The 71,884-nt window shown below is 40.6% G+C and overlaps 2 protein-coding genes across 3 annotated transcripts in view; both read left to right on the forward strand.

Annotated features, from left to right (window-relative positions):
• The first annotated feature begins 15,459 nt into the window (after positions 1-15,459).
• On the forward strand, positions 15,460-32,011 carry LOC142075639 (interleukin-1 receptor-like 2). Its single transcript, XM_075137299.1, has 11 exons — positions 15,460-15,924; positions 18,624-18,693; positions 21,997-22,240; positions 22,546-22,732; positions 23,537-23,699; positions 25,697-25,762; positions 26,332-26,452; positions 28,596-28,744; positions 29,042-29,185; positions 30,596-30,757; positions 31,258-32,011. Exons 1-11 carry the CDS (start codon positions 15,877-15,879, stop codon positions 31,647-31,649), a joined length of 1,746 nt encoding a protein of 581 aa, XP_074993400.1. The 5' UTR covers positions 15,460-15,876; the 3' UTR covers positions 31,650-32,011.
• A 27,637-nt stretch (positions 32,012-59,648) lies between these two features.
• The window catches only part of IL1RL1 (interleukin 1 receptor like 1), a 23,683-nt gene continuing 11,447 nt past the window's right edge, over positions 59,649-71,884 (forward strand). Inside the window, exons 1-9 of one of the 2 annotated variants that reach the window (XM_075137525.1) lie at positions 59,649-59,708; positions 60,588-60,658; positions 62,879-63,080; positions 63,379-63,547; positions 63,635-63,797; positions 66,388-66,456; positions 68,332-68,464; positions 68,554-68,711; positions 70,315-70,754. In XM_075137525.1, coding sequence (XP_074993626.1) covers positions 60,592-60,658; positions 62,879-63,080; positions 63,379-63,547; positions 63,635-63,797; positions 66,388-66,456; positions 68,332-68,464; positions 68,554-68,711; positions 70,315-70,325 — 972 coding nt within the window. In that variant the 5' untranslated portion in view covers positions 59,649-59,708; positions 60,588-60,591 and the 3' untranslated portion in view covers positions 70,326-70,754. Of the gene's footprint in view, positions 59,709-60,587; positions 60,659-62,878; positions 63,081-63,378; positions 63,548-63,634; positions 63,798-66,387; positions 66,457-68,331; positions 68,465-68,553; positions 68,712-70,314; positions 70,755-71,884 lie in introns of those variants that run through there. The other variant, XM_075137434.1, reaches the window with a different exon arrangement.

Consider the following 71,884-nt stretch of genomic DNA (forward strand, 5'->3'; position numbering starts at 1 on the left):
AGCGAGGCCCTTTGAGCTCTCCCGGACCGCAGCGGGCTGCGCCCAGCATCTCCCTTTGAGTGGGATGCCTCTCAGAGCTCACAAACTCTCTAGTTTGCGATATTCGGAGGACCGTCGCCAAAAGCCGACAACGGGATCTGGGCTGAAACAGTCCTCGAGGCTCAACCCATCTCCTGTTGAGAAATGCCGAGACATTTGACGTGAATATTTCATTGGACTCGAGGGTAATTTTTAACAGGTATACCTTTTGTACATTTGTGTCTCTGTGTGGCTGTGAATTGATTTAGGTAACCAATAGCAAGTGTAATCTGTAATCAAGCCACTGTTGTGATTGTAGCAAATTCTATTAACTTACTTCGTAAATGTTAAATTAATCAATGATGAAGTGCTGCTAAAATCTTGTGATCCACTTCAAAACTGTGAATGAACCTTAGACTGCTGCTAGACACATCTAATCCCTTAGACATAAACCATTGACCAAGTCTGGGACTAGGAGTGGATCCAGCCGCACCTAAGCTCCATCAGGAGTGCAGAAAGCAAGGGGGTCTCCTCTGAACTTTGTGACTCAATGGGAGGGTCTCCCTTACCCTTTTACAGGGTAAGGTCTCTGTATAAATCATTCTAGCTCAATTCTAACTTGATTCTCCTTTGTATGCTTCATCCATGTAGTAAGTGATAGAGTGAACCTTGCCATCGAACTCTGCTGAGTAGCACTTTTATAAATTTCTATTAAAAACACTTTCTGCTAATACCTTTGACGGTGATTCTTTAAGCAGCCTCTAAACCACTCATTCACGACAACATATCAGAATGCTTACTCAATGGTTTTATTTTCATTACATGACAAGCTGTAACAAAATATGTTTAAATGTCTTAGTACTTAAAAATACTGCTGGCTTTTGTTATCATAATGGATTTTATTATGATCAAGTGATACCAACAGTGACAAGCTTGAATATTGTGTGTCCTTATCAGTACTGTTTCAGAGATAAGAAAGAATACTTTGCCCATTCATTGATACAGGGTCTAAGACATTACTGTTACTGCCCCTACTTAATTTTTAATTGCGAGATTTATTTTATAATGTTCAGAACTCGAAACGGGGACAGAAGGGGAATTGAATAATCATATGATCTTTTTTATAAACAGTAGTGTAACTAAAATATTTTTAATTATTTAAATGCATTGTGATTAAATTGAAACTAAAGCCATTTTCTTTTCAGCTTTGGCTTAAATAGTAAATGCATCCTACTGCAAAAGGCAAAGGTGTTGTTTATGTAAGAGGGGACTTTGTATATCAAACCTTTGTATCTCTGGTTGTTTAGATATGCTCAGTTATTTTCTCTGCCCCTCTTCACTTTCTAAATTACATTTAAAAAGGACACTTTGATTTTATGTACATATAGCCACACAAATGTGGGTGATAAAGTGATACTTCCCGTGGCTAGAATGGCTCTAGAAGCAAAGGCAGCTCAGCGCATCTGGGGCGCATCACTGAGCCCCAGTGCCTTTTCCCGCATGCCTTGTCTTGATGGACTGCTCTGGCTTTGCAGAGTTTGTAGCATGCTTGTTGGCACACCATAGGCAAAACCAGCAGTTATCTATGATACACAAAGCGGAAAATAAAGAAAAAAGCTTTCAGAGATGTCTTAATGTGAAAGGAATTATATTGTTACCAGCAAAATTATTTTCTGTATTCTTGAGAAGGAATATTACAGTTTTTAAATTAAGTTCTTTATTTGTATTATCTGTCGATGTTTTAATAATTAATTGTTATTGCATTTAGGAATGTAATCCGCTTAAAGACAAAAGGTTTCTTAGATTGAGAGAGGATCTTGTACTAACCGTTATGACTGTAAAAGGAGTGGAGTGAATGACTTACTTACACAAAATCACATATAATTGCTTGGGAAAACAAGATAACATTTATGTAAAAGTTACTAGTCAGTCTACTTCTCAGTCTTTTGTGTAACAAAGTGGTGCAATTCTATGGATTTTCTATCATTTATCTAAATCCAAAAGGTTGACGTGTTGATTCTCTGTATTCATGAGGAATGTTGAATCGAAACACCCAAGAAAACAATTTTCTTCAATTATAGTAATCCTTTCTAAAATATGAAGTTATAATAGAATTATTAACAATCTGTTAATAGTGTTGTGTTTTGTGTGCTTAGAAGCATATTCATTTTCAAATTCAGAGCCCAGGAACCCAGCCGTTACCCAGTTACTCTTTAGTTGGTGCTCTTGTCAGCAGCTACTCTTTCGTAGTCAAATGATGCTGGTTATGAGTGGAGAGTGAAAATCTGAGGTGAAAATCACCAGCCTGGAAGTTGTATCAACACTTGTATGTTCCTGGAAGGCGAGTGCGCTGAGGAACAGGCAGGTCACAGTTCGTGGCAGTTCATCAGGCTGTGGAGCGTGAACGTGGGCAGTTTGGACACCTTTCTAGCATGACATAGCATCTTCATTGCTTTGGGAATGGAAGAAGTGCAAGTACAGGCAGATAGGTCTTCTGGGGACACGCAGAAGGGCAAATAAAACTTTTGAGAGCTCTCCATGGCAATAGCTGTATTACAGGACGTGTTAGTTCTTCAGTGCTGTTGAATCTAGGTGAACGCCACAGCTGTATCCTGACCCCACACCGGGATGTAATGTGGATTCAAACCAACTTTTTGGCTTGCCCTGGAAGAAAAGCCAGTCTGCAGCTAGAAGGGAGTGATGAGCACGCCCTGCCCAGGTCTCCAACAGACCCCCAGCGTGCATCCTGGTGACAAATGGTCAGTGCTTCAAGAGGCTAAAATATTATGAGAAGTTCTAGTGCAAACACTTGATTAACATTGACTTAAAGTTGCCAGCCACGTTTCCCGCTGACCCCAAAGCAATAAGCAGCAAAACCCATTCTGTCAGCTGCTGGTGCTTCATTTTTCAGTCGCTTTTTTCAGACTCAACTATTGCTTTATTCACCCAGGAGCCCTGGATGTTGTTCCTTCCCTGAGCAATCTCTGTACTGCCTAAGCTACCAGCATAAATATAAATATTATTACAGTTCCAGTGTTGTGGATTTTTTTCAACAAATCACTGTTATGACTACAAACTTTGAACAATTACTAACATAAACCAGCTGTTCGCTTTCTTAATGTTACAGAAAGCACTCATGTTTTCAGTTAGATTATTTACATGCATCTGAAAAAGGCCACAGGGAGTTACAGAAGTCTACAAGTTGTATCAGTACCATGCTGGTCCTAAAAACAGGTGATAATTCAAACAATAAAGGGTGAAGTTAAAGGTGCTTGTTTGTTTCTGGCTTAAAAAGGAAATAAAGGAAAGGCAGGAGCTGGGTTGAGATGATGAACTGATGAGCAGATGAGGTACTAGCCAGCCAAAAGGCTATTTTTTAGTTTCCCTTTTTTTATTATCTGAATAATTTGAATCTGCTACATAGGATAGGTATTTCACAAGAAAGCTTCATTTTCATCTAAAATAATATTGTTCAGGTATTTCTAGTAACATAACAATGCTTTCTCCTCTTCTTCCCCAGTCCATAATACTTTTGTTAGATCTCTTGGGGATTTCTTTTGGTAAATGCTACATTCAAACACAGCAGTCCAAACAAGTAGAAAAATACCAAAAAAAAAAAAGGTTATACCAAGTGCAATGAACAAGAATTCAGGTGCAGACCTGCTTTTTTGCAGGTTATCAGTGAAACAGAATGACACTATCAGCTGCTAGTGATATTTCTAGGCTAGTGACACTTGTTTTGTAGATATTTAGGTAGATATTTTGTATTTGCGGCTAGTTCTTTTGGTTTATTCTTAGAAACACTCCCCTCACCCCTTTGGGAAGAAAATGAGCTTTTTGCCTCCCCCCTCCCAAAAAAAAAAAAAAAACCCAAACCCAAACCAAACCATATGATTGAAATTAAACTTGGTAACTAACTTATCTCTTCCATCGGCAGGTCATAAGAAGTTAGATTCATCTGTTTCAGTGATGCACTTGATGCATTTATTGTGATTGTTCCGACTTGTTAATATTAGAAAATCTTTTCCATAGTCTCCCCAAATTCTTGTATTTCCCTTTGCGTTCACAAATAAAAAGGGTTTCTTTGATTATGTATCTTGTGGTATACATACAAAGATAGGGGGGTTGTGTAGGCCTCCTGCACAGCAGAAGTAATTTGTAAGTTTTGCCTCAGTGGAATATTGGGAAACTCGCAGTGAGGAGCATAAGGGGGAAATGCCAGAGAAGAGACATGTCTGGTGGGGAACATGCAAAAAGATTTCTGCAGAGGAAAATTAGTACAGGCTGGCATCCCCTAAAAGGAAATTAACAGAAGACGTGCTGAAACATCTTACCTTTTCCTTTCTCTCTACTCATTCTCCTTTAAACAGAGTTTTGCCTTCAGAAGTAGAGATATGCCAACCAATGCATGAAATCTGCTGGATAATTTGTTACATCTCATGTGGGATGCACTGGGTGGCTACAGTGATGCATAAGAAACTATGATCCTAGAATAGATAAAAATAAATGCAGCAGTGAATGGTACAGGAGACATGAACTGGGAGTTTATTTGAATACTAATATTCACAGTGATCATGAATGATGACATATTTTTAGAAGACAAAATTTCGGTATTTCAGACTTTGCTTATCCCCAATCATTAAAAAAGAGAGTGAGGTCTAATGCAAGTGCTCAATTATCCTAAATCTGCTTCTTCCAGTTAGTAAAATTCTCTGACAGTCTCTGTCTTCCATACAATGTACTGTTTTGCTTTGCTATATAGCGTTTGCTTAAAATCATCACGGCCAGTTTGGGGACAAATCCAAATGACTTTGTTGTGTTGTGCAGTCTGCTGGTTAGGGCACTTGTCTAAGACGTGGGAGATGTAGTTTCATCCATGCCCTCATTACACACAGAAAAGGAACACCTGTGATTTTTTAGCTTTTAAAAAGTAATTAAAAAAAATACGAAAAAATGTGAACTCACATTGTTGTAGCTATCTCCAAGATATCTTTCCCTTTACAAATCCCCTTTAGAGGCCAGATTTAATACTCAAATATGTTAAATGGGCTTATTTGTGCATTAACTTCAAGAACTGGAGAATGTTTGCCTGCATAGATACCAAACAGAAGCAAAGCTAGTGACTTTAAAGCAGCCCAAATGTATTAGATGCTGAGCCTGAGAACTTACTCATGCAAGTAATCCAGGTTGTGTTACATATTATTTTGGCCAAACTTCAACAGGAGCTACTTGTACTAGGATGCTCCTGTTTGTGCACAGAAATCCTGGGTTAGTCATGTAGGATTAAAGGTTTGCAAAAGTTCAGATTAGAGTGTTGGGCTTTCTCAGTGTCCCTTTAACACTTAAGTACATAAATGCCATTGGTTCTGGCTTAGGTGCCAAAAGAGGCTTTCTGACTCTTATGTTAAATAGGAGAACTATTTGCAGGACTGGGGTCTTGAAAAGCAAACATAGTCTGACAAGGGAGCTAGAAAAGCCTCATATTTCTAAAAAATGTTTCCTTTGTTCTGTCAAATTCCTCTTTAGCTTCTTGCTATCACTTGAATGGCTCAGACTATGTAAAATTAAATAATTTTTAAGACCACACTCTAATGGTGTTTTTTTTAGAGTATAGTATCATCATAGACCACAATGTATCAAGATTCAAAGATGATTTACCTGCTGTACCCTGGAAAGTCAAAAATACATTAGTCAATTTTTTGAAGGAGAGTCAGAGAGGAAGATTTGTAACTGTGTTTGTATGTGGTTATCAGCTGTTTCTGAACAAAAATATTTTGCTTTTCACTTTTGTCTTTGTTTCACAGTGTTTGAATTGGAGAAACACCATCTCACTGATTTATAACAGACTTCAGCAGAAAACTTACATAATACTTCTGAAGGTATGGCTTTATAAGGGGGCATTTCATCAAAAAGAGGATGTGACCTCTGTGCATTATCTTTCTGCTTTGACTTTACCCTTTTCACTCCACTTTGCCTTTACCATTCTTACTCTGCTTCCCCCACACATTCTGTTAGGCTTTAGCAGTCTGACAGTCCTCTTCATTTAAGGATTTGGTCTGACATCTGCAGGCACAACTCCTGTGTGCCATGAGACAGGCAGAACAGCATTGGTATCACCAGTTCTGGTGGTATTATTTACCCGAATGTCGGTAGCATCAGCATGCAAATTATTTTTAATCTGACTTTAAAAAAAAAAAGTTTATTGTGGATTTGGATTCTTTTCTTTGTCTTCAGGTTAGCGAGCATCACTTGTCCTCTCAGCTTGTATTTTTAATTTTTTTTTTTAAAAAAGGAAAATCTAGACACATTTGGTTGTCTTTGAGGGAGAGATGAAATATGTAAGAGCTGGACATGTGGTGAAATCCCAAGAGTTGTCAATGTTGTACACGCCAGTTTCTCAGTCTCTTTCATCACTGGGGTATGATAACATGAGACTTTTGTCTATTTTGAATGCAGTCTGTTTGAGACAGTGGCTGCACGCAGCTATGGACCTAGCCACAAAAAGCTCTGCTCATGGTTACTTACTTAAGGGTATACTACTCTAACAGAAACATTTAATATTCATAATCTTGGTTCTCTGTTCTCAGTATGTTGTGAAGAGATTTGAGTGATTTTCAAGTACTTAGGATGATAAAACATGTCTTCCCCACTGTGCTCTCAAAACAGAGCCATTTTCCTAGCATCAACTTCATTGCTTTCCTTTTTATATACAAGATTCTTTCCTTGATGGATGCTTCTTCTCTGCAGTGAAGCTCAATATCACAGAAGTGTGGATAGAAGGCTACAACAATTGCTTTGTGTGCCATACTGGCCATGTTGCAGCATACATTGCTTTAAAATGACGAAGTTATTAAAATAATGAACACTTCCCTAGCTAGGAACAATAAAGTTACCCGAGTCCACTAGTGTAACCGAGAACAATTTATGTGGAGACTTGGACAACTGAACTTCTAGAAGGAATATTAACGAAAAGCAGAAAATTTTAAGAAGTCATGCATTTCAGAACAAGTATAGAAAGAAAGCATTGAAGTTGTATCAAGCACTTGATTCTAAGACTTTTTTTCCTAGTAAGTGAACTGAAGCACTCTGTTCCTTTGCTTCTACTGATGAAGCTCTTATGTTTTAATGACCTATAGTGGAGTTCTTACAAAGAAGCTGGAATAATGTCTTTAGTTTTAAATAATAAAAAACCCCACTGCAAGTGGGAGATTTGACTCTCTATGAATTGCCCAGAGAAATCCCTTTAGGCAGCTTAAGGAGACCTAAATTTCTGTGTCTTGCATTTGCTTGAAAGTTCCAGTGACTGATGCAATACTTTCATTATGTCTTTCTTTTCCTTCACTGGTTTAGCTCAAAATTCTTGTGGTTGCTTGGTTGCAGGACTCCTTGCATCGACATTTTTAACTGTTGCAAGACGGAAGTATTAATCTACACATTTTTAAAGACTGATGTCGTGCCTTGGCGTTAAAACCCCTGTCATCTTTGCCTGCAGAAAGGGGGTATGTTTGCATAATCACACAGATAAAGTGCAGTATGCATTCCTAGGACTGCTAAGAACTTTTTAACAAAGTAAGCAATTGTGAAGACTTGCAGGAGACGACCTCATGGGAGAATTTTGTTTGGACTTTCCCATGTTCTCTCTTCACCAGTTAAATTGTAACCCCCGGCTCTGCCCTCCAGTTTTTAGAGGGCTTCATCTCAAGCCCCCTAGACACAACTTTCTGCCAGTGAGTGTCATGTGTATGTAATTATAAATGCATTTTTTCCCTTGTCTGTGACCAAGAACTTGGTTGTGTATACCTATGCAATGTACATATAGCACCTAGAAGGCCTGAACTTGGGAAGCACAAGATGGGAGGGGGCTTCCTCTGCCCCTTGGCTAGTTCATTCCCATCTCAGGTGTTCAGTTTTCTGAACAGTTTTCTTTCTGTGATTTATCATGCTTAATCCTAACAAAGTAGTTAGGTTTCTCATCTCCGTAATTGCTGTTCAAGAATCTCATTTGATCTGATTCTTAGAAACTTATAAATTTGTAGCTTTAATGTATTAATTGACAGCTGAGACATATTCTTCTCCTTCATTGGTGTCTACTGGATGTATTATTTATAGACAGCAGTTGTAGTCTGTCTTCAATTTAACCTAGACAAGCCAAATTAACTTAATCCTTCCTGAAAGGTAAGCTCATTTTCCCTAGTATACTAGTAGTCCTCCTCCCATGAGAAGTCTCTTCAAATTTGTTAACATGTTGACTAGGACAGCACGCAACATTTCAGCCAAAAGTGGGCTGGTGCCCTGAACAGTGTTGTCGGGGTCCTAAACGGAAGATGCATGTGCATGGAGGAGTTAGTGATCCACCTGAGAGCCGATGCAAGTAGGTGCAGGCCTGAGCTGTGCTGCATGTTCCACATGGCTGGAGGACAACCTGAGCCAGCTCACCCTAATGGAGAAGCCTGTAGGCAGCTCTCACTTGGCACCTGGCGATGACTCCATCTGCATGTCTCAGCTTACCTTGAAGAAGAAATGGCCTGTTTTCATACAACATCCTTTGCTTGACAGTAGAGATGATGAATAGAGTTGTCTACTTCTAAGGACACCTCGTAAAACCTCTGAAGGCTTCAGTGCTGGCAAATCTCCCCACAGACGGGATTTGCGTGGCATGCCATGCCCTGACTAGAGGTCTGGCCAATACTGCACAGCTCTGGGCTCCCAGCACCTGAAGAGACATAAGATTATCTGTGCTATCTCCTTTTATCTTCTCAGGTTATCTCCAATAAATCAAATTTTAATCAATATCCGTGGAGTCTGAGCATCTTTCTCACTGGGATCTACAATGAACACTTGCGTCAGTGCATTACAGGTGCCTTAGGTACTTCTCTAACTCTACTGGAAATAGTTCACCTGATTTAAGACAGCATTTGCTTTTTTTTTTTTTTTTAATAGATATAACAATCTGGTGAGTCATAGGAATCTTGACACCCAATTCTTCTCCTTAGTCTGTGATTCCGGATTGCAAGCCATTAATTTTTTGTAAAAAAAAAAAAAAAAGTGGTGTAATTTATGAGTGCACGAGGAGCACATAAGTAAACATCATCATGAGCCAGGCCTCTGGGTCACATACTTCTCTTCCAACTGTTGTGCAATCGGTAAATTACGTAGGAAAACTTCAATTTTTTTGTGCTGACAGCACTGATGAAAACATCGATTTGAAGGCAATGGCTGATCCCCTGGTGAGTTCCCTCCATGACAGTAACTACTGCCACACCTTGGCTCTTCCCTTGTCAAGCATTTGCTGTCATCTTTCGCTAGCTGGCTTCCCAGTCAGCCTTGCAATTCTGGTTTTGCAATATAACTCGGCTTTCTCCGCTCTACCATGATAATCAGTTTCCAAGATGGAAGTGATAAGGATATTGAAACAAAACAACAGACTAATGTGATGTAATGGAACGCTGCAACATTACTTTTGTATTTTCCATTTCCAATTTTCCACTCCTATTTTAACCTTTCTGAATCAATAATTTTTGCATACCCTGCAGCTTACAGTTTGATTGTTTTTGAATATTTCTTCCTTAATAGAAGTTTTTCTGTTCTCCAATTGTATAATATATATATTTTTAAAAAAATACTGTAGAATGTTTTTTCTGCAGAAAAGCTTGTCTGTTCCTCCAACTATTTTAGATGGCCCAAAGAAAGATATTACCTCTTGCAGCGGCTCTTGCCATGCTTCAAGATTACTAGCTACTGGGCCTGCAACTTCATATACCAGTTACTCTGGAATTTAGGATAGAAACTGCTTGGCCTCCCTGAATGAAATATGCAGAAAATGTAAGAATTTTGCTTTCTTCTTAGTTATTGTAATTTCCTGGATCATATCTTTATTTCTATTAATTAGCCTTGCTGCCTTCTCCTCCCATAGTTGCCATTACCTTTCTCAAAGGAGATGAGAGGAGTAATGTGGTTTTGTGGCCACATGTAATTCTTTTGCTGATTCTGATTGCACTGAATTCCTATTTCATTGGTCATTTTTATAGCTAAAGAATATTTTATTAAATGTTTTAATTTTCCTTGTGAAACTAAACTCCATCCAATTTTTGCCAGTGCTTGTGGTTAGATCTTGAACACAGATCTTTGTTTACCACTCAGTCCCAAGTCCCGTTTCTTTAATGTTTTTTGCCAAGACAGATTCCCTCAGCTGAGTTTCAAGCCTTCCAATCTGCAGGTAAAGTAGGAGAAAGTAAATTTATTGGAAGAATGAAAACCGATGAATCATTTTCTTTGGGGGAAAAAAGGATAGATTTTGCCATAAAAAGTGTGCCTGGCTTTTCTACTAGAAACCTACTAGAAGTACAAATTACTTCCTATGCTCTACTGGTGAATAATTTGTAACTGCAAGATGTTTGATTACCACACTTAGAAGTCCAGAGAAATTCTTGTAAGTTGGATGTCTGCAAGATGTAAATGCTAAGCTAGTTGCTTAGTGTTAAAACCAAAAGTGGGATTGCTCATTAAAATGGAATTACACATTCTCAGCACTGCAAGCACATTTAGATGGCCTTGGCATTCCTAGTATTCTGGTTTGGGATGATGGGTATCAAAACAGCCTGTTTTATGCAGCTTTAACTGCATCTAAATAGTTACCTGCAATTACATTTCTTGATATTTTTTCTTGTATCTTTTAAAGTTTTGTACGTACAACAATATTCTTAATGTCTTCATCAAAGTTATCTTGTGCAACAAAGTTTAAAGTAGAAATGGCAGAAAAATATACATAAAGGGCTTTAAAATTCTGTTAGGTTTTTATTTGCCCTGTTCAGTTTCAGATGAAAAAATACGATGAATACGTATTGCAGCTAAAACCAAAAAATAAGATTGTGGCTACAAACCAAATAGTTTTGCCCTAAATATACTTCCGGATGGCTTAGAGACACGGTGTGACTATAGTCTCTTTTCATGTAGAAGGGTTGATTTACCAGGAGTAGGTAAAACACCAGATTACTGAATTCTATAATTTCCTTTACAAAAGTAGCAATTACGTTTGCTTGTCATTGTCGCTTGTCATTGTCATTTGTCCTAAAAAAAAATCAGGGCAAGAGTTGCCTTGATTTTTGCAGGTTAAGTCAGTTGGTGTGGAGGACCTGGTGTCCGCCCAATGCATGTTTCAAGAGACTTTATTTCAGACTAACTGCTCTCAGGTACTGTTGACAGCATGCCCAAGTAGTTGGAACTTGTCTTCAAGTTTTGCCTCTTCTGAACGGAATCTGCTTCATGGGCTCCAGGATTGTTTGGTGATACAAAATGCGTGTGGGGGGTGGGGTTGAGAGGGAGATCAGCTTTAAAAGCGCTCTCCTGATTCAAACAGAAATGCTAATGCAGCTGCATGCATACGCCCAAAGGAGATGAATATATGTGAAAAGGGAAAATTGACAATATTTTAAATTGGGGAAGACAAGAGATCTTGAAAGCTGGAAGAAAACTACTGGAGGATGTAGAAAAACAAGAGGTTTGTAGAAAAACAAAGGCAATAGTCTAAATCCATCCCAGGCAACTTCCATCCCATCCCTACCTAAATGAATGCTCTCACTCTGATTTCCTTCTCTGCATAAGTCAAAAGGATTGAATTATTCATTGCAGGTAACATTCTCCCTTCATTGGTTTTATAATGTTTATCAAATAAATAAAGCAGATGCATGCAGCCATCCGATGGAAAAAGGACTTCACAGTGATACCTTATTTAGCAAATACATTTTGGAAAAATGCAATATACCAAATGCTCCCCCCAAGTCCAGTCTCTTCATTTGCACAGAAGCAGCCTTCTTTGAACACCTCCTCAGTCGCAGAAAAATAAGCCACGTCATAATCATTGCTCTGCTGCAATCCACTTTCAAAGGTGGCACTGATGAGTTGTGTTAGAGCCCTCCCTGTTCTAATTACAACAGATCATTCTATCTTAGAGCTTTATGAGACAAAATACTTCTGAATGTTCATGTAGATTTAAAACAAAAAAGGTAAATTCCGCTGCACAGATCTGATCAGGACGACGTTGGAAAACTCTTTGCTTAGCATTACGTTCATTGCTGAAGCTATTAGTTTCTGGTCTGGTTTGAAGTGTTCCTGGTGACCACATCAAATGTTCAAGCAGACTGGGGCCAATGTCCGCTTTCCTCAGACAACCCACTTCTGTGCTCTTCCACGCAATTTTTGTCTTGTGACTGCCATATTCTCTGTATTTTGTTGTCTCATGAAACGCAGTCATTTCAGTTGATATTCCTTCAGCTTTATTGTCGTGTGGTTTTTCTAAATTCTGATTCACATCAGTCACTGAACAGATGAATGATTGAATAGTTCTCATTTTACCTATTCATTTTGGTAATGTTTTAACACTGTCTTTTATACCAGAAACATTTTTACGGGAGATATTTTTTCACTAATAGTGGTATTATAATGAAGATATGAGAAAAAAAAATGTATACAGCAGAACCTCTAGTGTGTATCTCTCAGAAAGAATTCTTCAAAAATGATTTTTTTAAAAATCAGTGCTTCTAGAAAAATGTAGTAGAGCAGATCAGGGAACATGTCACTTGCCTTTATGATAATCAGATTTAAGTTTGTTGGTGGTGCAAAATAACAATACAGAAACTAGAAATCCTGCATAAAAATTATTTGACCTAACGCAGTGAGTTCATTAAAAACATTTCCAAAATGAAATATGGGTATAATTGCTGACCAAGAGGGACTAGCTGACTGCATAAATCCTGCTGTCTTTGCTGAGCCAGGAATGAATTCATTCTCTGTGTTCCTCCCAAGAGCATAACGTCTGGAGCTGTTACAACATGCCTCCAGCCAGCACTACATACCTTCCATTGATGGAGGACAGTATATGCAGGCATAGCAGGGCGTAATCTCTCATCTTTGCTTACCTGTGGCTACCACATGGTGGGCAGGATGGGTGAACGTGTTTCCGTTTAGTACAACGGAATAGTACTACAGAAGAGTACCAGAAAGTGGAATGAAAGAAATACCAGAAATAGAATGAAAAATCAGGGTGGAAGGAGCAGGACATGTCTGGATTATTCTCCACAGTTTTTTCAGAATACTTGTAATTTGCTTAGCAAATGTATTTATGATGTATTTTTAACAATAATGAGAACATCTATCTTGATAATTCTAAAAGATCCATGATTGCTGCCTACTTTGTGAGGAACCTAAGAAAGAGCTTTCATCTACCTACCTACCTTAGTAGTTAGTCAACAAGTAAGTGACGATGCAGCCTTAAAAACGCCCATATCCGATTCTGTGTTCCCATGCTACATTTGAAGGACTTCTACTTTGAGTAACTCCAACTCTAGCCGTGATGTGCAAGTGAAACAGAGAACTAAGAAACACCAGAATACAGGGAACATGCTGTTGCCAGAACAGCTACAAGCTAAGTAATCTCTAAAAAATGTCAGGGCTACTTAGTAGCTGTTAAGTTTGTAGGTAAAAACTTAGGGGCTAATGGGACTAAACCTGTATGCTCAAGCTTCAGACCTTCAGAGCCAAATATCTCAGTGACACATGGCCGTCTGGGGGATTTAGACCAAGCTGTCAAAGAAGCCTGTTGAAGAAGCTAGTAAAACTGTCGATGTCCCTGAGATGCTCCTGCCAACAGGCTCCGTAGCCTTGAGGGGATCTTTCCCTTCCAGTGACGCGGCCTCTTCAGCCAGGGAAGTCTGCAGCTGCCCGTACTACAGAAAAGAAAAAAATAAAAGTCAGTCACCCCAAATCTTGCAGTCCTTACTTGGAGGATTTCCTGCCGGCTCCTCCCGCGCCTGCCCTGGGCCGGAGGCCGAGCCCAGCCCGCGGCAGCGAAGGGCGGGGGGCACGGCGGCTCCGGCGGCGGGGTCAGGCGGTGGTTGAAGCGAGGAGCCCGCCTCGCCTGGCGCCTCCGCCTGCCTTTTTACACAGAAAGTGGCTCTTGCTGGAACGCCTTGTTTTTCGCAGCCTGGGTTTAATTAGCACCGCCTGCCTGCGCCGGGACACCTGCCGCCCTGCGCCGGGGCGGGGAGGGGAGGCAGCCCGGCCCGGCCCAGCCCGGCCCTGACACGGGGCCAGCTGCACCGCCGCGGGGGGCACCCAGGTTTTGCAAGCGCAGCCGGGGGAGGGTGAGGCCTCGCCGGCAGGAGCTGCCTGTGCGACGGGGCGAGGGCCGGCAGCGGCGCCGGAGTTCACGGGCTGCTCGGGCTTCCTGGGAGACGGCAGCGGGAGCTGCCCCCGCCTCGGTCCGCCCCCGCACGGCCGGGCCGGGCCGGCAGCCGGGCAGAAGGTAGGCAGCAGCGGGGATTCCCCGGGCGTTCGCCCGTCCTGAGGGAACCCGCCTCACCTCAGTGGCGGCCGCCTGCCCGGGAGGGCTGCGGCGGGGCTTCCCCCGCAGCGGCGCGGCCGTTTCGCCGCAGGGGCAGCCGGCGAGGGTAGGGGCGACCTCCGTGGCAATGCCGGCCGGGGAGGGGGCGAGGTGTCGCAGCCGCCCCCGAAAGCCGGGGGTGGCCGAGGGGGGCGGCGGGGAACGGTCAGTGGTAGCGGGGACCGCTTTCCTCCGTCGGTCGTGTAACAGGGCGGTCGGCGTCAGCCAGCTTGGGATAATCCGGGGGGAAAATCCGTGGAGATGCGCCGATAGTCGTACGTTGTTCCGACGTCCCGTTTCTGGGGCTGTGAGGAGGCTAAGCCCGAGGTGGTGTCTCTTGAGGGAACTGAGGGCTGGGGACAGTTTAGGAGTGGGAGTGAAATCTGTTTTAAAAGGTCATCATTTTCCTCTGCAAGCCGTGCGTGCGATGTGGCTCGGTTTCTGAGAGGAAGCGTGTGAGCACCTTTTCTCTGAAGTTAAATCTTGGTCCCTGGGTCTGTGGGTCTCCTGCCAGCACACCACCTCACCCCGCGGATGGTCCCCTCAGCGTGCCCGGGCCGGTGACTGCGAGGGCGATTCCTCCACTGCTGAGGAGCTGCAGCCCCTTTCAAGTCAATGTTTCCAGGAGTACGTAAGAATTTAAATGAACAATATTGAAAAATGTTTTGCTGCCATACCTGCTGAGGGGTGTCAACGATTCACAGAAAAATGGCTATCGAGATAGTCTCAGTGCTGTAACTACATCCCAACGGAGGGGCTGACCCAGCTCTTCAGCACCAGTTAGGTATGCCTTAACACCGAAGGAATATATGGATTTGTTGTAATCATTTCTCCTAGATCAAAAGCGAGACGCTTAAGTTCTCTTGAAGAGGCATGGCGTACCTTGCAGTTAATAGAAGTGTTTAAGGTAATATGAATATATATTTTTTTACAATTTAAAATGTTCATGGGCTTATGTAAAAGAAATGGTGTGATACTCTGACTGTCAGTTCTCTCAATTCTGAGAACAGGGCTGTTGCGTGTTTTAGTCTATCCATGTTTTCGAATAAGACATTGAAAGAAAAAGTGCCACAAGTGCGCAAAAATTAGCGAAAGCCATGATTCTTCAAAGTTCTGATGAGACTAGGTTTTTTTTAATTGAGTAGATCAACTTTGAAAGGACTAGAGAGCAGAGGAAAAGGTGGCTGTAGCAATTTAATGACAGATTTTAATGAGAATTATGCTTTACTATGTGCTATCATGGATGCTGTAATTGTAAGTCAGGTGCGTGTATCATTGAAGACCTCTTTCAGACACTTTTTTTTTTTTTAAATCTGAAATTGATACAAATATTTCCTTTCAGGGTGAAACTTCATGGACATGGCCTCAGATACATGGAATTTTTTCCCCTATTGAAAATTTGGGCAAAGATAACCCCAGCTGAATTCTGTCCTGAGTGGTAAAGCTCCACAGGTCGATTGCAGGCTCAAGATGTGGACAAAATGGCTGGGAAAAGGCAGAAATTTAGCTGTTTATCATGGCGGAATGTGGTAGGAAAAACATTTGCACTTGACTCTGCAGTCACACGTTTGTTATTTTCATCATGAATTATGTGAATGCATGCACAGAACTGAGCATAATTTTGCTGTTGAGTATACCTTCCACAAAAATGGAAGTTTTTTCATCGTGAAAAGTCGGAGACAAGAAGGAGTCTCCTCAGAGCAGTTCATATGTATAGTTTTACACAGGGCTATATATATTTGCAGGTCTTCTGTGTTGGCAAAAGGGCAAGTTATAAATTTTCATAGATAGAAAGAACATTGAATTATAGAGAAGCAGGATTCTGGGAGACTTCCTTTCAGAACATGGCAAAATACTACTGCTGCATCCACTGAATCTGCTGATAGGGGCAAAAAACTGCTTGAGAGAGCATGTGTGAGTAAGACCAGTAGACTAAGGTAACGCTGTAATGGAACAGAGCTTATGAAAAAACAATGATTCAGAGAAGTCATAAAGAAAATACCTGGTCATAAGTGGAGTCTATTCAGTCCCATTTTCTCTTCAAATGATTTCTATTATAATAATTTCATCTTCTATAAAATTGAAAACTAGAGATTTTAAGAGTTACTGTCTGTCACAATTAGTGAAGAAAGTTAGAGCTTTTGTACAAATACACATAAACCCCGTCTAGTGATTTTAAAGTTTTGTGTATTTCTTTTTGTGCTCAGCATTCTCGCAGGAACTCATTCCTTCTTACAGGTAGGCAAGAAAAGACCTGCCTAGTCATTGAGTGGAAACTTGCAGTGAGGGAGGAGGGAAGAGAAGGGGAAGGAGGAAGAAAGCAGGCACTGCAAGAAGCAGTGTGGATGACTCAATATAAGGCACGCTTCTGAGTCAGTTTGGTGAAGTAAGACACAGCAGCCGGAAGTGTCATCTTTGACTATTGTAGCAATTGGTGATCAGCTAAAGATTCTTCACAAGAGGATGAGGTTCTCCTGCTCATCCTTCAGTTTGAATAATTGCATTTGTCCTTTCACAGTGCTGTAAAAACTGTGGTAGGCTGAATAGAAAAAAAGCATTAAGGCAGGCCAAGTTAAGGAACAACTTGTTAGAGGCATGCAACGAATAGATCCTTCTCCAAGCACGTTAGGGTTAAGAAGCCTACCAAAGAATCCTGAGAGCCAATAGATCTTTCAGGTATAAAAAAATCCTATGGGGTGGGCTGTGGGAAGGTATGAACATAGCGAGGGAAAAAAAAAGAATTTTTTGCGTTTGTGTTCATCTTGGAAGAGCATGGATTTCAGTGCCAGTACCTTTTCTAATGGCTAATCTTCCATGGAAGGGTCTGTCACAAATTGAAAAGTCAGTAAAAGACCGTTATAGAATGAAATGATCCGTAACAAAGCACCACGACTGGCTGATACTCACTCTTGTGTTCTCTTGTTGTAAATGTCTCATTTAAAGCAGCTTTGGGACCAAAGGATCAGAAAGTGATAAATGTTGTTTTAGCCTCCCCAAGTGATCAAAAGAGAGCCAAGAAAGTAAAGACCAGTGAGCCTGGTCTCTGCAGCAGGCAGCTGGGTAGAAACTGCTTTAAAGAATGGAACCATTCAGTGGAAATGAAGATAAATTCGGTAGGGAAGGAGTCAGCAGTGACTTTTGTAAAGGGAAGTCATGGCTCTCAAATACTCGAAGCGTGTTAGTATTGTAAACATGTATGTGAACACATTGGATACAGGAGGACATGGTTGATACAATCTGCCTTAATTTCCAAAAGGCATTCAGCAGAGGCTGTCAATGAAGTCAGACTGCCAAAATATATTTATTCTCACATATATAAATAAGTACGTAAAAGATAGATGCTCAGTTTTTCAGGTGGAGGAAGATCACTTCTGGAGTCCCAAACAACTCAGCTCAGCTCAGCATATATTTTTAATGATCTGGACAGAGGGAAACTGTTGCAGTGGCAGAATTTGCCAACAATACAAAGCTATTCAGGCTAGAATACAGAAGTGTTAATTGCAAAGAGTGGCAGAAGGATGTCATGGTAGTGAATGACTGGGTAATAATAGCAGAAGAAATTTGTTGTAGGTAAATGTAAAGAAAATTTAAAATGAAAACATATGGGCAAAATCCTAATACCATGTGCTCAGCGGCTGACTGGGTTTACCTGATTTTTAACACTCAACAATGAGATCTTGGTATTTTACTACATAGGTCCGTGGAAATATCAGGTCAGTACTCAGTAGTACTCAAAGAACAAGTAGATGTTAGAAATCATTAGGAAAAAAAAAAAACAAACAGAAAAAAAAAATCATTGTTTTAGTTTGTAAACCCATAGTGCACCTATGTTTTGAAGACTGTATGCAAGTTCTGTTCTCCCCTCAGAAGAGGGTGGCAAAGATGGTCAGAAATACAAAATCAGATTCCATCTAAGGGGCAGTTAGAGAGACTAAGACTGTAGCTTGGGAAAGCAAGAAATGGGGAAGAGTGTGCTAGACATGTAAAGAATCCTGAGCGAATAGGAAATGTTCACACTTTTTTTTTCCCCTGGTATAATAATTAGGAGCTGTCAGGTAAAACAAGCAGGTAACAGACTCAAAACAAGCCAAAGGCAATTCCTGTATTTCTTGTGTCCTGTATTAACTATGTAATTCCTGTATTAACTGTGTAATGCAAACGTTGATTTTGAATTGTGGAAGTTTATATTGGAAACCACTAATCGAAGGTTTTCTTTCCATTTCTGCAGGGAAACATGACAGCAAAAACATTATTTTCGTGTAATATCACAACAGCCTTTCTCTCTTTAATTATTGCAGGTAAGTTTATTGGTGGCTATGGAAGGTCTTGTTCTGAAACTTATTTTTTCACACAAGTAATACTAATTTTCTGTGAAAATGGCTGTAAAAGTCAAATTTATGTGCATGCCAATGAATTCTTGGCAGAAACCTATAAAACATATAATATGTGGTATTTTATGTACTGTCTTAACACAGAATCATTTAGGTTGGAAGGGAACTCTTGAGATTATCTAGTGCAATCTGCCTGACCCCCCCAGTGTCAGCTACAGCAGGTTGCCCAGTACCCTTGTCCAATTTGATTTTGAATTTCTCCACAAATGGAAACTCGACGACCTCTCTGGGCAATTTGTTCCAGTGTTTGATCACCCTCACAGTAAAAAAGTGTTTTCTTGTGTTCAGATGGAATTTTTTGTGTTTCAATTTGTGCGCGTTGCCTCTTGTCCTGTCAGTGGGCAATACTGGCAAAAGTCTGGCTTTGTTCTTCATTCCCTCCCATCAGGTATTTACATACATTGATAAGATCCACCCACACACTCCCCAAGCCTTCTTTTTAGGCTGAACAGTCCCTGCTCTTTCAGCCTCTCCTTATGTGAGAGATGCTCCACTCTCTTAATCACCTTCGTGGCGGTGTGCTGGACTTTCTCCAGTAAATCCGTGTCTCTCTTGTACTGGGGAGCCCAGAATTGGCTGCAGTACTCCAGATGTGGCCTCACCAGTGCTGACTAGAGGGGAAGAATGACTTTCCTCGACCTGCTGGCAGGTCCTAATGCAGCCCAGGACACCGTTAGCCGCCTTTGCTGTGAGGGAGCATTGGTGGCTCATGGTCAATTTGTTGTCCATCAGGACCCCAATGTTCTTCTTCTGCAGAGCTGCTTTCCAGCTGAATGGTCTCTAGCATGTGCTGGTGCCTGGGGTCATTCCTCACCAGATGCAGGACTTCGCATTTCGCTTTGTTGAACTTCATGAGGTGCCTGTCGAGGTCCGTCTGGATGGCAGCACGACCGTCTGGTTGTTGTTAGACTGATTAAATGAGTTGTAGTTTTAACTTTTACAGAATGAGTCCTTAGGATTTTTTCATATTGGAAGATATAGCCTTTTGACAATAATATAACATCTAGATGTTCGTAAAATTGCTAGGCTGCTCAGTTGCAACTTCTTGTTTCTGCCCTTCAGCTGTCAACCAACAATCCAGATCAGGTTTAAAACATTTTAAATGGTTCAAATTAATTGCTGTCATAATCTTGTCATTCCACCTGGAATCTTGCAGCAGTGCCAGACTGTTAAAAAAAAAAACTTCATGAATTTCCATTCCTTGAATTTCTAGCAAGCCATTTGGTTGCAAATGGTTTGGTTTAGGTTTGGTTTGCGTTTTTTTGCTCATGGATGGCCAAGCTGCAAGGTTCACCAGTCCGTCGGATAGTCTGGTTTTTGGTTAAATAAGTAATCATATGGAAAGGTGATTATTTGGCTGCCCTCCCCCCAGCAGCAGAGAGTTCTATTGTCTGTTTAGTTACATGTGTACCTTATAATTCTTTCCTGCTCCATGGAAGTAACGGAGGGCATTGGGGGAGCGGGATTTCAGAGAAACTGAAGCAAGAAGTGTGTAAAAGAAGACACTATTTTGGAATTCTAGCATTTAATGGCAGAAAAGGGTTATCAGTTCCTGTGGCCACAGCATTTCATAACCATCAAAGTTATTATGGGGCATTCAATACAGATATCTGAGCAATTAAATGTTTTGATAAGTAATTTGGAAAAGATTTATAGTGAGGTGGTGAGAACTACGGATGATACAAAATTATCCCTTGGTGGTCAAAACTAGTACTCACTATGAAGAGGATGTCTGGATATTGAATGGTTTAGTGATAGAATGTCAATAAGTAAAAACAAATGGATGTGGAGGTAATGGAAGGGTCATATACATATAGCAGAAACATGTATACTCTATGTGTGTGATGTGAGCATTAAGTTAGTTAATAACCACTTGGGAAAAATGCTACTTTGACATCTCTGGATGTTCTCAGCATTAGCTCTGTCATTAGTGGTGGTCAGAAAAGCAGAATTTTTGTGAAGCAGTAGAGCAGAAAACAGAAAGCTTCGTTATGCTACTCTGTAACCCCATGGTGAATGTGCATCAATTGAACTCTGCAGTTCTGGTCATTCCATCTCAGAAAGACTGTATCAGAAGAGGTAGAGAGATGAGTGACAGTGTTGTCTGATACGGGATGGCCTCCATATGAGAAGTCATTAAATGAATGAGGACTCTGAGGTAAAGAGAGATGACTGAAGCAAGATGTGATGGAGGTCTATAAAATTGTAAATACCATAGACTAGGCAGATGAGGGAAAGTTTATTTTGCCATTTCTCGTAACAAGAAATACGTGATATCCAGAGAAATGATAAAAGCCAGTGAATGGTTTTTCATGCACAACATAAGAGGAAAGAAAAGGGGCCAAAAGCAAAGTATTACTCTACTTACTGTGTCCTACTCTCTTTTCTTACACATTTGCCACTGGTTGTTATTGGAGACAGGGTTTTTGGCTAGGAAGACACTTAAATGACTCTGTATGGCTGTTCTTATATTCTAACGAAACAAGGAATTTTATAATTATCTTATTATAAAGATAATACTGACCAAGGAATGTGACCATGGTATCCAGAATTGGTGCCTTTTTTGTCATGTTGACAAAAAAAACCACCCACACCTCATGGTGTTGCACTTTTCCCATATGAATCTCCTTGGGTCAAGAGGAAAGAAAATGGGCTCATTGGTAAGTGCTTGTAATAATTCCTCTCTAAATGCTCATAAAATGAAGGGTGAGTTGAAATTTCCATAGCAACCTTAATATTTGCGCAACAGCAACTTTAACTTCAGTGTCCTCTTAGGACATTTGGGTACTGAAAGCATAGTCTGTCCTGAAGACTTACTTTGACTACAGTTAAGTGAAATTAACAAATAAAGACATTAAATGTGTAATTTTTGTGTGCATGTGTGTGTTTGTGTACATGCACATGAAACAGACTGGAGAAATAAAAGTACTTTAGTAATTTGCATCTGAACTAAAACATACAAATGACAGTTTGCTGCAAACAAAGATTCTACCGAGTGTAAAGTTTGCATTCACAAAACAGCACTTCAGTGGCATAACTATATCTGTATATCACTGAGTAGTACTCTCAACTGTAAAGATAAGGGATTATAATTGTGTTTTTGGTAGATGACTTGAGAATGGAGGCAAAAACTCCTATGAACTTGTAAACATAATCAAGAAATAAGTTCCTTGTTTGAGGTTTTCTTTAATGTTTATCTCTTTCCTTTAGAGAAATGTGAAGCCTATGATGTGATGTTGAGGCAAAGTCTTGTGCCTGATGGACAGCCTTTTGCTATTAAATGTTCAGTGGAAAAGAGCTTGAAAAGTGGAGACTACAACTTAACATGGTATAAAGTTGGTAACCAGACAGCTGTGCCTAGAGACAAACTTTCTAGAATTCGTCAGCAGAAGAATTTAATTTGGTTTCTTCCTGCAATGTTAGAAGATTCTGGAGAGTATGAATGTGTCATAAGGTGAAAGTTTAAAAAAAAATTACGTTGTTACAGAAATGAGTTGCAAAGGGAATAACTTTTAGAAAGCAAATAGAATTTGGGGGTAAGAGAAATACTAATGAAGAAAGGGAGAGTGCGTTCACAAAAACTTTGGTTGGGGAAAGTAAGTCTAGTTTTGGGTTCTTTTTCCTAGTAGGTAAAAGTAAATCTATTAGAGAAACTGTAAACTTCCCATCCTCTCTTTCTTCTCCAAAAAGAATACCATATATTTTTGGGTTGGAAAATATTCCAAATAGGTTAATTTAATTATGTTATATTAATTGCAGGAATTTGACAAGCTACAGGAAAATGTGTACAAAAGTAACAGTTTTTGAGAGGATTGATGGTTTATGCTTAAATGAAAAATTTGCTGTAGAGGAGGTGATATTCACATTATCATCTGCAAAGGTTGTGTGTCCACACTTGGATTATTTCAGGAATGAGAAGAATATTCAGCCTGTCCATTGGTATAAGGTGATCTGTGTTTTGCACTCTCTTATAACTGTCCATTATTTAAAATATAAATCACTGATGTTTGTGAATTTTAAGAGAAAAACTAAAGATTTATTGTAAATGGGAGAAAAATGCTTTTAAAACAAATTGGGAAAGGACTAAGACATTTTATCGTTTAAATGTGTATACAGTTTTTTTGATTAACAGGGTAGAAATTCAGCTTAGATGTAGGAGACGTTGACCTATGTATCCACCAGGTGGCATCTTTTTACCTGCTAGCGAAACACACTGTTGTGAATTTCGTGAAACAAAATGTAGTGTGTCATTTGTGAGAGACAGCATATCCATTACGTGCTCAATATTGTTCCATTAAAAAAAATGCCATTTCATATTGTTCATGCTTATTTAAAGGCTCTTTTTGTTACAAGAACATAGTGCCTTATGCAGCATTCCTGCCTCATGCCCATGCAGTCCATACGGTACCAAGAGTATTTAAATACTTTAAAAAATGAAGTCTAATTACTAAGCGATTCTTCATTAATGAATACTTTTACAAAGCCTGACACTTGCATTTCACTTCCTTATTTCTCTAAAATTGAAAGTTGTTTTCTATAGGAAATGAACTAGAGTCTCTTTGAATTAAAAACTCAGAGCCAAAATGAAGTACGTTTTGCTTTTTATTCCACCCCCCTCGCTCTTTCTCAGTGTCGGCAAGGCATCCATCCTTATGCTGTGGTCCATTGAAAGTTTAGATTGCATTAAAGAGAGACAAACCATGGAAAGAGATAGTGATATGAATTAACAGAGTTCTCTACACACATTTAGGACTGCCAGCTACTGGAAGGGAAAAGGTTTGCCTTCTCAAACAGTGATCTTATCATTTTCAATGTGACTGTACATGATCAAGGAAACTATACATGCAAAACAACATATACCTACAATGGAAAACGATATAACATTTCACGAGACATCAGTCTGACTGTAGAAGGTAAGTAGATAATTTCACTGTGTTTGTGTTCATTACGACGACTCCAAATTTTTGTCCAAGTTTCTAAAGACTAAAGCTAAAAGATGCAATTTGTGGATAGACATGTTTAGGGCTACTAGTTTTCACCTAAATATGAGGGAAAGAAATGCTGACTGAGAGCTATATATTTTTGTCTGTTGTTGCCACTGTGTTGAAGATTGGTTCCCCTGTTCAAAGGTGTAGTATGTCAAAGCTTCACTGCCCAGACCAGCTGCCAAGGTCCCTAAACAGGTGCCCTGTAAGGCTTGGTAGGCACAATACTTTCTGCTGTAGCTGCACCCTCTATCCTGCCCGTCTTACTTCTCGCTCTTTTACATTATCCTCTTGCTGCAAGAACAACAAACTAAACCAGCCCAAATTATAGCAGTATCTTCATTCTGTGTGTCCTTATCTGTTTCCTTCAAACCTTTGTCTCTTCTGTTTTTGGTTTTAAGCTCCTCAGCCCAAAAACTGCTGATCTCTGATATCATGAGTCTAGCTCAGTAGACCCTGATTTATGGCAGGGGGCCACCAGCACAACAAAAAAATATAAAAGAAGGCCTAGCTGTAAAACGCGAACTCCTTTGCTAGCACAGCATTATGAGATTGATACTGGATCACTGAAAAGGCTGTGCTGTATCAAGGTATGAAATGCCAATACTGTTTTTACATTCCAGCTGATGAAAGACATTTTCAGGTTTACTAATAGATTGCATTACCATTTAATGGTCTCTCTTTGTGCTTGCCTGTTTTGTCTGTGTGTGTATATATATGCATACATATGTATGTATATATGTGTATCTGTGTGTATGTATATATATGATATGAATATATATCATATTCATATAATGTCATATGTATATGATGTGGATAAAAAAATATGAGGGACATAAGGTCAGATCAGATGAAATGATCATTCTGGCCTTAAAATCTGTCCCTAGAACTTCTCTCAGTGTTATTTCAGCTCCCACTATTCAGTAGAAGCAAAATCGTATCACTCCTTTGCTGTAAATGACTGAAAGCAGCTCAGTCATTTTTAAAGTCTCCAGCTGAGCAAATCAACACTAAAATGGGTGATTTGGGGTCTAAACAATAGTGCAGGCCCAGTTTTCAGAAGGGGAAGGATATATCCAGGACAATCCTGTGTGCTTTGCTAGGGGGCTCAAAAGGGATGCTTTATGATTTCTTTCTGTTAATTTGTGCTCTTGGAGAAACTTCCTTGAACTTTGGATATTTGATAGCAAATGTTGTAAAACATCCTACAGCTGCTTGAGACATGGTATGTGTGTTCAGTGAGGGACTCTCCAAGTTGGAGTTCATTTAGCCATACTGAGACATTTTTAATGTAGATGTCTAGATCTCCACCTGTTGATTACTCTCCCTTAGTAGCCTGTAGAGAGAAATAAGCTTTCCAGTGTGTCATATATCTAGTCCTAATGTAAACATCTAAAAGGGGCCACTGGTGTTGTACTTCCTCATAGACAGTGCTGTGGGAAGAATTTTAAGGCCTTTAACCAGAGTACAGAAATTGAATTTCCCCTTTATAATAGTAAAAGTCTAAAATAGATGAATTGCACTCCTAAGTATTTGGCTCCAGTTTGTATCTGTGGGGTGCTGGGTGACAGGCTATCCAGATTGTAGAGGGGTGATACTGTAGCTGTTTACCCATACCCTTCTCAGTACCTGTGCGTACAGTATTACAGGATTTTTATGACAAGGAACAGCCAAGCCACCTGTTGTGCAGAGATTTGTGGCACTGCATTTTGGAAGAGGTGGAGCAAAGAATAGCATAGCTTCAAGTCAGAAGTAACGACTACCTGAGATACGTTGCTTTCAGTATTGAGTGATGTCTGTTGAAAAATTGCTAAGAACCTTCTCCATAGGACAGGGTTTTTTTAGATTGTACTTGGGTTGTAGAGCATAGAACAGGCTACAGCTGCCCCTGGTTTTCTGAAAAGAACTTTCTTTCTCCTGGTTAGTGAGCCCACCGAAAATGCCCCCAGAAATATCTTATCCAAGAAACAACTCCATCGAAGTGGAACTTGGTAAGTAGTTTTCTCTATAAAAAACCATGATTTTGTATCCTAGTGAAAATTTATACCTGTGGAGTGCCCTATTCTGTGATTCTTGTTTTTGTTTTTTGACAAAAACTAGTTCAGTGACCAGCTCAGTTTCTCTATGTGGATATCCTGAAGGAGGAGTGTTTGGGGGTGAGAGGGAAAGAGACAAGGCATGTTGCTTCCAAAGTCCTTGGAAACCTGTATGGAAGTTTCTCGGCTGCAAAGAAGATTATAGGGAACTCAAGTGATTCTCTGTCACATCTGTTGCTTTCCATCACTCTGGAAGAGATTCTAAGAACAGATTCGTCTTTGAATCTGCAGGGAAAGTGATGCCCCAGAGAGAGGCATCATCTTCCTGGATTTAGCCTCTTCCATCCTACCAGTCTGTTTCTGAACCTGCAGATCACTGAGTATGTAGACCCTCTGTTAGGATAACTTTTCTGAAGGGGTGTGGGACCATCCTTAGCTCGTCTGTGTGAGAGTGTGAACAGAATTGTATAGGCTTTAATTCGTGAATGGAAATTAACTTTTCACTTTGTAACACAATTTTATAGGCTCACAGGTTACAGTGGATTGCAATACAACAGGTGCTGATGGGTATGAGGTGTTTTGGACAGGCAACGGTGTGTATATTGATGTATTTTATAGGAGCAGAATTTTTGCAAGTCCTTATGAGTAAGTATATTTTCAGATTAGAAAATACTGTGTTGGCAACCAAAGTAGAACTTTCTCCCTTTGACATTAAAATATTTAGCAACATTATTCACTTGCTTAAATATCTTTCTTTTTAAAAACTCTGATGCTTGCCTCCTGCAATTCACTTTCTGCTTTGAAGTAGAAACTTGAAACACAGTAGGCACATGGACTTCACATGTGATTGTGCTCTTTTTGGTCATTGTAAAAATCTGTCTTAATTTCCAACCTTGGGAAAAGGTGTTTTGTAGACTTACAGTCTCATAATTGTAATACAGTTTCTATTGAGCAGGCTTTGGCCTGGCAGAGACTTCTTTCAGTTGGATCAAGCATGTCCAGGCACATGACCTTCAGACTGTCTCTTTCTTCTGCATTCTCCTTTGCCTTCACATCTGCCTCTCTGAAAGGTTGCAAGAGGTCAAACCTTTGCTTTACAGGAGAAATTAAGACTTCCAGATTTAAGAGCATTGAGTCAGAGGAGTGTAACTGAGATCAGCTGAAGAGCTAATGGCAGACTTTGTTGAGGACATTTGTACTGAAGCTTAGTGGGGTGAGAGGTGAAAAGGGAGACAGATTTCCAGTGATGAGTTGGGGTTTGGGAGGAAAATGGACTTGGACTGAGTAAAGCATGAGAAGGGCAACTGGGAGATAAGGTGAGGGTGAAAAGCAGGTTAAACTGAGTTAGGAGAGAAGAAATTAGACCTGACTTGAAAAGGCAACTAGAATTGGAGCAGAAGGCAATCTGAAAATTTCTTAGATATGACAAGTTGGGAACTAAAAATTGCAGGTTTTCTGTCAGCCCTCATCTCATGGTGGTGCTATGAAGAAAAAATGGGATCATTTTTGTAAATTCTCGAGCACTATCTATGAGCGAGAAATTGATGAAGAAGTGAGAATGATATCTTCAAAGTAAGAATATAGTTGTGAGAAGTAAGTCCTCATCATAAAACAAAGGGGGAAAGAAAATGCTGAATTCTTCGAGTGCTTACCAAGAGAAAACCCTGTACAAAAGTAATATGTTGTACTGTCATAAAGAATTGTAATGCCATAAACAATTGGGCCGTAATGCAGAGGCACACGGTCACTGAATTGATATCATAAAAGCAATGTTATTTTTTGAACTTCCTAGCACTTAAATGGTCGTCTTTGCAATCATTAGTCATTTGCATTAGTGATGTTGATTCATTCATTCCTTGTTTACAGTGTTCAAATTACTGTAACTTTTTGCTCAGAAAGTGATTTGTGTGGTCCTATGTATGCCTTTTATGATATATTTCAAGCTTTTATTTTGCATTTTAAATAATAACTAGAATAAGTTTTCAGGAAAGAATAGTGCTTGGCTAAGTGGACTAGTTAGTTAATTTTCCATTTGAGATCTACTGTTAACAAGGTAGTGTTATCCCTCATTTTGCTGGTGATTAAAGAGTTGTTTAGTTCACATATCAGTCACTCATCATGGTACACATGACTAACTGAATGTGCAGCATAATGAGCATTTTTGTGCCCTTCTACAATGTATGGGGGATAATCTGTGTCTCTTAGTGGTGCAGCCTGACACTTTAGCTGTTAGAAGTCTGTTCTGATCCATGGCATGAAGCAGCAGTTTAGACTCCGCTCCCTGCAGCTGGAATCGCACTGTGAGTTGGTGTTGTCTGCTGCGGGTCACCACCTTTGATGTCTTCCCTGTCCCAGAGCTGCTTACTGCAAGATGACACCCTTGTACCAAGGCCTCTTTCTGTGTCACTTCACATTGTGGAATTTCTCTTTCACCAAGCACTGGGGCTCTCTACCTACTCTTACAGGGATTGGGAAGCCCATAACAAGGGTTTGCTTAGGTTTGTAAGGTGTATTTTTGTACTTTAGCTATAGAAACCTTACATTCCTTTGGGGAAACACAGCTCCGGATAAGATAATGCCTTGATGTTTTCCAACATCTATGCTAAATGTCAGTAAGAGGTCCTACTGTTGTTTGGGTTTCCTTCATATAATGTCATTGCTCATCTATTCTGAAGTGTGGTTGACGTTTGCAGATGGAAACAACTATTGTCGTGCTGCAGCTGTTAGCGATGAAGCCACGCCAGAAAGGGCTGTGGTTTTATGGCTCTATTTGTCGCCTTTTGGATAGGGAGGAAACTTCTTACGATGGACGCCCTATGCATTCTGTGAAGCTAATAATTTTGGAAGTGAATACTGAAGATTATGAACAACCGTTTGTCTGTCAAGCTTCAAATGCCTTTGGGCAGGTTGCATCGTATATTATATTAAAACACAGAGGTAAGAAATACTGTTATTTTTGAGGCCTGTGTTTGTCTTGACTTCCCCAGAAAGGGTTTTGATACCAAATGCTCATATATCATGTTGACAGAAGACAGATGGATTACAGCTTGCTGTATGTATGCATGTACCTGTGCATATGGGAGGAGTCACTGTAGTACTGTATTTATCATTATTAAAATAATAGGTGGATGGAAGTGAAAAATATGATACTCAAATTTGTATTACATTTATGTAAAAGATCAGATTTAGACAAATTCAGCATTTTAAAAAAAATCTTCCTATATTTTTGTGCAGTTCCTGATACACGAAGATGGCTGACTGGAGGGCTTGTCTCTTTGTTATTTTTAACGTTTATTACTTTAATAATCTACAAGATTTTCAAGATTGACTTGGTGCTTTGGTACCGTAATTCTGTCTGTGCCTTTGCAAGTAAGGAAGGTATGTGAGTGTAACTAGCCTATTGATTTTTTCACTTGCCATTACTTCTAAGCAATAATGTGATTATTTAGTAGAATGTACATGGAATTTCCTTGAGGAATTTTCAGATACACATAAAGACATTTTTGGGGGTATTTTTTTCAGTCATAGAGCTAAAATATATAATCATAGTTGAGCTAATAAAAACTGCATAATATTGAAGGCAGTCATGGTGAGACAAGTCAAAAAGAACTCCAGGTTTTCCCCAAATTAGCATGTTGCTTTTTTGCTTTTCTGTAAAGTAGTTTCTTTACATGTAGATTTATGGTCACTCTGATCATGATCAATAGGTGTCAGCAGAGCCACATCCTGTAAACTAGTTGTTTAAAGACGTGCATTAAATATTTATATTGAAAATCAGACTCTCATTTTCTCAGAGATTAATTTTGTTGGGTGGTTGGTTTTTTTTTTTTTTGCAACTTTTCTCTTTTACCCAACACTTTCCTTCTAAATTCTGTCAGTTATGATGGTTACATGCCAAAGAGGAAAAAATGCTACTAGTTCTCTATTCTGTGATTCTTCTTATGTGTTTTTATTGCTGTGGTGTAGACAAATACATTGGACAGGTGTGAAAAAATTGGAATAAGTGTAACACTATAGATATCTTGTTTGGCAGCCCTCAGAATTAGACTGTCTGAAGTTCCCCATAGCTTGAAAGTAAATGGATTACATGCATTGAGATAGTTAACATTTACTCATGGCTGCTCTAGATGTTTTCACAGAAAAGTAATTTCAACTTCTGGTTACAAAGTTCAGTTTTCCCGGAACACTTTAATAGAGTTCTAATGAAAAAAAAAAAAACCCAACTCAATGAAACTATGTTTTGTAGCTTGTTGAACTAAACTTAACTTCTTCAGTTAAATCTGATTTTGGTTTGGTTTCTTCATTCCTGTTTATTATGCAATTTTAACTCTTAAAACCACAGCTGCCTTCTGGCCTTTTCTTCTACCTGCCTTTCCCTCAGAATTACTACAAGAAAGAGTTGCCATTTTCCACCCTCTCTCGTGGTTAGTCAGGAGTGGAGATAACTGCTGTTAAGTTCGTTTCAGGAGAGGTGGTGAAGAAAGTCCTGCAAGAGGACACTTTCTTAACGTCTTGACACCTCTAGGGTTGGGGGCTCCTTCCTGGAGGTCCCAGGTCCTGCATCCAGCTCACTTGCTGGCACATCCGTCCCCATGATGTGAAAAGAGGACAGGTTCTGTGGCTGATCATCTTTCTTTTGATTTGTAGAGCATTTTAGTGCTTTGATGTTATTCTGTCAGGTGAATCAGCCTTCCATTACTATTTTTAAACGGTCCAAAATGAAACCTTGCAATAAAGGCATGTTGCTGGTTTTTAGTTTTTTAATATAAACATTTGTATTTGTTTCAGATGGGAAAATCTATGATGCATATGTCCTGTACGCAAAAAGCAGTGGAGGCAGAAGCTTCTGTCGGCTGGAAACCTTTGTTCGTAGAATACTCCCTGATGTTTTAGAACAACAATGTGGCTATAATCTCTTTATATTAGGAAGGGATGATTTACCGGGAGAAGGTATGCTTTAATCAGTAGAGTTAATAGGTTGTCTTTTGACACATTGTTCTTGGGTTAGAAGATTATATATACAATTAAATAACACCTATTTTTGGAAGACAAAGCTATACTTGTTTATTTTTAATGGATAATTTGTCCATTTGTCCAATGGACATTTTTTTTATTTTAAATTTTTTTGGTTTCGTACAAAAGATTCTGTTCTGATGTTATGAGGGTCTGCACTTTCTTTTTAGTGATGAACAAATGAGGATTCAGCAGCATTAATAATATTGTTGAGGTTCTTTGAATGATATCTGCTCCTGGGGACTGAAGAAAACAATTTTTGTCAGGAATTTCATGCAATGGATCATGAATCATGAATGCCAGTTGGGAGATCTTAAACCTACCAGTCCTCTGAGCTAGCCACTGCTCCATATATATGCAATTTTAAAATTAAGAAATATTATACATCAGTTGTAAAGTTTCTATGCAAACTTTGATTGTTCCTTCATTACTTACAGCTGTGGTCAGTGTTGCTGATGAAACCCTTAAGCAAAGCAGAAGACTGATGATTATATTGGGATCAGAAACATCTGGTTGCTGCCTGTTAGAAGACACCTCTGAACAACAGCTGGCTATGTATAACGCTCTCATCCGTGATGGGATTCAAGTGATTCTTTTAGAAATGGATGAAATACAGGACTACACAAGCATGCCAGAATCAATCAAATACATTAAGCAAAAACATGGAGCTATCCAATGGAAAGGGGACTTCTCAGAGAAATCCTGTTCAGCAAATACAAGATTCTGGAAAAATGTGCGCTATCAAATGCCATCCAGGAAAAAGGTATCTTATTCTGAAGTGTATTTGTTGCCCCTAACTTTGAACAATTCTTCAGAAAAGGGAAGTTAAGATGCACTTATTAAAATAATACTGAGAAGGTAATTCTGAATTGTAGGGGGTTTTTCACACAAATTCTTTATATTACAAAGTAAATGTTTTCTTCAAGGAGTAAAAACAACTCATCCCTTCCCCAAATTACACCCTAAAAGAAAAACTCTGTGCAACTTTATTTCTGTTCTGGGTTTTGGATAGTGACACAATTTGTTGTATTAGTCTCACACAGATATGAGAAGTAAATGTTGCTGATGGTGGTAGACTATTAAATAGTCGTGGTCCACATAAATGTAATATCCACTGAAGAAGCAGCTGTGAAGTCAATTTTTTTAAATTGAAACTACAGTTGATAAATTAAAAATCTGTTTCTGTTGTCAGCATTTTCCTTCTGTTGTCAGCATTTTCCTAGTCATTCTGTTCCTCTTCTTGTTGCCTCTCTGTGATTGTCTGACTTCCTCATTACTGCAAGAATCTGCACTGTGCAAGCTTTGGGGTCCCCCCCCATGAGCAACATGCCTTTGGCGTCCCCCCCCATGAGCAACATGCCTTATCCTTGCTTCTTGAAGGGGTTGGGGAAATATATGTCGTAGCAGGTATATTTAAAACTCCTCACGACACTAAATGTGTTTCAGCTGAACAGTTGGTACCAAATGTGTTCAGCAAATGGAATGGAATCTGTGGCTTTTTAGACATTTATTGAATAATTCTGTAATATCGGCTCTAGGGGTGTTTCTAAACTTTCTAAACTTTCTCTTGAAATGGTCAGGAAACTGAAAATATTTCAGATTTCTTGCAAACTGGAAGTTTTCTAGACTGTGCTGCTACTCTGGAAACCAGATGTTCCTATTCCATGTCTCCACTGTGCTAACTACAAGCACAGAAATTCACTGAGAATCTGTCAAAGGACTGTGCTTGGGCTGGGTGTCCTGCACAGAGTGGAAAATGGCCGGTTCTGAATCATGACTAGGTGCTAATGGCCAGAAATAACATATTGTCTACTTGTGAAAGAAAAAATTAGAGGCATGTGGCTATATCAACCTGCTTGGGAGTAGTTTGGTATTTCTGGACCCCAATCCATTGTTCTGTGTGCATCACCACGAAAAAACGACATGCTGCTTCCTTTTCAAGGTGGTCTGAAGTGGCAAGAGTTTTCATTCTCCAGCCTGGAAGAGCATCATCTGAATGCAAATGTGAATTCTGCTTGCTTTTTTTGTTCTTTACTGAAGTTAAGTAAGTTCTTACATTATCTTTATTGCCAGGATAGCATCTGTCACTGAATTCCTTTCAGCTGATTCTCAGAAGTGTGTATGCTGTAGAATATACTCTTCATTGGGCTGTATTGATGAGAGAGAAAGCAAGGTCCAGGAGTGGAACATATGTTTAAAGTGAAAGCTTTGCAATAGCATTTCATGGTACCTTTTTCTTTGAGAAGGGCTAGCAATACTCCTTATGAGCAGTGTCTCATTCTCCTGGCTGTGGGGTTCACAGCTGTGTAATTTTCCACAGCCTCCATTGACTAGAGACTTCTTCTGAGATGTCGCCATGAAAACTGAGAACAGGATAGGTCCATCAGATAAGGTACTATTGTTCGAGAGATGTTGAATCAGTCTTCTTTGGAAATGCATAACGTTTAGGCTGGAACCTTTAAAAAATACATTTAGGAACGTAGAGAGTTTAGATAATCATCATTGTCAGATTTTTACTTTGTATTTAGACTTAGACTTGCTCAGAAAAATGTTGAAAAACTGCACTTTCCTTCAAAGATTTTTTTTTCACTTGTGTTTGAAAACAGAACCCTCTTATTTCCATGTAGAATGAGAGAAATAATAAAGAAAAGATGTTGAAACTGTGGTAGATTTTTTTTGCAACTTCCTAATTTCATATGCTTTGAAATAAAAAAATACCATTGACTCTAGGATTTGCAGTACTACAGGTAAGTACATTGGTTTGCATGGAGTTGTGCTGGTATTTTTTGTTTCTTTTGTGAATGTGCCGTTATGATTTCTGGCCACTTTTTTCATAGTTCTTTTCAGAGGTTTGCTACAATATTCAAGACAAGCATTTTTGCACTAAATGAGACTCCTAAAGACTCTTAAGTGAAGACAGATGATTGTGAGTCAGCATTTATCTACCTGATACTTTCTTTTAAACAACCACATTTAATATGATTATGTAAGCTTTTTAGTATTCTTGTGTGAAAATGAGTGTGGGAGAAAGGTTTCTGTTGTTGTGGTTGTTAGTTAACTACTTGAATGTAGCACGTCATGAAGTGGCTTATCCTTTTATCATGGGACTTTATTTTGAAGCTGAATTTTGTCTCTGTTTTCTCCCCTTGGAAACTTTTTTTTCCCAAGTCATATAGGAAAACACTATTTTTTGTGGTACAGTAAAAGAAATCCCTTAGAGACAGATGTACTGATTGCTCTTTATTAAAAAAAAAACCTCCACAAATGATTAGTTGGCTAGAGGTCTGCTTCTGGAAAGGAAAAGGCAAATGCAATGTAGTCCGTGAAAAAGTATTTGTTCACCACAGTGTAGTAGATATATTTCAGTTTATTGTCTATCTATGCTGACAGAGAAAACAGTCTGAATGGTATGTGGTGTAAGATACATTGAAAACATTCTCTGCACCATTTTTTACTTTTCAGCCGTAACTATATGATATTTTTTCTGTTACCTTGTTCCTGTCAATTTATTTGGCACTCCAGATTGCCCCTTCCCTTTCTTGCTTTGTGACTAACTTGTCTCAAATTTTCTAATTCCACTGTCTTTCCATTCATACTGTGAGGCTAGTTTTTCTGGGAGACTTTCCTCCTTTCAAAATTTTCCTCCCATATCCGTCTTTCTTACCTTTATGGCAGCTAGTGCCGAGGTACAGCCTGTTTCACATTTTAATGTACACATCTATGACTGTATTAATTCGTAGATACAGGCTTATGTGATGGGGAGGAGCATGTGCTCTGAGCCCAAACCCAGAATGTTACAACCTGGTGGAGTCTATGCGATGGCCCCAGACAGGACAGCCCTGACTGACTTTTTCTTTTTTTCCTTTTAATTTACCTCTGTATTGCATCCTAGAAGGTAGAAGAGCACAAAGGTGATTTTAAGTTTCCCCTTTATCTCGGTGCCTTGAGCTTCTGCTAGAGGGGGAAGCCCATTCTGCCTTTTGTTCAGAGGCTATGGTAGTTTAACTGTACCTCCTTCCATAGCTGCAGTTAGCTTGAAGATGAAGCAGGCAGAATAAAGTTAATGTTTATAAACTCTGGGTTAAGGAGAGACATTTTTTTCGTGGAAATACTTAATGTATTATATTGTAGGGCTTCAGAATACACGTGAGTAAAATCAGTGGCTAGCAGCTTTACTCCAGAGTACTCCCAGGCGTCTGGTTTAGTCATAGATGCTACAACACGTGAACACAGAGCAATAAAATTTTCTCCTCTCTTCCCTACACTCACTATTCCCGTGCTGCCAATGTAGACAGCAGGAGAGTAAAGGCAAAGTACACCACTTGTCGTGTATGCTTGTTCTCTTTTAAGATGGGATAACATTAACCAGGACTTGATGCGTTTGTTGAGACAAACTGAACATCAGTCACTAAAAGTGAGCTAGAAAGTCATACAAACCACTTGTGTCCTCAGCCCACTAAAATTGCTTCCCATGTTGAAATGGATTGGAAAAAGGAGTCTGATGTCCGCTGGGCATCAGGTGGCACAGTTAAAACAGTACAGCTCATGTGTGACTTCCTCTGAGAGAGCACCTGGGTCGCTGTGGCATTACAGCTGGAGCTAGAGCTCTGCTTGGCAATGACGGTGACTGTCAGGAGTTGGTATTTCACCCTGAAGAAAGGTAGAAAGCTCACCAAGTCATTAAGGTGAATTTTCTGCTCCAGGAAGGTTGGGTTTGAATTGCTGCTCCAGATCGGGTGACTTAGATGTGTAAATTCTTTTTCTGGTTCGTTTTTGCTGCCAGCCACTCATTTGATCTTGCCCTAATTTTTTTTTTGAGCACACCAGTGGCTGTAGTAGAAGGGGAATTTTGAACACTCTCTCATTAGATTCCCCCCCCCGCCTTCCCCCCCCACTAAGCAGTTTCTCTGATGGGCTTTATTTCTGTTGGCAATTATTAAAATCCATGTTCTCTCTTTCCCTTATCTCACCAGCAATATATATCAGGGGAGTGCTTCCTTTTCCTGCATTGTCCATGGTAACACACTCCAGTGCTGCCTCATTCTCTCCTCCAATCACTAATGCTGATTTTGATATTTTTCATTTTCTTGCTTAGTTTAATATACATATATATATATATATATATAAAAATTCCCTGATTCCACTTTCAAGTCCTTAAGAAGGTATTTTTTCTCTCTTTGAGCACATTGTTTCTAATACTTACACTGTTTGGTTGTTTGTTTTCTGTTTTTCAAATATGCGTAACTAAGTATTTCTCCTGTGCCATGGAAGTGCCATGGACTTGGACAAGCAGTTGGATTTGGAAAGAAATTTGAGCTCTCTACTCCTATCCTACCTCTCACTCCTAGGGAAGCACACTCAAACTGTATCAGCTAGGTCTGTACTTTGAGTAAGGTGTGCCACAACCACATCATTTCAAATGGAGCATAGGAGAAGTGGCAGGACAAATGCATCTTTGTAGGAGTAAAGAAATTACAGACAGGTAAAGGAGGTTATAAATTCTCCCACTTCTGAAATGGTGAATAAGCAGGATATCTGGGAGTTACAAGAAATAAGATTCATCTGTCCCTTTAGAACAGAAAAAAAATTGGCAGTTAACTCCCCTACATATTGCCTACGGGAACAAATAGTGAAAAAGCTAAAGAGCCGTCTTGACAGGGACATGCACAGCGGGAAAGAACTTGTGTGCCATATGTCCCCCTACCATCTGTGTACGCTCTCTTCTGGGTCGTGACATCTGGTTCTGCTTGATATCTGGCTCCGATTCCTCGATTTTAGAGTAAACGGGACTTGATTCTCTTCAGACACTGAAGAGAATAGAACACATGCCGACTTTTGCAAGAAAAACCAAGTTTTTCATAAAAATATGTCTCCTCAGCCCAGATCTGAATGGCTTGATACATGTATGTATTTAAATGAGCCAAGGATGTGCCAGCACTGTCTGCTGTCACTTTTTAAAAACTGCTAACTTTGGCGTGTTTGACATTTTTGGAGGGTTGGACCATACAGTTAGTTGGGTATCTAATTTAGGAGATGAACTAGCTTATTACTGAGGGGAGGGTCACGGCCAAGACAGCAAACAGCTGGGGATGGGAAAAGATCGGGGTGCCAGGGTAAGGGCTGGTGAGGGAGAAATAACATCTGCCATGGGAAGTGGCTGTGGGGATCCCGTTGCGCTGTGCAATGCCTCCGCCTCGCGATGCATGAGAGCCGGGCGGGACTGAAGCTCTCCCCTTTCAAAACCCATTCTGTTTACATAAGATCATAACGAAGTTCTGTTGCTAATAATGCCAAGCCACAACACCAAGAAAAAAAAACACCAAGAGGGAGTCAAAAAAAGAAGATATTCTGACGACTGCTGCTCTAAATTATGCTGTAATTATTATTTTTAGTGCTTGCCCCATCCTTTGTAGGAACTAGCAGGGAATTTAGTGGAAAATGAGATTTTTGGCCTTTGAGTCTGTACATCTGTTAATTCAGTGGGAATTGGGGAATGGGGAAGAGTTGTCCCCTGTAGAGCTGTGTTTCTTTATCAGCTTCCAGCATATGTCAATTAGATCTGACTGCTTTATGTTGAGCATCGCTTCCCATTGATTATTCCAAGAAAAGGACTATGGATGGAGACGACTACTTCTGGGATCTGCATTCCAGCAGACCAGCCATGCGTGATGGCTGGAGGACCATTACCAACCGTGTCCTCCCCAGGCAACTGAGAGTCCCACAGCTCACTTGACATAGTGAACTATGGAGAATTTGTACCTAATTTAACTATCTAGCCCACTGAGCTGGGAACAAATGGATCCAATGGTCAAATGGTGAGAAAATCTTGGAGTCTGGGATGCTGAAGTGTTTGTAGGACCCTGGTCTGCAGATGGACAGTAGGCAAAATTCAGTGGTCCCAGAGTCCTTGAAGAAGAATTGCCTCAGGGCTGCCATCAGAGGGGAGCCGTTGGGTGCATCATGAAGACCATCTGAAACTGAACATCACAACATTCCTGGGAGCAGGTAGCACTGGCCAGTTCTCCCTGGCTCTGAAGATTTGGAACTCTAATTTCACAGGCAGTGTCTCTGCCACCTCAAATGATCGGTCCCCAATCCTGGCCTTGGAGAATGTGCCCAGGTCTCAAGGGACCTAGCAAACCCTCTTTTCACTGCTGGTATTTTTTTTGTATTTCTTTCTGTTGTTTTTTTTTTTTTTTTTAAATCTACAGCCATATGATTTGTAAGTTGAAGAGAGTTTACAAAATGGAAGTGATTGGGTAATTTCAAAGCCTGTCTAGAACCTTTGCCGAAATCTCTGTGGAGCAAATTTTTTACTTGGATTAATGCCTGTCTTAATAATAATAATAATAATAATAGAATTAAAAATGCAGCCAAACCGAAAGATCCTGCCATGGCCCAGGCAAAATGTAGATTCTGAATTCTAGAACTAATGGTGAAGAAAGTGATTAAAGCAATTAGCACAGGATGGCTGGGGCAGAGTGGTTTGTAATGCTATCATCAATTCAGGGAACTCTCAGTAGTAGTTGGATTTTGCAGCGAGCAGTCAGATGGGAATTCTTAAAGTGTTATAGTCGTATACACATTAGGATACATGAAGGTCATCTAATGACTGAAGGGTCTAAGAGCAGCCCCAGGCGTGCTTCGTGTGGTCCTCAAATGTACCGTGCTGCCAAAGCTGAAATTTTCTGCTCCCGCTGTGGGGAGGCTATGAGCAGGCACTGGTATCCTGGGGGAGGCTGGGAGTTACGGGAGAGAGGGACTCAGTGTGTTTGGTAGGGCTTCAGGAATCTGGGAGTCAGGCCATGCACGTGTTTCTCTTCTTCTTCAGTCTCTCTCTCTCGCTCTCTTTTCCGTGAAACCCACCAAAAGAGGCTGCCTTTTGCTCATCCCATACTCAGTGACACACAGCTGCTTCTCACAAAAAATAACCACCTTACTCATACGGCTGCACTTGTGAGTTACAACACATCCTAGCTGGGATTGGGCTAGAGCCCTTAAGAAGGCAGTCACTACATATATTTCTCTCAAGGATGTGAATTATACAGGGTAGTGGCTATTTCCATTTACAGAGTAGGGTCCTGGTGAATAGTATGAGATGGTCCTTCACAGGAAATAAAAAGAGACGTCCTGGTCATATCGCAATGGGAGGGTAAATCAAAGTGTGTATTTTGCAAAAGAAAACATGCCATTTTTAAAAATAACTGTATGACTTCTTCTTTGGCAGCTAAATACTATCTCAACTGAGCAAGAGGTTAATTGGGGAAAAAAAAAAACTTTGTAATGCTTTAAAAGTGTTTAGCCAATTTGACCTAGACCTGCCAGCATTATAAAGACTTTGTGGCCTGGCCTGGCCTGGGGGAGAAGAAGGGAGGAGGTGAGGATGAATAAAACCAGCAGCTTTACGTACATAATTACTGATTAAGATCACATGTAGCATTTTGAGCTACTTGTGGGACATGTGAAGCAGCAAAGTGCTGGTTTATGTACCTTTCTCTAACCACAAATGTACTTACTATGGGCATATTTCACTGCTCTTGGCTTTTCTCTTTTGAAGGTAAGTCCAATCATCCTGATGATCTTTTGATTGCCTGAGCGAGACCACCTCCTGGATCACCATGTTCCTCTCACAAGACCCGGTGTTGTGGAACTTCCCTTGCCTTAGATGCAGAGCAGATTTTTAGTTCCCCTAAAAGCTCCCGGTTTGTTGTCAGCAAAGTCTTTTCAAGCAGTAAGTACAGAGCACTTTTGAGGGGGAGGGGAGCAGAGACTTCACAGACTGTGTAGGGATTCAGCTGTGGAAGCAGTCATTTTTGACCTACTAACCTACGTTTTTGACCTACTAAAAACCTACACCTGTATTTCAAAATGGAGTGCAGGATGTACCCACCTGCAGGTGATCCTAAATGCCTCAGTGAGGAAAATGAGGCTTTTGACATGCGATGAAGTTTGGTTACAGATGCTGCAAGTCTGCGTGTTCCTCTGGCTAGGGACTTGTAAGGGCTGGAGCGAGACGTGCCGGCTGCAATAGCTCCGGCTGACCAATTCCTCAGGCCAAGAGGTGTCTCACAGCCAAAGGACGCAGTTTACTTTACGAGGGCTGCTGGGAAAAAAGAGAAACAACAAATGCTGGAGAACAGCAAAAGAAATGCTCTGCAGAGTCAAGCCAGCTGCTGGCTGAGCCAAGCGTTTTGTCTTCAACAACGGCAAAAAGAGCTGCTGAAAATCTGCTACCAGCCTCAGTGTGCTCCAGCTTTGGTGACATTTCTGAGGGGCTCAGGTGGGCGTCCAAGCTGAAGCTACCCTTGCTCTGGTGCTGCACCTGCATGGACAGCCTCCCAAGGGTGTCGGCTCCAGCTGCACCTCTCCTTGCTGTCAGCTCAAGCCAGCTTGGCTCCCGTGCCACGGCCATGTCACTTCTGGGCTGTGACCATCCTGTAGGCTGCTCAGGCAGTGCCTCAGGTCTGATTCTGGGCCTGTCATCCTTAGCGCTCCCTCATGCACTCCCTCCAGGCCAAGGAACGGATCCAACAGCAGGCAGGCCCTTGGAAAGAGCCCTTCCTGTAGACCAGAGATGCTCCCACACGAAGTCTCTCTCCTCTTGCTTGACCTGGCCTCACCAAGCTGCAGCACTGGTTGTACAGACACCTTGTGCTGGCAGGCTAATGGGTTTTGGCCCTACTAGCTCTTACCTAAGACTACCCGGGGTGTCTTATTCTTGCAAGTTTCAGAACGCAGTGGTGGTTGAACAAAAACGAGTGACACTGTCATATAAGTTCTCCTGGAGATCTTGGGGTGCTCTGAGCTCTCGGTGTGCTTTGGTCTCCCATCTGCCTGTTTGCCTACAAACGTCAGCAGGGAGCTGTGCACATTTGCAGCTGCTGGGCCGTGGCTCATTCAGACTATATGGATTTTATCTCCAGCACTCAAGATGTGAAATCTGAGCTCCACTGAAACCTTGGGATCAGGGTAACATTCTGGTGTCTGAACCCTGAAGTTTCTTTAGTGTTTTGCTTCCTTTTCCCCTCTGTACCAAAAAACAAAAGCCCATATGAAACCTGCTGGGTTTTGTGTAGCTTGTTTGGCCTGTGTTGCTTCAGTATTTCATGGCATTTTGCCACTGCCTGTAGCATTAGGTGTTGTGTATTTACAGTGAGATGCTTTTATCGTGCTTACTCAGCAAATATTTAGACTCGGCAGGCTGTTGACTTTCTCTCTTGAGAGTGAAAAAGAGGGTTTTGTGCTTCCTGCAAAGTCTGTTGCTATTGATGGGAAAGAAAGTCCCCAGGGTGAAGTATCAGAGCCCAAACACTGTTCTGTAAGCCTTGGAAACTACACAGAGCAGAGCTTATTTCCATTCAGATATAATAATACTGAGTTGGTCTGTTGTTATTGCATAACACAATTAACCACATCCTCCCCCAGAAAAACAACAGAGCTTGTCTCTCCTTATTAAGGTGACTTTGGGCCCTGGAGGGTATTAAAACAGTCAACTTTTCTCTTGAAGAAAACAGCATTCTTTGTTGGTTCTTGGTTAGCAAACACTCATGCAACGTAAAACTACCAGAGAAATGTCTGCAGGCATCATGCTGGTGTGGCCATCTGGTGCAGCTGGATATCAGGAGAGTTGTGACACTTTTTTGCTATTCTTCTGTCATGGTCTGACAGGTGCTTATTCCCGGTCCTCACTAGTTTGGACTGTCCTGCTCCCTCTGTCTGCCCGCAGCCGCCCCAAGGCTGCCCTTTCCATTGTGCCAGCACAGCTGCCTGTCCGTGAAACCTGTCCAAGAACCAAACCAGCTGAAAAATAACTATGCTTTTGTTGTTCCTCTTGGCCAGTTATTTCTTAGGCAGATCTGTTTTCTGAACTGTCTGCCATCTAGGAAGACAAAATATTTTTTTCTGGCACAGGGAAGGCAAGGGTGGATGATTAGGATGGCATGAGAAGCACCGCTCCTAAAGCACAGCCTTGGTAGGATTAAGCAGCTGTTTGATGGTCTGTGTTCTTGTGGCTATACCATTTCTAGCACTCAAGTATGGTCCTTTGGAGCTCCCTCTGAAGATTGCAATACCATACAAGGAACACATTGAGATAATACCTCTCTTATCTGGCCACATGTTTGGATTTTAATCATAGAATAGTTTGGGTTGGAAGGGACCTTTAAAGGTCATCTAGTCCAACCCCCCTGCAATGAGCAGGGACATCTTCAACTAGATCAGGTTGCTCAGAGCCCCGTCCAACCTGACCTTGAATGTTTCCAGGGATGGGGCATCTACCACCTCTCTGGGCAACCTGTTCCAGTGTTTCACCACCCTCATTGTAAAAAATTCCTTCCTTATATCTAGTCTAAATCTACCCTCTTTCAGTTTAAAACCATTCCCCCTTGTCCTGTTGCAACAGGCCCTGCTAAAAATCTGTCCCCATCTTTCTTATAAGCGCCCTTTAAATACTGAAAGGCTGCAGTAAGATGTCCCCAAAGCCTTCTCTTCTCCAGGCTGAATAACCCTAACTCTCTGAGCCTTTCTTCACAGGAGAGGTGTTCCATCCCCCTGATCATTTTCGTGGCCCTCCTCTGAACCTGCTCCAACAGGTCTGTGTCTTTCCTGTGCTGAGGGCTCCAGAGCTGGACACAATACTCCAGGTGGGGTCTCACCAGAGTGGAGTAGAGGGGCAGAATCACCTCCACCTCCCTTGACCTGGTGGCCACGCTGCTTTTGATGCAGCCCAGGACATGATTGGCCTTCTGGGCTGCAAGCGCACATTGATGGCTCATGTCCAGCTTCTCATCCACCCGTACCCCCAAGTCCTTCTCAGCAGGGCTACTCTCAATCCCTTCATTCCCCACGTATTGATAGGTGCAGGACCCAACCCACATGCAGGGACCTTGCACTTGGCCTTGTTGAACACCATGAGGTTCACATGGGCCCACTTCTCGAGCTTGTCCAGGTCCCTCTGGATGGCATCCCGTTCCTCAGGCATGTCAAGCGCACCACTCAGTTTGGTGTCGTCTGCAAACTTGCTGAGGTGCACTAGATCCCCCTGTCTATGTAATTGATGAAGATATTAAACAGTACTGGTCCCAGTATGGACTCCTGTGGGACACCACTTGTCACCGATCTCCATCTGGACATTGAGCCATTGACCACTACCCTCTGGATGCGACCATCCAACCAATTCCTCATCCACCGGACAGTCCACCCATCAAATCCATACATCTCCAATTTAGAGAGAAGGCTGTTGTGGGGGACCATGTCAAAGGCCTTACAGAGTTCCAGATAGACAACATCTGTAGTTCCTCCCATGTCCACTGATGTAGTCATGTAGACATGTAGGATTTTTTCTATGCCTTTCATCTGACGGACTTTCAGTTGCCCTGGTTGAGGGGCTGAGCAAAAAAGGTCATATCCCACAGTAAGCAGCATGGTCTGAGACACCAGCTTCTGAGGAAAGGTATTTTCTGCAAGCAACACCACTTTTCTCATGTTTTTACCCATTCCCTTACCAAGCTTCAGCACAATCTCAGTGCTGGCCATCCAACACATTAAAGAGAAAAAGATGATGGATCTTCAGGAAAGAGATAGCAGCCCTGTGTAACTCCTTGCCAGAGGACACTGCAGAAGCAGGAAGTCCACATGGGCTACTGGGGAGGCTAGACTTGGAAGAGAGATCCAATAGGAGGTAAATAAACAGACAAAACATAACAGGCTCAGGAAATTCCTGGTGCTGAGAGCAATTGGAGGCTAGGAGAGTCTGAGGTGGAGTTATGGTGTATGTGGGCTGTGATCTTACTCTTTATTTTTAAGTCCTTACTACAGAAAAAGTACTGAGCTAGATGGTCTAAACCAGCACAGCTATTGTCACGTTTCTATGACTTGAACTATAAAAGCATCACAAGGATGGAGCTATTCCATCAAAGTTTGCTACCACAGCTGTTGACAAGCATTCTTTCATGTCTTTTTTTCATGTCATTTATTGATGGTTTAATTCCATAAATGGCAAGTCTTGGAAGGAATCATCTTGTCTGAATCGTAGAGTCTTCAAAATTCATCATTGTCTGTTTCTTTTGTCTATCACTGCCTGTTCCTTCATGTCAATAAAGTTTGCCATCATTGTCTATTACATTGTCTCAACAGGCTCCACAGTTGCTGTTTATTCTTGTGAAAATTTGTCATTTTTCCGTGATTTCAGTAACCTCAGCTTGAACCAAACTGTTGATTCAAGATCTGAGATTTCCAGTGTTTGTCGCAGTAAATTTATTCTTTGTCTTTTCAAGCTTTAATGGACCATCTGAAGGGACCCTGTTGGTGAAAATACATGGAAACATTTTGCTAGAGCAGGTTCTACTTCTTTTCTCATCACTAGTCTTTTGCCTTAGTCTTTGGAACATAATTATTTTGTCTTGATGCAGAAAATGCTTTTACCGCTTCCTATTGGATATTACATTTTGACTGAAAATTCTGGGTGCTTCTTCCTTCCTATTAATTTACCAAGAATTTCAGTCATAAGAAGTTAGCTACTTCTTTCCAGACATTGTTTGACTCAAATGACCAAAACAGAAAAAAACAGGAGGTAGTAATAATTGAGTACAAATGAGCACATTGACCTACAGTGAGTTCAGTTGACTCTGGCATACATGAAGAACGGGAAAAAAACCGTACCTGTAACCTCACAGACTTTTCTGTTGGCGTGTTGCTGGGAAATGCATGGGCTAGACATAAATGCAGTTCTAACAGTGTATTTGGAATGGAATTTCTCCTAGAGTCAATGCGAGCCTCTGAAGAGTTATGACAAATACTACTTACAACCTCCTTAAATTCCACCATTTTAGCTATGATGAAAGGTGGAATTGTGCATAATAATGATGTGCAGATGTTATTTAATGGTAGGATTTTAATTCTAGGCTTTCTGTTCTCCAGCTCAAAAGAGCATCAACAACAATAACAACAACAACAAAAAAGAAAAAAAGAAAAAGATAATAAGAATTACTCATTTCCACTTTAGCTGGAACATAAGAAATACTTACTGGCAAATGGAATTTCCAATAGGGAGTTAGAGGTGAAATAGATGGAAAAAAATGGTTACAGGTGGGAAGCTGATTGACTGATTGACTGAAAGGAAACAAAACTGAAAGGTATGCCCACTGAAGTGTACAATCTCAGGGTTTTTTTTGCACATAATATCATTCCTCTTCATGCTGGCTAGAAGATGTTATAGTAACATTTGTTACAATACTTAGTCGTGCATTTGGAAGTTTCTTCTGAAATCTGCAGACCCTCCTTTCCTCATGCTGTTTCTTAAAATGTAGTTGAGGTATGTTCTGTTATGCTGGGTTGATAGGCTAATCTTCTGTTGTGATGAATATGCTGGAAAACATGCCACACTCTGGTTCATGTTCTATTTCTTTTGCTAAGTGTATGTAGTGTCCACTTAGATTTGAAGCATTTACAGAGAATTAATTTTTCTTTGATTTAGATTTTCTCATCGGACACATTCTTGTAGTGTAATTCAGTATTTTCTGAAACTTCATAATAAACTTCTCCAGAAAGACAACACAAACGGAATAGAATATTTTTAAGAATATTAACACAAGGACTTTAGTATCTCCCAGCTATTTTTCAAAGAGTATATAATGTAGCAATTGCTTTACAGATACGTTTCCTTCATTGTCTTACCAGCCACAGAGTTGCTGTTCTACTTATGACTACTTTTAAACTGTGTCTTTCCATCCTGTAGCATATGAATTCATAGAAAAAGAGGGCTTTTGCTTGCGATATGCAGAGAGATTAAACCAATTTTCTGGTTTTATTTTGTATGATAGACTGCCATTTCTGCTGAGCTCTTAAAATTCAAACTTTGTGGCTACCCAAAGGTCAGATCTGACACCTGAGGTTTTGCTGGAACAGAAAACCAACCTGACAGAAACTTTACGCTGACTTTACAGTATCGATTAGCTTTGTGATAGCAGCAGGAGGAAAGTCTGTGGAAAGAGCTCTCCGCACAAGCACTCTCATTCAGAGAACTTCTGTTTGTCTGAGCAAATTAGAATAAATTAATTTGCATGAACGTAGTATTGCTTCTGTGATACCTTGCAGAGCTAGAACTGTGAATGCCTATAGGCAATGTCTTTGCCTGAATTTAGACACACACCCCTCCAAAAGGGAAAGGGATGTCCTAATATGCCTATCTGGTTAGTGGCAGAAGGTGAGGACTTCTAAGACCTTCAGAGGGAGCTCTACTGCCTAAATTGGCTACTCTCAACTCTTGCTGTTGACTGTAGAGAGAACTAATAGGAAATGCTTACTTCCACCCCCAGTCATGATGTAAGCTGGCTATCTGTCTTCTGAGAATAGACACTAACGGAGCAGAAACAGCTCTGATGATACAAAAAATCTGAATGCATGGTGCGCCCCCGCTCAGTTCTTCGTTCTCATACTAGCCTTGTGGTTAGAGCAGTCACCAGGAAACTGGTGACCTCTCTTGCCCTGAAGGAGAATGTGCTCCCTCAACTCCTCCTAGGACACTTTCTGCTTCTTCTGAGGTACCTGGGCCAATTTGTACCTAGTAGTGCGGTTTTGCTTGTTGAAAGCAAATGTGAGGGAGCCCAACCCACTTAAGAGGAGTCAGAGCCTCAGAATACAAATTTCTTATTAATGTCCACACCCCACAAGGCTAGAGACAAATTCGCTCTTGGCTGTTCTCTGTCTTCCCCATGATTTATAATCCCCAACACGTAGCATCCCGGTTTCAGTTGGCAGGGTGGAGGGTTCTTCCCTTGATATAGAAGCCTCTAGGGACCTTAGAAGTTGGTTCTTCTGGTTTCTGGATAAGTGTTCTGACTGAAAGCCTTGTCTGGGCATTATGGATTGTTCTCAGTCTGAGTTGTAAATGATTTTATGTTGGAGAGAAATCCTTTCCAGAGGATGGGGTTCTGAGTGTGTAGATATTCACTGAACTTGTGTGCGTTTTTAATATTTTTTTATAATTTTAATTACTTACTTGTACTTCTGCATTAGGGATATTTATGTACCCTGACAGATACCAACATGTCACCATCAGGTAATAAAACCAAGTGCCCTTGAATTTTCTTTCTTTTAGGCCTACTTGTTGGAATTGCTCTTTCGTAAAGATAAAGGAGATGGAATATGGTTTATCTTTGACACCAAGGGGTAATTGCCCCAGAAATGGAGAGGCCCAGAAGCATCCAAAGCAGCTGGTTTTGTATGCATGTTTTTTCCCAGGTTTCCCACTTTAATGCAAATAGTCTGCAGTTGACGTTGTGGCCAGGTCAAGCTGTGTACTGTGTCTACATTTAGACCTTACCTCTGTGGAACAATGTTCGCTTCATATTTCAATGGCAATTTGAGCACAAGGTAGATTTCATTTCCTATTGCACTCCCTTAGTGCTGAGTGACCAGTTAAAAGAAAAAAAATGTGGAGTCATGGTCAGTAAGGCAATGCCTATAACGGAAGAGCATGGCTCCAGAACGGTAGCTCATGAGCTGCTGAGCAGGGTGCCCACAGGCCCTAATATCTATCACAGGTGAGTGAACTCAGTGAGGTTTCAGCAGAGCTCAGTGGTACTTAAGTGGCTAGTAAGAAACACCAAAGAAGAGACTGTGCCAGAAAGTCTGTTTCCCAAAAGGGCTTTGACCTGGTTTCAGGGAAGGAGAATTGCTCTTTTGGCTGTTAGCAGAATTATTAATCACAGTATTTGTGAGATGAAATGAAATAACTGACAGAAAAAAAAAAAGGGAGGGGGGAATTTAAACTCAAATAAGTGTTACCTGAATTTTTGTGTTTCTTCTGTTTCTCTATTAATGTAAGAAAAGAACTATCATACAGCTCGCACAACCTCCCCCAGGTCTTTATCTTGTTGCTAACCAAAAGCACAAGCCATCAAAAACAGGCAAAGGAGAGGATGATGAACCCTGCCGGTGTCAATCACATGGGATGGACATCCTCAGTTTAAAGTAGCTTCTCCAACAGAATCTTAAATGGTGATCAATGTGTCTCTCCTTCCTAAGTTCGAGTCACGCCTTTGGGACACATTTGTGCATCTACTTTTGACAACTTCATGCGGCAATTGGTTTCTGTTTTTATGTGAAAGCATACTGTTCTCTGCTTTAAGCATGTGCCTAATAATTTCCCTGTTATTTCTTTTATCGTGAGAGGTACTGAAAAATTATTCCCTGTGTAATTTTTCCTAGTACTAAAAGTCCTTCCTTTTCTCAGCTGGAGAGTGCCAGTCAATTTGGTTTATCGCTGCAGCAAAGGCCCTCTGTACCTCTGATATCCTTATGCTCTTTTTAGTAACTGTTTTGTTTCTATTATATGCTTTTTGTCACTGGCAACCAGAATTACATCCAGTGCTCAAGATAAGGATATGTTGCATCAGTATAACAACATTTCCTGTTTTGTTTTCTGTTCTTTTGCTGATAACTCCTCACAATTTATTTGCCCTCTTTCTGGCTGAATCTATGCTGAGGGCTCGTATTTCTAGTGTAGGCATTGATTACTTGTGGGTTAATCTCCTCACAGAGGCTCTGGGGGAGCTTGTGCTCCAGTGCCTCTGAGAGCTGCTGCCCAGAAGTCATTGATGGACCAAAAGTCTAAAGAATAATTGGCTAAATGTTTGCCTAATGTGAAGGGACTCCACCATTCAGCACTGAATTCCTGTGTAGTTGTGGGTTGCCCATGTTACACTGCCTACATCCTACAGGGAAAGCAAATGAGGTATGGCTTCTCCTATATCTTCCCAATAACTGCTGCTTTTTATAGGCACCTGTCAGGCCAAATCTTTCTACACAAAGACCTCTCAAATCTGTGAAGCAGCCCTGGTGAAGACCTGCCTGGGATTGCTACAGGCCATACTTACATACAGGTTGTTTTCCATGTAGAATCCTACGGAAATGAGGAGTTTGACCTGGGGGTGAATAGGAAGGTGAGAAATTGATACACCAAGACTGTGTTATGCAGGAGGAGTAGGCATGGTGATCACGGATGACAGTAAATAGCTCATTTATAGATTGATGGGAAAAGAAGCTTGGTTCCTGGAACAGCTCATCAGCTCATCTCCCAAGAAGACTTGCAGGAAATCATGTGGAGAGCTGCAAGAAGGTTTTCCATAAACAGAGGAGTTTTGGTTAGTGAGGGGAGAGAAAAAAGGTTGTGTTGAGTTTATATTTTCATGGTGAAAGAAACAAGCCTGAAACATCAGGCAGTCAGCGCTGAAAGGAACGCTGCATGCCATTTGGTGACTTTACAGCCTACAGAGATAGGCAACTGTCTATATTCCCGAAATTTCTTGCTAGCTCCATGCAGTTCTACAATAAACAGCCCAATTGCTGACATACTCTGTCCTAGTTTCCATGTAAGTAGCTGTTGGGAGCCAGGGCCAGAGAAGGTTTTCATGCTCATAGTCCTCCCTGCTTTGACAGGTGCTCTAAGGTCTAAGGATTAGGTGCTCTAAGGATTTCTGAACTCTAGCAGGGGACTCCTTGGGGTCTGGACTTCTGGCTGCTTCAACTATAGAAAAACTAACAAAAATGTTGATTTTTTTATTCTAGAAGAAAGAAGTTGGGTGACATTTCCTTTTCATAGGAAAAGTTCAGAAATTCTAGTTTTCGTGAGAAGCCTCGTTTTTCTTTCCAAAATATTTTAAAATTTCAGGGAATGCAAGCTCAACGTTGCAGCCAGATCTGAGTAAATAGAATGAGATAATGATCACAGAAAATGTTCTTCTAAAAACCCAGTCCATAACCTATAGACAAAATAAGAGATTTTCTTAAATAGTGATTTTAAAAAATACAAATAATTTTTACAACTAAAGCTCTGCTCCTGCATCCCTGTCATGTCATGTCCCTCTTTTATCAGTAAGACATTAACTTCCAGTAATTCATATACATTAAGGAACAAACAAGACTATTTAGTAAGAAGTCATTATAAACAATATCCTTTGTCAGCAAATTATCTTCAATGACTTTCCGGAGAATCCCAATTCATTTCAATTGTGTAAATTAGTAAGAACTGTGTCATTTGCATCCGAGTTATGATTTCCAGAATTCCATGTATTTGTGGAAGTTTCTTCCTAAGAAATCGTATAGAAAAAACTCCTTATTCTCAGGGAAGAGGTCAGATATGAACAACAACAATGTGTTGAATAATCTTTTGTTTCCACAGTAACGGGAAACAGAGGGGGTGCTGCACAGGAGAAGGTTAGCTTCCCATGCAATCTGAGGGGAGGGTTGGCTGTAAGGATCTGGGACTTCTGGAATTAGTCTATGCTGTTGCACCAAGCAATGACCTTTTGGATCTAATGGTCTTTGACTTAAATTTTGGAAGATTTCACTTAGACGCATTTTGTCTGTGCCTTGAAGTTATTTGAACACAGGAGGGCTGCTTTATTCAGCTTTTCTTTTGTGGATAAGCTTTGGATAGGTTTCTTGCCCAAAGACACTTGCCTGCTCAGACTCACTTTCCTCTCTGTACTGTAAGGCACTCTGGCATCCAAGGACAGGGCCACCTGTGGGGATGGAAGATCCTGGGGTCTCAGCAGAGTATTTTTATTTCCATAAGAGCAACAGATGTACTGCACCGATCCTCTCTCTGGTAGGCTTTATGGTCTCCCCGCGGGGATCCTGCTGGTGGCCCGGTGACATTCAGAACAGCTGCTGTTATTTTCGTTCTGGCTGGCTGTATCCAGCCTCTGTGGGATGGCGGTGCAGCTGCTTTCCTTTTGGGGCAAGGCATGGAGCAGAGAAATTGAGAACTTCTTTAGAAAGGGAATCTGGTTTTACGATACAAAGGCTTTGGTGATGATGTTAAGATTTTTGTTTGAATACTGGCCTTGGCCTGACAAGCATAACTATCATTGTTAAGATCTTTTATAAACTGCTGGTGATCAAATAACTTCCCAAGTAACATATCAATGTGCAACCCTAAGGTAAATACACGCCAGCCACATTAAAAAGGGCAGATATAATTCTTGTTACTTCAGCCAATTGCTTCCTTCAAGATACTCTCACCTCCATTTTGCATCCTCTGAACTTTAATACACTAGCTGGCAACTGTAGTGGAGCTGAAAACCTGATAAGAGACTTAATAGCTCTGCCTTGGTGTGATGAAGGAGAACTATGAGTATGGTGAAAATACTGATGGCTCTGTAACACTTAAATTCTTATTAATCTTTTTCTGTCCACATGCATGTCCTCACCTGCTGTTGTGTGGGACCCTGCCATGCCAGTTGACCTTAGTCGGCCACCAGATGCCCACCAAGCTGCTCTGTCACTTCCCCTCCTCAACAAGACGGGGAGGCTCGTGAGTTGAGATAAGGACAGGGACATCACTTACCAATTACCGTCATGGCCAAATCAGACTCAACTTGGGGAAATTAATTTAATTTATTGCCAATTAATAACAGAGTAGGATAGGGAGAAATAAAACAAAACTAAAATAACTTCCCCCCTCTCCCCCCTTCTTCCCAGGCTCACTTCACTCCCAACTCTTCTACCTCCTTCCCCAGAGCGGCACAGGGGGATGGGCAATGGGAGTTGCCGTCAGTTCATAACACTTTGTTTCTGCCGCTCCTTCCTCCTCACACTTTCCACTGCTGCAGTCTGAGGTCCCTCCCACAGGAGGCAGTCCTTCACAAACTTCTCCAATGTGGGCTCTTCCCACAGGCTGTAGTTCTTCACAAAATGCTCCAGCGTGGGTCCTTTCCATGGGGTGCAGCTTTCAGAGACTGCTCCAACGTGGGTCCCCCACAGGACACAGGTCCTGCTAGAAAACCTGCTCCTGCGTGGGCTTCTCTCCATGGCCCCAATTCCTGCCAGGAGCCTGCTCTAGCATGGGCTCTCCATGGGCTACAGCTTCCTTCAGGGCATCTCCACGTGCTCCAGTGTGGGATCCTCCATGGGCTGCAGTGTGGATATCTGCTCCACCGTGGTCCTCCATGGGCTGCAAGGGGACAACCTGCGTCACCATGGCCGCCTCCACAGGCTGCAGGGGAATCTCGGTTCCAGTGCTTGGAGCACCTTCTCCCCTCCTTCTTCACTGACCTTGGTGTCTGCAGGGCTGCTTCTCTCACATTGTCTCACTCCTCTCTCACAGTTGCTGTGCAGCATTTTTTACCCTTTATTAAATGTTATCACAGAGGTGCTACCAATGTAGCTGATAGGCTCAGCTTTGGCCAGTGGTGGGTCTGTCTTGGAGCCAGCTGAAACTGGTTCTGTCCAACGTGGGGGCAACTCCTGGTGTCTTCTCACAGAAGCTACCCCTGCACCCCCCCATAAACCAAAACCACTCTGGTTAGGCGTGTACTCCCCAACAGTGTCTTCTTGCCATAACTGCCTCAAACTTCTCCATGAAAGGAACCAGCAGAGCTATTTGGGGACCACCCCATTCATCTTTATCACAATGTAGGTGGTAATAGGACTGCATGATTAATGATAAAGACCAGGGGCAACTCTTACCTTGGGGGAAGAGGAGTCCATCCCCATCAGAATATTATAACCCTTAAAAAATCTTTCTAATTTCCCTTTTGCACAAAGCGTGAGGTGCCTATGCTAGCCGCAGGTAAGGCACTACCACAAGAGGAAGGACACTGCAACCTCAGTAGGGTGGATCGCCACCAGCTAAAGATCATTAGACCTGCCATGGGTATGGACACACTCAACAACAGCTTCCCCTGCCCTCCAACCATTTGCTAGCTCCACCAGTGCTCCTTAGGTTGGCCTCAACAAATGTAGATAGTGAAACCGTCCCTGGCAGGGACGTCTTCTGTCCAGGTGTCTCCTACTATGTGTAATGACAGTCTGGAGGCAGGGTGCAAAAAATGTATACAGCAATTATCTCCTGTCTAATAGAGGTAGGTATTATACAACCAGGACTAATATGCTGCTAGGCTAAGCACTGTTTCTTGGAGCAGAGTGAACCCTGGTGTTGCTGAGTTGCTGTTTTCCTATCTCTGCTTTTTATCTCAGTATTTTATCTTTTTTTGTGTCATCATTTTTCCTCTTGAATGCTTGAACTCCTATGATTGCAATAACTTCACTTGATCTGGGTTTTCACATTTTGTATCTAGCATGGCTTTAACTTGCATACTTTTCACAGCTTAGGAGTAATTTTGACAACACAACTGAGTTAAGTTCATATAGCCATGCTGCACCAAAACGAGCCATTGAATCACAGAAAGTTGAGTCTCTGGGCCATTTACTCCTAGTCCCAGTAAGGACTTGTGGGGCCATCTACAGCATTTTGAGATCAATACCAGATTTTTCTTTAAGGTGGCAGTTCCACTAGGTTCCTGGCAAACTCTTCCAGTGCTTCGCTAGCTTTCTTGTTAAAAGATTTTTCCTGCTGTCTTGCCTAACTATTCCCTGCTTCAGTTTAAGCCCATTACTTCTTGACCTCTTTGCTTGGAGAACAGATGATTCTCTTGCTTGTTGGAGTGCTATGCATATAGGCTGTCAAGGAAGCATGATGCATCTAACTCCTCAAATTTCTTGACATATTTCTGTAAGCACATTTTTCCATATACTTATCAAATAGGAATTTTTTTAGAAGCTGGGCCAAGTTATGAAGCATTCAACATCGATTGTAGTTTCTTAGGAAAAGCTGTAGAATGGCTTTTTGCTCAGCTGGCAACTATGCCCTTTAGCCAGGAGCTCAGTTTTCCACCTGCATCATGATCTGGGAAAAACCTGGGCATGGGGATTGGACTATGGGATGAAGGGCTCTTCTGAGGTATGGAGCAACACAATGACTCTCTCTGATCTAGGTTTCAGTGGACTTTATGATAGAAGAACATATTCTGTATCCAGGCAATGGAAGTTAGCTTGACCTGAATGTATTTAACATTTCCCGGGAGTAACCTGACATGTTGTGGTGAGAGGACACTGAATCTACCACTCCAGACTTTTTCCCTAAGTCTTTAGGAAATGGTGTCAGGAAATGAGGAAGGCTTTGGTTCCGATGAAACTGCACGAACCTGAGCATGGAGTGGTTTGTGAGTTTTTCAAGGTAGGGATCTGAGCTGACCCTGACTGGTTGACCAAAGCATTGTGAGATTTCATTATTGCAGGTATTTTTTTTTAGCTCTTTTGCATTTTCTGTTTCATACGGGAAGTGCAGCCCCCCAGATCACTTCAAAGGACATGCTATACCCATAACTGGGCAAAGCATGGGTGTGACATCAGTAAGATTTTTGCATACTGGCGTATAATTGCTACATCTTTGCGTACTGATGTGGAGTTGCTACATGCTGACAGCAGAGTCCCAGGAACACTGGAAGTGATAAATGGTATTCCTAACTCTGCCAGGGAAAAATAAGGGTTTTAATGACCATAGCATAAAATCTTCTTGTTTGGTTAAAGAAAGAATGAACAGCTGATTCTCAAAATGGGTTTAGGGGTTAATCTGCTAAGATGTACAAAGCTGATTTGTCCCCTGGAATTTGACTGATTTAGTACTGAAATTACCCCTTTAGACTGGCTGCTGCACACGAAGGGGATAGTTTGGGATCCTTGGTCTGACGGGTCCAGGTTTAGTGCTGATGCTTGGAAGGCTGCTCAGCAGTCTTGAACAGTGCTCCCTAAAAATCTTTCAGACATTCGGTGGCCCATACGGCTCTTGTGGGTCCCTGTACACTGGGTCATATCCACTGCAGTGGTGACTTCTCCCATTCCCCCTTGCTCTCCCAGAGTTGCTTCTGGATTTCCTGTGGAACTGCTTTGCCCCTCCAGCCTTCTTTCCCTCAAAAACTTAATTTAGCTGCTGATGTAACAGCCTTTTTTACCAGCTTAGCTTCAGTGAAGCAGTTTCCTTCACTAAAAACCATTCCTGGTGCTGCAGGGACTTTTAGAGCTGTTCTCTGGGAGCTGCTGCCTGACTAGACCAGGCAAAGCTGCCACTTGTTTTCAAACAAAACCTGTTTCAAAGCAACCTCTGCCAGCTGTGTGTCCCTTCTTTGTTCTCCCCAGGCGTGTGAGAAAGCCAATAACCAGCTGGCACATTTATTGCAGTATAATCATGATAAAATGGAATAATTTGTGGTTAATGGAAAACCTATGCTATTGGTAAAAGGTATCTGATTAATTGGAACTATCAGATGTCATCTCTGATAGGTACTTAAGGTTACTACGGTAATTTGCATGTTCTGCTCTGTTCAGTGGGAGGTGTCTCAAAATTAATATATCCTGCTCCTACAGATATGAATTGCACAAGCCAGTTAAAAAGAGTTCCCAGTAATATCTGGTACAAGCCACAGAAGAGAAATCAGTGCAAAGGACCCAGCCACAGAGAGCAAGCCACTTCTCTGCTTTCTAAATTTTCCAGATGGTAGGTCAAATTATTATATTATCATTTAACGAAAAATAACTGAAGTATTTTATAAGAAAGTTTATTTCAGTTCACTATGTGCTTTTTTATCTCAAGAAAAAATACTAGATTAAAATAGTGGATATGCTTATGTGATAGACAAATAATTTTGGAACCAACATAAAGATTTACCTTATAATGTAGTGTATTTAGGAATGGATTTGCCCTCAGCTTTCTGGCAGATATTTTTACTAGTTATTCAAAGACACAGAAAATATTTACTGTGCAGTGGATTTTTCAGAGTTTAGTATATTTATGTACCTTCTTGCTTCAAAATGTTTTGTAATAATAATGTATATATCAATTCTAGCATTTCCATGCTTTAATATTGAAATTCCTAAATTTTACACTTACAGCTGTAACTAGTGTAGGTGTTAACTATTGTGAGTGCTAGTTCTGGAATAAGTTCGGTGTTACTGTTGCTATTTTAAATTTAAAATTACTATTTTAATAGCCCATTTTCAGCCAGAATGGGTTTTCTGCTTTGATAAAAGAATGAAAATAACTTTCAAAACGTGAATGAATGAATTCTATGTCTTAGTAAACAACTGCTATTTCATGGTATGTTTACTTTATAAAGTTTGTTAAGCTTTTTAAAGTAGAAATTGCAATAACTTTTCCAAGTTTTGCTAGCATGCAAGGTATGGTACTTTTATAACATTTGTTCACTTATATAAACAGTACTATAAACAGTTTGTTGCCAAATACAATTTTGGAAAAAAACCCTCACAAATACTTTACTAACACAGTTGCCTTTGGAGAAGGAAGGAATTAAGCCCTATGGACTACTGCTTTCGCAACATAAGTAGGGGATTCCCAGTTCTTTCATCTTCCTTTGATATTGGATCATTAGGGGCTAGGTTTTGACATATTCAGGTGGTTATCCCAAATCTCTGTATTTGGATCTAGTGCTTTTTTAGCATCATACTGAAGTTTGCCTTCACAAAGCTTAGATTAAGCTCATTACATACAGTTATTGTGAGCTATAGGAAGAAAGAGATTTATGGAAAATGTCTCCTTATGTTTTTTCCCCTGAATATTAGCAGTCTAAATCTATGGTATACTGAGAACCCAAAAATCTCTTATACAGGTTTTACTTCAGACAAATGTAATAAAACATAAGTTCTAAATAAATCTGCAAAAGCAGAAAGAAAACACATAGCTATTTCCGGAAATTGTGGTCTTTGTCTCTCAGTGCTTCAAGCTACAGGAGCTTCTTCCTTTTGACTGTGGGATGCGAGGTGTCTTAGTGACTTTGTCTTGTGCCTTTTTATTCTACCTAAGTATCACGGATGTGTGGATGCTTTCATTTTGCTTTGCTCAGAGTAATGCCACAAGCTGCAAGGCACTAGTGAAACAGGGCTTCTCTTGCATTTGCTACCTAGAACTGCAACCTCTGCCTCAGTTTTTATTGAGGTAATTTGGCAGTTTGCTGCTGACTTTGAAAAATGCAAACAGAATCACATTGTTCTTTTAATTACCCGAGCTCTTTGTATTTTCAGGGAACATTCCTCTTTAATTAGAGCCCCATATATTGCACTTGTTCCCACACACAAACCCCAAACTCTACTTAACCTGCCGCCAATACATGGCAACTTAAAAATGGGGGGAAAATCAATACAGCAATCATCAAAGTTAGGCGGGGAGAATCTGTCCTTTCAGCACAACTATTTCTCACTGTTTTGGTGCAGCCTGGTAGCCCAGTATGTGTAAGATCTCTTGAAGACATCCTTTTTCAAGAAACAGAAGGCTAAATGCAAAAACTGGCAAGTACGATGATAGGCAAATACAAATTTCTTACTCCTGGATCATTTTGGCACTTGTTAGAAGGGTTGGTGAGGGCAAGTAATAGGCTGTCTCCGTTCCTGGACAAAGTTGTATCTCAAAAACAGAGAAAGCACAGCTTCTTGCAACTTCTTGTTAATTACCAACCTTCCATTTCTAGGGATGCGATAGCACTGGCAATAAGGGACTCACCAGTATCTCCAATAGTGGTTTCAGTTGTGACCAAATACAAAATGGACACATACAAATAAAATATCGAATGAGAAAGAACCTAATTTCAGACAGTCTTCAAATCTAGTCTATGAAACTGATTTTCCTTAGAAATCCGTCACTTCACTTTTTGTCTTCATGCTGAAGTATCTGCTCGCTTAAACAAAATAGCTCTAAAAAGTAGTGGGACAATTAGTATAACTGCTGGTATACCTCATGGGGGGCAAATACGTTCATGGAACAGAACCAAACACTTGGAGGGAAAAGGCTCCCAGCGGAGAAGGAATATTCTGAATATTTTTTTATGTCTATTTAATTACTCAGATAATCTAACGATATTAAATTTTATTTATTATTCGGCTTAGAGTTCTTCACTTAGCTGATTCTTAGGGTCTGTTTGGAGACTTCACTGCAGAGACTTAGGTGATAGATGTATCCAATCTCAGTTGTATGAACTAGCCCTGCTGCAGCTCGTGTTTTGCATATAACATTTGCTTATGTGTATACACATACATGTATTTTGCATGCTGTAGGCATTCAGTATCTGATGGCAGTGTGCTCTGGAAGGCTGCATAAATACCGTTTGGAGGAATTCACCTTCCCTTGCTATACCACTATTTCTGCCTATATATATACACCCTGCTGCAGCCCCAGACATGTCAGACAGTCCCTCTCAGGAACAAGCGAGCCATTCCAAATGTATCTGGGTACCAAGCTGTTTAAAGTCAGTTTGCAAAACTGGCCATCTGGCTGGACAGAAGGACCTTTTAGGAAGAAAAGGTCTCCTCTGCATAAGCCAATGCTAAGTAGCAAAGTCACAAGTATCTGGAGCTGATGAATTATTGGGGATGATCTGTAATGGCTCTTGTGACCTGCAAGTGAAAAAAGTAATTTCTGTGAAAAAAACCAAGGGAGACATCAGCTAACCAAAGCTGATTTGAACCAGTAAGATTAGGTACAGTAACAAGTAGTGAAAGACAGTTAACTAGAGTGGAAATTAGTGCAGAGAATGAAGTGGTGTTTTGGAGCAGATCTCTATCATAACAAGGCTTAGTGAAACCAAGTCAAGCAAAATCAGTCTGAGAAAGATTAGAGCTAGATAGCAGTGTTTCGATTTTACCCAGACAGACAGAGATGGAACGGGTAGATATCTCATGGATTGTGGAAATGAGGTGCTCACTGCAGCATGCCAGAGAAACCTTCATCACTTGCTCCTGATGTGCTGTTCAGGAGATTGAGACACCACGTATCTATCAAACATTGCTCATATCAGCTGAATAGTGAACTGGTTTCCAAATATGTGCAGGGCTTTTGCACCTCCCTTCTCTTTCTCAGGAGAATGTGGAGCCATGAGTCCCCATATCACTTTTCAACTGCGATCGAAGTAGACCTTAGCAGGTGAATGAAGTCAACAGAGTTGCTGGCAAATACAAATCTATTTAGTCCTGAATTGGACCCAGGCCTCTAATAATCGGGATATGTGAAACTCAGCTCCCCATTCCCACCTGCCAATCTAGTTTGCTCCCTGGTAGTGTCAGAAATAAGTTCTAGAAACAAGCCTTTTGCTCTAAAGGATGAACAAAGACAAATGCTGTGCTGTGTTGATGCTGTGAATTTTGTTGTGTGCTGTTTTGCTCTGTATCTTTCTTCCCTGAGGGCCTACCCTGTCCCAGGTCACTCCTGAACCCTCTTCTGGGCCAGCTCATTCCTTCCTTCCAGAGCAAAACACCTGATGTTCTTTGTGCTGAAAAGTACCTTCTGAAAATCTATTAACCTGGCCTAAGTTTTCCTTAAAATTAAAGAAGGCAATAGACTGCACGCGCTCGTACGTGGTGCTTTTCTCCAGCTCTAATGAAAGCAAGCAGCTCCTCATGCACGTTGTTTCTAGGAGCTCCCAGCTGGTCACTCGCTTCCCGTAAAAGGCATGGCACCAGCCTTGCTGTGACATTAATGCTGGGATGCTGCGTTTTCGGTCTAAACCTCATCTTTTCTGTGATTTGTGAGTATCCCTGCAAAATACCTACACTGAAATTCTCACGCTTTTCTCTTCCAATGCTAAGTTTTTTTATTATTTTTAAGAGTTTAAGAATAAGCCTCTGGATGTTATTAAACCTTCTAAAAGAAGAAACTTTCTTATCAATACAAAGCTAATGACATTTCTGAAAGCTCAAAATAGAGTTTGTTCTGGATTTCAGACTTGGCGCAAATGTAGGTCTCGATAAGGTCTGTCAATGTTTGTTTAGTCTGGAAATCTCTGGCACTGAAATAAAAATTCCTTGCAGTAAGTGTGACGACAGTACTCACCCTGCCTGTGCCTTTCTTGCCTATTTTTCACTACTCATCTTGTGCTCACTATCTGCAAGATAAATTATAATTTGTTTCTAATTTGGTTTCTCTTGAAAACTTATCTTGTATCTGGTTGTACCAGGGACCGCTTCTTCCTCATACACGATAGCAGAACCCACCGATCTGTGATCTGCAGTGAAGGACAGCATTCAAGCGAAGGGTTTATTAATGGTAAGTAGAATGCTTAGAGCTGTGTAGTATAGCTGGATTGCATGTCTTCTGTCTCCAGAGATATTCCTAGATTAGGTCAACTTAATGTCCTCGGACAAATAGCCAGTTTCTTTAATAAAGGAGTTTGCTGGAGAATGCCTGAGCCACACCGCGAGGTGTGAATTACAGCAGGTGCATATCAATTAGACACAAATGAAAACATCAGTGAGGCACAGGACCTGCCCTACTGCTGTTACATGAGTATAATATATGTCCCTTTACCTACCTTTCCAGTCCATTTCTTCAGTTCCTCTTCAGGTTAGCATTGCTGATGGCACTCACCTGGTTTGTTCTTACTGCTGAACACTTACCTAGAGAAGCTGTCACTGAAGATACCTCCACTTCCATAGAAAGCCAAAAAGGTGTTGTGCACCTAAGCAGTTAATTGGATGTAAGCTTAATTCAAAGCCAGGGTATATATTTTCAAATCCAGGATCTATTCTTTTCTAAATTGAGGTATAATTTTTCCATGCTTGACTATGAACAGAATGCCAATGTATACTTAGCTTCCTTAAAAAAGGGCAACCAAGCAAGAAGGGGCTGCTGTCTGAGGCCCACCATGGCAGAGTAATTCCCCCATCCCCATAAACTAAGTCATAACAGTAGTTTTCATGGAACATTAAATATTGCATTGATTATAGAACAAAGAGCATCATCTCAAAGCTGCAAAACCATTGCTACACACACACACACACTTTGTACAGAGCAGCTCACATGATGCAGTTTATCACTGCATGATACCATTATCTGTTAGTAGATGTACATCAGTACCATGGCAATAGCATAACTGATGCAGTCAGAGTGTATTCTGAGATATCAATGTTTTTCTTTTTGGTTTAGAAATATGATGGGGTATGTTCATTTGGTCTTCCTATCTACCTTCCTCTCGGTTTCCATGACATTCGAAACATGTAAGTCATATTTTAAAAATACTTTCTGATGAGGTTTATTCTGTAGAAATGTGTAGGCTGTTCCCAAATTGGTAATTTTTTTTTTTAAACCTAAAATTAGCTAGTTTACCTTAAGCCACAAATCACAGCTTAAAAACTAGCTTTATGTGTTTTCTTTGTATATTAAAATGCACCAACTACTGTCCATTTCTGTGACATTAAGTCTAGGTTCTACCTCTGCTCTTTGGCATCTCTGCAAGCAGAAAGAAAAAGTTTTTTTTGAAAGGATTTGAGAGTAGCTGGTGTTCCAGGCCCCACTGGGCAAAGTCTCCAAGAGCATGCTTAAATTGCACTGAACAGGACATATGCTTATGCACCCTGCTGAACCAGGGATGTAACTGGGATCTTTGCCCATTAAAAATGCTTTTTAATGTCCTGGTTTTGGGGGTGTTAACCCACAAGTGCAATGTCAAGACAAAACATCCTTGCGCATGGGGGATATTCAAAACAGTAAACTCTTTCTGACAGGTCAGCTCTGCTGGCCCTACAGTCATTTCTACCAGTGACACAGCATTATATAGCACTCACGTAGTTCTAGTCTCCAGCCGAGCTGCTTATTTGTCTGAAAAGTATTGTAAGACTTTCTCTCTAAATATTTTCCCGTATTTTCAGTTTTACAATATGAATGCTAAGTTTCAAATGAATTAGATTTATTAAGAGGCCAAATTCTGCTGAAGAATTTGCCAAGGTAATTTTCACTGATGTCACTGAGTTTAGATGAGGCCTCTCATTTTCTGTGTTCCCTCTCCTCCTCTATTTTTCCCTGAAGAAAGCTGTATTTCCAATGTGTTCCTCCTTCGGTGGGGCAATGCCTCCTTTCCTGACACCCCCTGATACGTCCCACTGTCTTTGCAAGGCTCATGGGTAGGAGTGCTGTTAAAATGATGGGGTTGGGGGTACTCATAACAGATGTGGCTAATTTAGGTGCCTGAATTCGTAAGCAAGACGACACGTAATGTCAGTGGAGATGGACCACTTCTTTAGAAAGGACCAGAGCAGAAGCCAAATGTTCACCATGTAGAGAGACTCACCACCTGATTTGTGCACCTATGTGTCTAAAGCCAGGCGGTGGCGATGCTCCCACAAAGTGTCATTTTTGATAGAGATTCTCTATTTTGGTTAGCTATTTGGTTACCTACTCTCATTTTCATGCTCACTTATCTACTGTAGCTCCTCTGCCAATCTCCATCTTTGTCCAGTCTCCATCCTTGCTTATTTTCTCATCTTTCTCTTCTCCAAAATGCAATATAACTTTCAGATTAGCGTTTCTGTTTTCAGCAGCCAGTTCACTATTCAGGTGCCTGGGTAATATCTATCAAAATTGCTTGATTCAAGTTTCTCTGGACCAGTTTCAGTATTCAAAAGTAGAAATATGCTCAGTTAAAAAAAAAATGTAAAAATTAGTGCCTTACTCCCAACTCCTTCCTCTTTCTTCTTTTGTGTGAGTGTGTGTGGTTTATCTTCCTATGCTTCTTATTTGCCTTTTATTCCTTTCTGGCATCTTTTCACCTTCCCATCAGACTCTTCCTTTCAGTCTGTTAATTTCTTTCTTTCTTTTCACATTTTTGTGAACTTCGCAGAGAAGCTCTTCTGGCTTTTGTCTTTTTTGTTTTTTTTGATGATCTTATCTACAGGCTTCCTCCTTCTACTAGTTTTTTCTTCAGTGAAAGAAAAAAATTCTTAATTTCCTTTTTCTATATCAAAAAGGCAGAGCAAGAGCTCTTTTCTGTTGTATAAATAAATATTAATTATACTGAAGTAAGGAAAGCTAACTTCATAGTACAGCATTAAAGACAGTGATTTTCTTTGTGTTTAAATTCCTGTTTTGAATAAAACCAGGATTTCAAGCAAAGATTTGCATAAGAAGTTCATTTCAAGAAATCACTGTTTTTCAATTAAAACCTCATATTTTTTAGTGTATCTCTGGTCTGAATTGTTTTTTTTTTCTTCTGTCCCACATGTTAATTATTATTTTTGCAAACAAATGACTCCATAACCCAAGGTAAACAATTTTTTTTCTTGAAAAAATCCAGTGAGAATAAGTTTGCTATATATAATCTCTGAAAACTCAAGGAACGTACTTAGAGGCACATGACTGATCCAGGAATGCCAAGTTCTCCTCCATCTCAGTGGGGCTAAGGTTTAATTAATCTGCGATTTTTATCTTTTGTTCATTTGCAGTCGATGCGATGGAAGGTGAGGCTTTAGTTATAAAATGTCCCCAATGGAGTTCATCTGTGAAAGTCACCTGGTATCACACGGATACTAACAAAGTAATTCCTGCAGAAGAAGAGGGATCACGAATATTTTCCTTAAAACGATTTCTTTGGTTTCTGCCAACTTCTAGAGAGGATTCTGGAAACTACACTTGTGTTATACATTTGTAAGTGCAACATGGAAAAGTGGAAGGCATAAGACTGGAAAAAAATACATGTTTTGATAATACAGTCTAATTATTATCTGCGGAAATTATGCCATTTTTTCATGGTGTACACCAATTCATGTAACTTTTCTGTCTGCAACTGCTGTTTTTATGACAGGTCGTTAAAAATCAATCTGTGTCTGAACTACAGTAACCATCCATATGTTTATAAAAAACCAAATCTCACATTTGTTACAAATATTTAGTATAATCCATATAAAAATACTATCATTGACATACCTTTATTTCATTTTTAAAGTTCAAATAACGGCACAAAGTCGTGCAACATGAGTGTGCAGGTGCATCCATACAAGCAAGGAATCTGTTTCCCAAGTCAGATTCGTTACCCAAATGACACTGGAAGAGGAAAAATTGTTTGTCCTACAATTGACAATTATAAGAATGCTACTATCATCCAGTGGTATAAGGTAAATAAAACCTTGATAGTGCCAGTTGTAGATCAGATTACCGTGAGAAGCTATTTGCAGCCAAATAAAGAAAGTTTTCTTTTCCAGGACTGCAAACCTCTTCAGGGAGAGAGATACTTCAAGGAAGAAAAATATATTTTTATTAACAACCCAAGAAAGGAGGATGATGGTTATTATACTTGTCAATTTATCTACACTCATAAAGGAAATGTGTTTAATGTATCAGCCACAAGGATTTTCATAAGTAAGGGTAAGACAGACGTTTTGTACCTTGCTAGGATAAAAAAGGCTGATGTCTGCTTAAAGCAAAGGAAGCTCCTTTTGTACGTTAAAGAGTTGGTTTGTTTTATCTTCTTAATGAAACTTTAGATCAGCTTTTTTAGGTGAATTTTGTGGATGAGGATCCAAATGGAGCAAGATGGGAGTAAATTCAGACCTGGTCACGTTCAGCTTTTTGCTAAGAGTCTCTGACGACTCTGGTTACATCCTGTGGTTGGTAGAGCTGTCTGGTAGCACTTATTTCTGAAATGAAGAGTTTCCTCAGTGGGATGCCACAAAGCTCTGCTTTCTATTTGTTCGAGAGGAGAAGAATTTGTAGCTGGTAAGGATCATCTGGTGGTCATTGGATCACTGATGTGTTGATGGCCTAGAACTCAACACCTTCTGGTCCATCTTGACTAGCATTTATTTGATAGTACAGCTGAAAAAACTTTTAGATTTGTCTTGAATGAGACAAAATGACTGAGAGATATACATAGACAGAAAATGAGTGGAGTTCAATGATTACTGTGTCTTTGTTACTTTGAATGCAGCCAACATGGCTGAGATGTGTGGACGTTGGGGTGCCTCTAAGATGCAATCTCCTCAGGGAGGCTTTATATTTGGATGGTGGTCAGGGGAAGAGCATGCAGCAATCAGCAGTTCCAGATTGTATCAACTTGCAAGACTTCAAAATATGTCTTCAGTTCTGCAGAATAACAGTCAGAAGGGTTGTTGGTGTTTGGGGACAAGGGGGGTTTGTTTTTGGTTTTGTTTTTGTTGTTTTTTTTTTTTTTTGTTCCAAAAATAGATAATGTTAATTTGCAGACTGACATCAGATCTTTTTGCTGTGGGGAGGCACCCAGCTTTGTGGGCAGAATGCAGATTTGGAGTGTAGGAGCCTTCATTCCAGTGTTTGCTGCTGTGTCCAGATCTCAGTAGCAGAGTTTGTTCTGATTATTCTGAGCTGGGCAGAAGACAGATTTGAGCTGAGACCTTCTACAGTAGCTTAGGAGGTGTCGTGCCTTTCCTCCCCCTCTTCCCTGTAATACCCTGTTGGGCTACATGACACTTCTCTGACTAGCATTTTTGTTTGAATATACTTTCATCAAAACTTCACTGAGTTGTCAGGAATATTGTTGTGTCTGGGTTATAATGAAAATTGCTGGGTTTTATTTGGCACAAAGGCATCCAAATTTACAAAAGCCTTTGTTACAGCCAGACAGATTACTTCATTTTAAAGTTAACTGACTTTTTCTTTTGAGATCATTGGAGAAAGAAGGGATTGCAACATAACATGTGAAATCTGAGCTGGGTCTGTCATGTCTGCTCCAGTTTTTACTAAATTCAAAGTACTTAATGACAACTTCTTTGTGTTTTCATCAGACCTTAAAATTAGTATGCTGATGAGTGGAGCTGTTATGTTTTGATAATATTGGCTTATGATGTACATTCCTGTTGCCTTGTGGATCCACACTGACCCAGAGGACCTTCTGCCTCTGAATGGTGGCAGCAGCATAGTCGGCTAGCTAGGAAGTTACTTTCTCCTGACTTCTTTTTTACCAGATCCAGCTAATGAAAATTAGAAACAGTTAGGATGGGTAAGGAGAACTGCTTTTCTGGCAGCCTGGGAAGCAGGGGGTTAAATGAGTTCCTGCAGATTTTTTAGGGAAATATGGTTATGTGTTTCACAGAGGTGCCTTGAGGTGGAAAAGCTGAATGAGGGAAAGGATAGCAAGCAATGTGTTTGGAGTGGGAAATATGAGACGGTATAAAGGGCAAGAAAAGAAGAAAAATGCATCAAGGGAACAAAATCTTAAAGATCTGAATACCTAATTCAAGTCAAGCAGCTGGATGTAGTTTGGACCTGTCCATAACAATTATTAATGGGGATGGAAAATAAACAGGTCAAAGGAAAAGTAGTGTTCCTTCTAAAACGTAATCATAAGGGATGTTCAATGTCATGGCAGACTGGTGTAATGGGAAGCAGTTGTGCGCGGCAGCGGTGCGCAGACAGTGGAGAGAGAGGCCGGGAACCAGACGCGCTCGGCTGCCAGGCTGCAGAGGTGGGGGAAACAGAGGGGAACACGGGCGGGCAGGCAGCTGCGGGCTAGAGGGTCCCCAGTTCAGATGCTGCATGAAAGCAGATATTCACTGTTTCATATCATGGATATGAGTAATGTCTCAAATGTCTGAAGGAATTTCTTTATCTCTTTTTAAAAACAAGGTAGGCAACTGAGAAAATACACAAACCTATAACTGCATTTACTTTTTTCCCCACTCAGCAGCTAAAACAGTACTTGAGAAACTAAAAATTTTCCTTGCTTTTTATGTACAAAGGTAAAAATTACATACATGGGGAGAAAATACTTAAACTATTAACATGTACAGACTCCCCAGGAATGGTCATAGAAATTAAATCAGATGATCCCAAGAGACATGTGAAACACTGATGTAGTGTTAGTTTGCAATTCTGCTTTGGGATCTTAAAATATTAACTGTACAGATTATAATCATTATCTTACAAAATGCTGTTTCACAACTTTTGATATATGCTTTCTTTCCCTTCTTAATTTCTAAAGCAAAACACTCACCGCTACCTCCTCAAATTTTATTTCCAAAAGATAAAGGTGTAAAAGAAGTGGAGCTTGGTAAGTACGGACTTTAAATTGCTTTTAAATTAACATTTTGTGATGGCCTAGCAAACATGGGGATCTTAAAGAAGATTTAATGATGGAATTTTTCATTACATTTTTGCATCATGATGTTTACCAGATTTAATTCACCCCAGGCACAGTGGTGTGAAATAAGGTATAACTAATAGGTTATTTAGGTATTAAGCAGCAATTTAAGGGGATTTAAATAACCCATTCTACCCTTATGGGATAGACTAGGATTACTCACACGGTCAATTATTAAATCTCAGCTGAAGGGGTGACAGCTTCCATCCACTTCAAAGAGGGCTTTAGCTAAATCCCTTGAAACTGCTTGATGGTACCCCTAAGAGAGAAGGATGGACTATTCTTGCAACTACAGATACTCCTTGTTATTTGCAGTTCTGGTCTGGAGACAGTGGCATCTCTGCTGATGAATGAAGGAGAGCAAGGGACTGGTCGCTGGCCCTGAGGCTGTGGAGCACTGCCTGGCTCATGTCCACGTTGGCTAGTGTTGAGCAGACTTGTCTGGTTGGAAGATACCGAGAGGGCTGGAAGACGGGACCAAGGAGTGAACTTAGAAATAGCAGGTTGGAGAGCCTGTGATGCAGAGCTTGCTCCCTGGCTCCCTTTCATTTAGGGCCATAGATCTTCTCAGTAATTCTGATTTACCCTGCGTAACTTGCAGCATCAGAGCAAGGTGCTTGTGGTAACAGTAAAAGCCGTCTAGGGTTTTTGTGTAGTCAACGGAGAAAGGTGGACCTCTCCAGAAAGCGACTGAGCCCACCTGAAACATAAATAGGTAGCCCAGGATACCTGTCTCCCAGGGCAGGTGGGATGAATCTGGGCCACTGGGAGATGGGATCGCAATTACCACTCCACTGTTTGTGTCCTACAGCAAGACTGCTGTGGAAGCAGGTACTGCAGGGGCCAGGGCCCCTGCCTGAGGTGCCACATACTCAGAGACTTGTTGACTCGCATTCCCGTTCTTTTTTTCCTCTTTTCCCCAGTTGCTTTGTCACTCAGACTTAGATGATCTGTGCTCCAGGACCACCTTTCCCTAATAAGACGGTCAATCTCTAGTGCTCTGTGGGCTCTGCCCACCCCTCTGGGACAATAAGTAATGTGGCACTACTTGCAAGGAGCAAATTTACTTTACATTTGAAAACTATTTGCTGTGCTGGATCTATTGTCTCCTATTTGCAAAACTGAAGGGATTTCTCCATGCTCCCTAATACCAATTCAGGATGCAAGTCATAAGATTTGTTAATCTTATCTAAGCCCTGCTTAGATGCAGGTTTACATGGAAGTAATTTAAAGTGTTTTAATTACACCTCCTTTCAGTGCAACAGTGACTCTTACTTTGGAATAAATATTTCCTAATGACAAATACTTAATAAGTCATTTCCTGTTTTAGTTTTGCTTGGACTGCTCTACTTTACTTTTGTCCAGCTTGAATAAAATCCAAGATAAGAGTCTGCACACAAGACTTATGCAAAATATATACTGAAATTAAATTATGTTATTTCCATGTACATTTGTGTGTAAACCAGCATTTACTTTTCATGTTCCTCAATAGCTGATTACATGGGTTAAGCGTCACAAGTAAAGTCTACATTGCCTTCATCTTAACAAATATAAATAATTCCTTTTGTAATCCTTGGTGTTGTATTAGACCGTTTGTTAAAATCTCTTTTTACTGTGTCTTTTTGAGTCTCTTCTACGCATCATTTTCTCAGCAGAAAAATATGTCAAAATTGTTAAGACAAAACTCACAGGTGGTATGAAGATTTGTAGAAAAAGATGTTAGGAAAATAAAATTATGCTTGTTTTTCATCAAGGAATGTTTACAACTCTCCGTATCTTGATTAGGTGCTCCTCTGTCTCTGAAATGTCAGGCCCGCCTGGGGATTAAGAAACAGCCGATAGCTGTTGTCAGCTGGCATGTGGATAACATCCCCGTGAAACACTTAGATTTTTCAAGATTTCGTGAAAAAACTCATTTGTAAGTACATATAACATGAATAACCTTTCTTCTACGCAAACTGTGCCTAGCCATTAAAGCCAAAGGTACCAGCTCTTTCCCTCTCTTAGTTTTGAAGGACGTGAGCAAGAATATTACAGAGAGACCACTTTGCATATTACTGAAATAAAAGAGGAGGATCTGCAGGCAAATTTCACATGTGTAGCGGTGAACGAAATGCACAACACAAAGGCCACGGTGACGTTACAACTCAAAGCACAATGTGAGGGTAGGATTTTTTCATTTTGTTTTCTTATACTTTGCACTGTTTGAAATATGTTGGTGATTTTGTTTTATTATTTGTTTCTGTTAGTAAGAAAGTTTCTGCTAGTAAGAAGAAAAGCCAGTCTATTTCCTCCCTACATATTCAAGCCAGTGGAAAAATTCTTGTGGCTTCATTAAGTTATGAAAGTCCTTGGGGTAAATTGTGCTGGGGGGAGGGCATTACTCAAATGGTATCAGTGAAAGATTAAGTATGCAGAGCAAGACAGTGTATCAGCCCTGTGATAAGAATATCCTGTTTCTAGGATATTTCTGCTCGGTGACAAATTCCCCTTGCCTTGAAGGCATGCGCTACATTTGGATTTGAAGCACACCGGTATAGTGCAGTCTGCTCTACAAGATACTCGGGCTGTAGAGGATCCTTTACAGATGAGAGCCGGGCAAGGAACTGACCTCTCCTTTGGTCATCAGCGTTACAATGCATTGTGAGGAGCAGAGATTCATCTTCTTTTGAGTATCAAACTGTTGTTTCTACTGCAGAACCATGGCAGAAAATAGGCAAACTTTAAAAGAGTTTCAGCTGCCAGTTTACCAGTTTGCTTGCCTTCCCTCCCATACCACATTCACTGTGGTGCCTTGATTTTTGACTGAATGTTAAGTGGCGTGACTAACTCCTGAGATGTCTGGCTTTATCCTCTCTCCCTCTGAGCACCACTGTGTTCACTGTGTGCCACACAGAGGTGTGTGAATAACACTTCGAAGGTTTTCCCTTGGTTTTGTTTTTAAATTCATGATTCTAGTAATTTCTGCCAGAGAAGGAAAATTGAGGACAGTTAATGGTGGGGACTGGGATGGTCTTTAGCTCCTATGGGAATTTTTTTTTAATAGGGATAGCCAGATCCCTGAGAAAGCACTGTCACCAGCACCACTGAGTTTGATTCTTATGGCAGAAAATGTTATTGTGTCTGTGAAGGCACAACAAGAAGCTGCGGTCAATGGTTTCCTTTCTTATCCCTTCAGATGTGCTGAACCACCAAGGATCTTGAGAAGAAATCCCAAGGTCTTTAACAGGGTTTAGTTTTCTATAAAAGAATGCTGGAAAAAGTAAAATCAAGTGTATTGTGATCACAGGCTGTGCACAGCTCCGTGTCCTGCAGTATTCTTGACTATTTGTAACTTCCTACAGGATTATGGCTTCAAAGCACAGACCTGTTACCTTGCCATAGCCTAGACTAGAAGGGATGTAGGTGAATTATAACAGAGGATGAGTCACCATCCAGCAGGACAGCACCCGTTCCCCAGAGGAAGGTGGCAGGAGATGTTTTGGTTGGATATTACTAAATGAGTGCAAGCGTAGCATCACTCAGGAAGCTGGAAACACATCAGCTCTGCACTGAATTATCTGAGTGTGGGAGTGTACTTGCAATGAGAGGGAAGGAAACTGAGTAACAGTTCCTGCTCACTCTAGTTCAGGCAATACAAGTCCTTTATGGGCCCCATATTACAAACTACATGAAGGAAAGAGTGTATTTTATATTCTGTATTAATCAAATGATTCATTAAATCTGATTTCTATTGTAGACAACTGTTATTTTGTTTTTTATCCATAGGTCTTCAGTAAACGTTCATGAAAGCTCTTGACTGTGACCCCCTTTTGCTGCTGCCTGTTTTGTGTGGATGTCTGTCCTCTCCTCCTTGTTGCTGCTATTGTCAAGATGCCTGCTTCTGCTGCTCAGCATTGTTGGTGTAAGCAATGCTACATCTAAAAATGGTTGTGCTCTGCTTTAGTTTTCTTCGCTCACTCCTCACACAGCTGAGCAATATTTATGCTAAAACAATGACAGCTTGCCTCTGAGTATAATAAAAATGCTGTAGGGTTTTCTTACGCCTCACATCTTGTAAATGTGTAATAAAAATGTGTACTCCTTTTTTGTGTTTTGTTTGTTTGTTTCTTTGTTTATTTTTAATGAAAACAACTAGTTGTGGGGTTTTGAAATATGCATTTGTTCCTTAGTCTTTCTCACAGCACAAATTGTGTCTGCTAGCTACTATCCTGTTAATGTGCTTTTTACACAAGTTCCTGCTCTGTATTCTGACTTTTTTTTCAGGGCATTCAGTATGGGTTACATTCTCATTATTTGTAGCACAGATCTGTGAGAGGAAGTAAGAGATTAATAGGTGTTCTGCCACTTACTACTCAAATCAGTCAATTTTGGGGTCATTTAATGAACTAGATAAACAGTGTTTAGCTGCCCAGGTGACAGATTAAGGGAGGAAGCAAAAATGCTGTAAGCAATTGCATTAGAGTTGCTGTTCAGTCTTACAGCAATAGTCTCTGTCTTCAAAAACCTGCTGAATGAATGATTTGGCTCACCACATGGAAATTTTCAATGGTAACCAGGAATTAAATCTATTTTCCTGAGTCATAATCAAATACTTTAGGTCTTAGTTCACTGTTGGTAATATCATTATAATTATCTCTAGCAATTTACTTTGATAACAATTGCAATCCACACAAGAATAAAAAATTGCCAGAGAGGAGTGACGAGAAAAGGAGGAGTGAGTTTCACAGTCAAGAGTAAAAAAAAATACTCCCTTAATACTGTCAGGAATGGATGTCATTGGCAAAGTTGCTTGACATTCCACAGGGAAAAAAGTATATTTTCCAGTTTAGGATATATGCTGTGCACACACGTATATATTGACATATGTGTGTGAAGAAAAGTGCTGTATTGTAAAAAAAGTGTCTGTCTCAAGTGTCTGTCCCAAGTGCCTTTTCACCTATCTTTTTAAATAGGAAATATATGCTGCTAAGAGAAGCTGATCAGCTCTTTAGAAATGAGCTACATGACCTACATACCTCAGTTATCAAGAGTAATGCAATGCAGTCAGCTCCTTTTGGTGTGATTTGGTGGTATCCAGACTATGCACACTATGTCTTTTGGACACAGACAAATCAGGCAAATTCTTTAACAGGAGAATTTAATGAGGATTTGGCTATGAATTTTGACAGTCTCTGCAGCTATGTTCTTGCCTCCATTAGGAGGTGCTAATGTCCCTGCATCTTTCAGCTGCTGCTGCTGCTATGTTCAGAGGTTGCTTCTTCTCCTGCTGAGAAAGATCTTTCTATGTTTTTTCTCATCCACCCCCTGCCTAGTCTTTGATCACCCCTTGTCAGTA

This window comes from Calonectris borealis, chromosome 1 (assembly GCF_964195595.1).
Source record: "Calonectris borealis chromosome 1, bCalBor7.hap1.2, whole genome shotgun sequence".
Classification (NCBI taxonomy): Eukaryota; Metazoa; Chordata; class Aves; order Procellariiformes; family Procellariidae; genus Calonectris; species Calonectris borealis.

Bases quoted from the DNA above. Each gene is read 5' to 3' on its own strand.
- LOC142075639 (XM_075137299.1), top strand. From the start codon at position 15,877: ATGGCTGGGAAAAGGCAGAAATTTAGCTGTTTATCATGGCGGAATGTG. The intron at 26,453-28,595 runs GTAAGTATATTT...CCTTTTGGATAG, and splicing joins ATTTTTGCAAGTCCTTATGA to GGAGGAAACTTCTTACGATG. The intron at 30,758-31,257 runs GTATGCTTTAAT...CATTACTTACAG, and splicing joins GGATGATTTACCGGGAGAAG to CTGTGGTCAGTGTTGCTGAT.